The following is a 72,089-nucleotide window of genomic DNA, read 5'->3' as shown; positions in this document are numbered from 1 at the left end:
TCCTTTGTTGAAAAGCATATGTACATATCCTTAGTAGCAATGCACTAATGGTATCTAGCTGGTGATTGGTGGCTACACATATCTGTCTGTTGTCATTAGCTTACCAGATTCAGCTAGCTTTCAGCAGTGCATTGCTGCTTTGGAGCTTTGCAGGTATTAAACAAAAGTTATATTCAAACAATAGTGTAATAATAATAATATGCAAAGACTAAACTAGCTTTGCAGGCTAGAAAGGTTGATAGAGATATAGGCAGCCAGTAGAGAACACTACAGGATGGTAATGGCTGCATTGTACAGTGTACAGGTATTAGTCAGTAGGAAACAGTATGTAGGGAGATGACAGCAGAATACAACAATATGCAGGTCATGAGCAACAAGAATTACAGCAGTTAGGCCAGACTTGGACTTGGCAAGTAGAAAATGGTTTTGTACATACCAGTTTGTAACTGTAATAATAACCAAAAGAGGCTTGTGTTCTATTATATAGCATGATTGACATTACAGTAGAACACTTTAGTGTTAGTAGTTAAACCGTAATGTCATGAAAGAAGGCACATAGGGGTTGATTTATCAAAGGCTTCGCAAATCTTCCGACCCCATCAGACTGCAGGTTCTCACAAGAGAACCTGCACGCTGTATTTAACAAGCAGCAGTCATTACGACCGGGGAGATTGAAAGCTCCTGCCCGTGCGTGATTGGCTGTTGAGCGGGCAGGGGGCGGGATTGCACGCGTGCACAAAATAGCGCTCGTGTGTAATGCTGAATTCTGCCAGAGGAATTCAGCCTGTCAGAGGTGAGCTGCGGTGGACAGGGGCACGTATGTGTGCCCCTGTCTGCCTCAGCTTGATAAATCGCCCCCATAATGTTCTTAAGTGGATACACACACCCCCATCTGCCTTGTGAACCCACAGGATGCAACATTGGTGAATATGGTATTTCCTGAGGCACTGTGACAATCTTAAAGATGTTGTTGAACTGCCATAGCCCTTTGTCAAGCTGAATGATCAAACAGAGTTAAGTTGCATATACTTTGGTCCCTAAGAAGGCATTTTTCAAGTTTAAGTCTCAACATATGTTTGCTGTCTATGTTATATGATGATATATGACCAATGTGTGCATAGTTTTTTGTGTCAAAGTTTTACATAGTTTTGCAAAAAGGTAATCTAGTAAAGCATATAAGTTTGAAGTATACGAATCTGTCCCTAACAATGTGTCTTCATGGGGGGTGGGTGAATAATGTTTTTTTCCATGTTCCATTTAGTAATAATGATTGATAGTTTGAGTACATTAAACGCCTTTCCTCCGGGGTTGCAAGGAAATCAGATGTAAGATCTTTCCTAAAAGTCTGATAAATCTGTCTGTCTGACCAAACTCTCTTATCTTCTTACATGTAACTTCATATGACATAATTATTTCTTCTTTGTCTGGCTTTTCAGTGACCAGATCTTTTTAATTCTTTAGGCCTAGATTTAGAGTTTGGCGGTAGCCGTCAAAACCAGCGTTACAGGCTCCTAACGCTGGTTTTTACCACCCGCTGGTATTTGGAGTCAGTCAGGAAAGGGTCTAACGCTCACTTTGCAGCCGCGACTTTTCCATACCGCAGATCCCCCTACGCCATTTGCGTATCCTATCTTTTCAATGGGATCTTCCTAACGCTGGAATTTAGAGTCTTGGCTGAAGTGAGCGTTAGAAATCTAACGACAAAACTCCAGCAGCAGAAAAAAGTCAGTAGTTAAGAGCTTTCTGGGCTAACGCTGGTTTATAAAGCTCCTAACTACTGTGCTCTAAAGTACACTAACACCCATAAACTACCTATGTACCCCTAAACCGAGGCCCTCCCACATCGCCGCCACTCTATTAAAAATTTTTAACCCCTAATCTGCCGCTCCGTACACCGCCGCCACCTACATTATCCCTATGTACCCCTAATCTGCTGCCCCTAATACCGCCGACCCCTATATTATATTTATTAACCCCTAATCTGCCGCCCCCAATGTCGCCTCCACCTACCTACACTTTTTAACCCCTAATCTGCCGACCGGACCACTCCGCTACTATAATAAATGTATTAACCCCTAATCCGCCTCACTCCTGCCTCAATAACCCTATAATAAATAGTATTAACCCCTAATCTGCCCTGCCTAACATCGCCAACACCTAACTTCAAGCATTAACCCCTAATCTGCTGACCGGAGCTCACCGCTACTCTAATAAATTTTTTAACCCCTAAAGCTAATTCTAACCCTAACCCCCCCTAAGTTAAATATAATTTTTATCTAACGAAATAAATTAACTCTTATTAAATAAATTATTCCTATTTAAAGCTAAATACTTACCTGTAAAATAAACCCTAATATAGCTACAATATAAATAATAATTATATTGTAGCTATTTTACGATTAATATTTTTTATTTTACAGGCAACTTTGTATTTATTTTAACCAGGTACAATAGCTATTAAATAGTTAATAACTATTTAATAGCTACCTAGTTAAAATAATTACAAAATTACCTGTAAAATAAATCCTAACCTAAGTTACAATTAAACCTAACACTACACTATCAATAAATTAATTAAATAAAATACCTACAATTATCTACAATTAAACCTAACACTACACTATCAATAAATTAATTAAATACAATACCTACAAATAAATACAATTAAATAAACTAACTAAAGTACAAAAATAAAAAAGATCTAAGTTACAAAAAATAAAAAAATATTTACAAACATGAGAAAAATATTACAACAATTTTAAACTAATTACACCTACTCTAAGCCCCCTAATAAAATAACAAAGAACCCCAAAATAAAAAAATGCCCTACCCTATTCTAAAATTAAAATAGAAAAGCTCTTTTACCTTACCAGCCCTGAAAAGGGCCCTTTGCGGGGCATGCCCCAAAGAATTCAGCTATTTTGCCTGTAAAAAAAAACATACAATACCCCCCCAACATTACAACCCACCACCCACATACCCCTAATCTAACCCAAACCCCCCTTAAATAAACCTAACACTAAGCCCCTGAAGATCTCCCTACCTTGTCTTCACCACGCTGGGTTCACCGATCGATTTAGAAGAGCTCCTCCGATGTCTTGATCCAAGCCCAAGCGGGGGGCTGAAGATGTCCATGATCCAACTGAAGTCTTCATCCAAGCGGGAGCTGAAGAGGTCCATGATCGGGCTGAAGTCTTCATCCAAGCGGGAGCTGAAGAGGTCCATGATCGGGCTGAAGTCTTCTATCAAGCGGCATCTTCAATCTTCTTTCTTCCGGATCCATGTTCATCCCGCCGACGCGGAACATCCATCTTCACCGACGACTTCCCGACGAATAACGGTTCCTTTAAGGGACGTCATCCAAGATGGCGTCCCTCGAATTCCGATTGGCTGATAGGATTCTATCAGCCAATCGGAATTAAGGTAAGAAAATTCTGATTGGCTGATGGAATCAGCCAATCAGAATCAAGTTCAATCCGATTGGCTGATCCGATCAGCCAATCAGATTGAGCTTGCATTCTATTGGCTGATCGGAACAGCCAATAGAATGCAAGCTCAATCTGATTGGCTGATCGGATCAGCCAATCGGATTGAACTTGATTCTATTTGGCTGATTCCATCAGCCAATCAGAATTTTCCTACCTTAATTCCGATTGGCTGATAGAATCCTATCAGCCAATCAGAATTCGAGGGACGCCATCTTGGATGACGTCCCTTAAAGGAACCGTCATTCGTCGGGAAGTCGTCGGTGAAGATGGATGTTCTGCGTCGGCGGGATGAACATGGATCCGGAAGAAAGAAGATTGAAGATGCCGCTTGATAGAAGACTTCAGCCGAATCATGGACCTCTTCAGCTCCCGCTTGGATGAAGACTTCAGCCGGATCATGGACATCTTCAGCCCCCGCTTGGGCTTGGATCAAGACATCGGAGGCTCTTCTGGATCGATCGGTGAACCCGGCGTGGTGAAGATAAGGTAGGAAGATCTTCAGGGGCTTAGTGTTAGGTTTATTTAAGGGGGGTTTGGGTTAGATTAGGGGTATGTGGGTGGTGGGTTGTAATGTTGGGGGGGTATTGTATGGGTTTTTTTACAGGCAAAAGAGCTGAATTCTTTGGGGCATGCCCCGCAAAGGGCTCTTTTCCGGGCTGGTAAGGTAAAAGAGCTTTTCTATTTTAATTTTAGAATGGGGTAGGGCATTTTTTTATTTTGGGGGTCTTTCTTATTTTATTAGGGGGCTTAGAGTAGGTGTAATTAGTTTAACATTGTTGTAATATTTTTCTAATGTTTGTAAATATTTTTTTATTTTTTGTAACTTAGTTCTTTTTTATTTTTTGTACTTTAGTTAGTTTATTTCATTGTATTTATTTGTAGGTATTGTATTTAATTAATTTATTGATAGTGTAGTGTTAGGTTTAATTGTAGATAATTGTAGGTATTTTATTTAATTTATTTATTGATAGTGTAGTGTTAGGTTTAATTGTAACTTAGGTTAGGATTTATTTTACAGGTAATTTTGTAATTATTTTAACTAGGTAACTATTAAATAGTTATTAACTATTTAATAGCTATTGTACCTGGTTAAAATAATTACAAAGTTGCCTGTAAAATAAATATTAATCCTAAAATAGCTACAATATAATTACAATTTATATTGTAGCTACATTAGGGTTTATTTTACAGGTAAGTATTTAGCTTTAAATAGGAATAATTTATTTAATAAGAGTTAATTTATTTCGTTAGATTTAAATTATATTTAATTTAGGGGGGGTGTTAGGATTAGACTTAGCTTTAGGGGTTAGCGGTGAGATCCGGTCGGCAGATTAAGGGTTAATTATTGTAGGTAGGTGGAGGCGACGTTGGGGGCGGCAGATTAGTGGTTAATAAATATAATATAGGGGTCGGCGGTGTTAGGGGCAGCAGATTAGGGGTACATAGGTATAATGTAGGTTGCGGCGGTGTACTGAGTGGCAGATTAGGGGTTAATAATAATATGCAGGGGTCAGCGATAGCGGGGACGGCAGATTAGGGGTTAATAAATATAATATAGGGGTCGGCGGTGTTAGGGGCAGCAGATTAGGGGTACATAGGTATAATGTAGGTTGCGGCGGTGTACAGAGCGGCACATTAGGACATAATAATAATATGCAGGGGTCAGCGATAACGGGGGCGGCAGATTAGGGGTTAATAAGTGTAAGGCTAGGGGTGTTTAGACTTGGGGTACATGTTAGAGTGTTAGGTGCAGGCATAGGAAGTGTTTCCCCATAGGAAACAACGGGGCTGCGTTAGGAGCTGAACGCTGCTTTTTTGCAGGTGTTAGGTTTTTTTTTCAGCTCAAACAGCCCCATTGTTTTCTATGGGGGAATCGTGCACGAGCACGTTTTTGAAGCTGGCCGCGTCCGTAAGCAACGCTGGTATTTAGAGTTGCAGTGGCGGTCAATATGCTCTACGCTCCCTTTTTTGGAGCCTAACGCAGCCCTTCTGTGAACTCTAAATACCAGCGGTATTTAAAAGGTGCGGGGGGAAAAAAGCACGCGTAGCTAACGCACCCCTTTGGCCGCAGAACTCTAAATCTAGCCGTTAGTTTTTTACTATCTTATTTTATCCTTTTATATTATATTTTATACACTATATATTGTCAATTAAATCCTGAGCACCTTTAATATGGCATTAAAGTGCAGAAAGAAAAATATTTTAATGAGTTAGAGCATTTTATTATTGTACTATTGCTCACTTATAACTATGGGATCAATCAGAATCAATCAGCTGAGGCTCTTTTTGTGCTAGAAAAGGTCACTTTTTGATTAACGCAATAAAAATAAGGCATTTTCTGCTATTTCCCACATCCACGATCATACTATCAATATACAAGAAAAAGACTGATTTTTACTAAGGAGCCAAAAAGTTCTCAGGTATCACAAACCATTATCAAGAGATTTCTTAACCACTTTCTAGACCAGTTTTTCCTTTTGAAATTTAACACCCCAAGGCACTTGATGAAACCCCAAAATAACCTTTTGAACATCTTACAAGTATTTCAAGACTCTTTGGAACATTCTGGGCTAGATTACAAGTGGCTCACTAACATTAGAGTGCAATTTAAAATATTGTGCCGGCGTTAACTTGCAAGTGTTACAAGTCAAAAGTAAACGAGACCGCACAAGCTCAAACTAAATTTGTGATTGACAGGTTAACGCAACTGAAGACCTTGTGTTAAGGGTTAGGGCTATAAACACTACATAAATACATTAAAGGACCACTAAACACAATAGAATAGCATAATCAGTAAATACATGATAAAAAGACAATGCCAAAGCTCTTAGTTTAAATTTCAAATGAGTAGTAGATTTCTTTCTGACAAATTTTAAAGTAAGTTCTATTTTCCCTCCCACTGCATCATGTGACAGTCATCAGCCAATCACAAAATGCATATAGGTATAGGTATATTCTGTGAATCCTGCACATGCTCAGTAGGTGCTGGTGCCTTAGAACATGTGCAAATAAAAAGGTTGTGGAACGGAACGGAAGTCAATTGGAAAGTTGGTCAAAATTGTGAGCACTATCTAAATAATTAACAGTTATACTTATATATACACTAATAAAAATTATTCACATAAATTTAAAAAAAGTTATAATGGTTAAAACACATATAAACACATATATAAACATATATACATACAGTATGTATATATATATATATATATATATATATATATATATATATATATATATATATATATACTTTGAAGCAAGCCCTTTTCTCTCAAATACCAGAAAACAAGAAAAAATATTTTAATATTTAATAATGTGTTTTACTGTGTATGTAGTATAAATATTTTACATTATAATGTTCTTCACATCGGGGAAATGCTCTACATATTTTAAATATATATTCTTTTATAACAGTTATACTGATATATACACTAATAAAAAATATTCACATAAATTTAAAAAAAGTTATAATGGTTAAAACACATATAAACACATATATAAACATATATACATACAGTATGTATATATATATATATATATATATATATATATATATATATATATATATGTATATATATATATATATATATTTATATATATATATATATATATACTTTGAAGCAAGCCCTTTTCTCTCAAATACCTGAAAACAAGAAAAAATATTTTAATATTTAATAATGTGTTTTACTGTGTATGTAGTATAAATATTTTACATTCTAATGTTCTTCACATCGGGGAAATGCTCTACATATTTTAAATATATATTCTTTTATATATCAATATATACCTATATATATATTCATATATATACACACAGAGAGAAGCACACTCACAGGAACGAACAACTGGCTCAATACAATTGTTAGCCTGTTCTATGGCGATTTACCACCTGGGTGCAGCTTCTTTTAGCCCAGTAATGCTTTTCACAGAGAAGAACTTTCATGTAGTATATCAGTCTGATCCCGGCTATTACGGTCAATCCAGCGCCGAAATACCAGGCAATTCCTCTCTGAACAAGGAACACAGCAACCCCAGACATGTAGTGTAGCCATATTCCTCTAAGCACACTGAGCAAGGAGTCCACATCTGGTTTCCCCTTTTTCCCATAGGGAGACTAAATACACACAGAGAGAAGCAAAAAGAAGCTGCACCCAGGTGGTAAATCGCCATAGAACAGGCTAACAATAGTATTGAGCCAGTTGTTCATTCCTGTGAATGTGCTTCTCTCTGTGTGTATTTAGTCTCCCTATGGAAAAAGGGGAAACCAGACGTGGACTCCTTGCTCAGTGTGCTTAGAGGAATATGGCTACACCTCACTGACGAGGCCCAATGAAGGCCGAAACGATCGTCTGGGGTTGCAGTGTTCCTTGTCCAGAGAGGAACTGGATGGTATTTTGGCGCTGGACTGACCGTAATAGCCGGGATCAGACTGATATACTACAGGAAAGTTCTCTGTGAAAAGCATTACTGGGCTAAAAGAAGCTGCACCCAGGTGGTAAATTGCCATAGAACAGGCTAACAATAGCATTGAGCCAGTTGTTCGTTCCTGTGAGTGTGCTTCTCTATGTGTGTATATAAATTAATGAACATACATTACATGTAAACATGCTTCTAAATCATGCCCCCTCCACACTGCTGAGAACTCTATTTTTTATTACTTTTGGCCCAGCATGAGCTTTATGAAACCAACAAGACTAAAATGAGCATTTCTTGGTTTACCATTAGGCTCTTAGGCCCCAATGATCGCAAGTGCAGCGAGGCAGCAATATATTCAAAAGGGATCTGATGCAATGTCAAAAATGCTGGTGAAATATTTCAAAGTGCCGATATTACTTTTAAAAGGCAGCATCGCAGAGGGGTATTTTACTATACATCGCAATGGGCGCAGATGCTGGTGAAATATTCCAAGCAACATTGACACCGACATAAGCAATGTAAAGTAAAGGATAAAAACAAAGAAAAGTCGCTACAGAGCAACAGAAATAAATGTAGACTTTATTCCAAAGTATAAAAAAGACAAAATACACCTGGGAGAGGGCTCATATTACTAATTTCATGCCACAACAGGGCTCTTACTCATAGACAAAGAACGCAGGTATAAAGACGTTGCATTTAAAACATGGTCAACCTATCAATATTCCAATTCTAAAAGTAAAGCCCCCGCTTAAAAAAACACCCCAAAATAAAAAAACTAAAATAACACTAAAATGAACTTTTTCCCTTAGAAGGGCTTTTTGTAGGGCATTGCCCTAAAGTGATAAAGCTCTTTTTCCATGCAAAAAACACAAACCAACCTACACTACAAGTACCCCCCCCCCCCCAAAAAAAAAGCTGTTCTAAGGATTTCCGTGAAAGGGGAATTTAGTTGGGCATTGCCCTTAGAAGGGCACTAGCTCTTTTGCTCCCCAAGGAAAAAAAAACAAACCTTTTTTTAAAAAAATAAAAAAACATCCAAAAAAAGCCTAGCACTAAACCCCAAAGAAGGTATTCACCAAACTACTCGCTCGCCAACTGTGGTGCTCCTCTTCTATCCCGGCGGCGGTGGTCCATCTTCTTTCTTCACCTGGCTGTGGTGGTCCATCTTCTTTCTTGATCCCACCATCTTTATCCTTCTTCTTCCTCTGCTTCACTGGGGAAGTCTTTTTTCCACCTGATGCGTGGATTCTGATCTTCCGTTCACAATGTCATCTTCATGCGGTCACCCACCGTACACTGAATTGTGAATGCGATGTACCCCCTTATATTGGAGTATCCTTGAATTACTATTGGGTAATTACTATTGGCTAATTTTCTAAACCAAATTCAAATCAGCCAATAGAAGGAAAGCTTTTTCTATTTGCTGATTTGAATTTGAACATGACATAAGTATAGGCCCTGTGTGGATGTTAGTTGGGCATTTCAGGGTAGTGAAGACATGTCGTAGGTGTAGGCGGTATTAGGGAGTTGGATTGGCATTCCAAGGAGAGTATAGTTAGAGTATGAAATAGGTTTAGGCGTTCTGTGGGAGTTAGCTGGACATTCCAGGGGGGGAGTAATCTGTACTTTGATTGGGATGCATTGCCAGCAGTGCAATATAATCCAATCTCTGAATTAAAGGTTGCAAGTAGTGTGTCAGTCATGTTTACCTCGCCACCTTTTCAATGGCAAGACTTTCCAGTGTTAGGCAGTTAGTGTAGGTTTAGGGAATGTAAGGTCACACAGGCATTATTTAAAGTGTTCCTACACAGAAACCGTGTTTGATTTCAGTGAGCGCTGTGCATGAACACTTCAAATACGGCCCCCTGCCAATTAAAGTGCTGGCTAGTCGAGATGTCGGAGATGTTTAGCTGACATAGCACTCCCCATTATATTCTATGAAAGCCACATTGCCAATTGCTGGCACTTTGCGGGTCGGCCTCCTTTTTCAGAAAATATTGATGCTTTGAGCGATCATTTGAAAATTAACATTTTAGTAGCTGGCTCACCCATCCCCCACTGGACTATTCATTTTTACAGTATAGGTGGTGGGTTTTAACAGATAAACACCTTGTAATTGCATTACATTTCTATTGTGTTGCTGTAGAAAACCAAAAGTGCCAATTATAAAGGTTTTTAAAACAAATTAACATCCTTTTTACTGCAATTTTGTAATCAACCGCAAATCTCCACCCACCATTGCCTTATTTGGAGGCGCAAATCTGGTCTTGAGTATGCAGACAACAAGACTAGCCATTGCCATTTTGTCAGTATGAAGTACATTGTTTTGCAGCTAAAGCAAACTGTGGAAATTTATGTGGCAAAGTTAACCTTGAGAACTCGGCAGGATGGATTTAAAGTTCTGGATATTGGAAAAGCCTAAATTGACAGAGCTAAATTACAAAAAAAGGGGCAAAAAAAAAGTATATTACAAAATTGTTTAATTAGGCATAACTAAACAGTTTACAAAAACTCTTAAGGTGTTTACTCCAGCAGGCAAATGATTCATTGGAAAGTAAAAGTGATGTGAAAGAAAATAAACATTTACCATACAATCTCCCCTTAAGTCTGAAAACTGGGAGGTTTTAAGTTCTAAGAACATAAAGGGCTCGATTTATCAAACAAATTCTCCTACATTTGCGCCTAAAATCACGCTGTCGTAATTTATCTCCTATTTATCATTAACAAATACGCCTAAAAATTTGCAAATACGACTTCAAAATTCTCGCCCTTCACTGTCCCTCGCCTAGGCGCACATTTGCGCCAAATAAAGCATTAAAACGCCCTTTTCCGGGTGTATATTCAACAATACGACCTTCTTCTCTCCAAAATATATATTTCTCATTATTTCGAGCCGTTGGAGAACCTAAAGTTCTCCTACTAATACGACTACTAATGTTCTCCCTAAAGAGATAGGAGAACATTCAATTTACTCCATATTTTCAGCGCCAGAAGATGGATTATTTCCTGATTTTGTCTGCTATTTCTTTAGCAAGGGGCCATGAAAGTCATCGAAATGAACATATTTTGCCAATACGTAGACAGCAAAGAGTTCCCTGAGGTTTTCTACCCTTTTGTGGACTACAGGCATTATCTGATTACCAGATAAAAAAAAGATTTCGCTTAAACAGGGAGAGCATAGAAAATCTATATGTTCTAATACAGAATGATCTAGAGCCACAGACCAGAAGAACAATGGCAATACCTGGAATGCTCAAGTTATTGGCAGTTTTGCATTTCCTGGCTACAGGGTCATTTCAGGCTGTGTCCAGTGCAGTGGTAGGCATGAGCCAGCCATCTTTTTGCAGACATTTGAGGACTGTTTTAAAAGCTATTTTGAAGCATCTAAATACATTTATATATGTGCCAAGGAATGTCAATGAATGGCACCAAGTAAAAGCTGTTTTTTATCAAGTTGCAGGCATTCCAAATGTGCTAGGTGCAATTGATTGCACACATATTGCACTTCGACCACCTGCTTCAAGGGAGGAGCAATATAGAAATTGAAAACACTTCCACTCTCTCAATGTTCAGGCAGTGTGTGATGCCAACCTTCAATTTTGGGCAGTAAGATCTGGATTTCCAGGGTCATGCCACGATTTTCACATATTAAAGCAGTCGGCTTTATTTACAGCATTTGAACGTGGAGACATGCCACACGGTTGGCTATTAGGTGAATATTAACATTTTTATATTTATATTAATGACCCTTTTTGTTTAATTATGAAATTGTCATTGTTGAACCTTTTATTTAACTAGATAAACATGTAGTTACATATATATATATATATATATATTATTTAATCCTTTAAGGACACAGCTTTCAGTTTGCTCAATTGTTTTATGACGGAAAAATTCTGTCATATGTCCTTAAGAGGTTAATTTCATTATATTTTTGTAGGTGACAGCAGGTACCCCTGTAGGCCCTGGCTCTTGACACCTGTACCAATTCCTCATACACGCTCTGAAATCAAGTTTAACGAAGCTCACAGGTCAACAAGGAGTGCAGTTGAGCGAACATTTGGGGTACTAAAAATGAGATTTCGAGTTTTGGACCGTTCTGGTGGTGATCTACAATATTCCCCTGAGAAATGTAATGACATAATTCTGGTGTCATGCATAATGCATAATATTGCTATTGCCCAAGGAAATCTAGAGGAGGTGTGTCTGGGGGATGTGCCTGAAGATGTTTATGTTCCTCAGGAAATTGTCATAAGACATACCACTAGAGCTGGAGTTGAAAATCGTTTGGAAATTATTGAAAGATTTTTTTTAGATGTAAGTCTATATATAAAACTGTAATAACATGTTAATATTGTTTTCTAAATATTATTAATTACAACCTTTTTTTATTCTTTTTCAGGAAATTTTCGATTTGGATTCAAATAATAAATATCTTTGTTTCTATTGTTTTTTTTTTATCTTTTAAATAGTGATGTTGCGAACTTAAAATTTTCCGTTCACGAACGGCGAACGCGAATGTCCGCAACTTTTCACGAATGGGCGAACCGCCATTGACTTCAATAGGCAGGCGAATTTTAAAACCCACAGGGACTCTTTCTAGCCACAATAGTGATGGAAAAGTTGTTTCAAGGGTACTAACACCTGGACTGTGGCATGAAGGGAGGGGGATCCATGGCAAAACTCCCACGGAAAATGACATAGTTGATGCAGAGTCTGGTTTTAATCCATAAAGGGCATAAATCACCTAACATTCCTAAATTGTTTGGAATAATGTGCTTTAAAACATCAGGTCTGATGTTGTATCGATCAGGTAGTGTAAGGGTTACACCCGCTTCACAGTGACAGACCAAACTCCCCGTTTAACGCACCGCAAACAACCGCAAACAGTCCATTTGCACAACCCCAAACTCCCCATTTGCACAAGGTTGGATACCAAGCTAGCCATGTCCCGTTCCTTGTCCTCACTGATGTCATTGAAGGTCTCTTCCTCCACCCAGCCACGTACAACACCAAGTGTCCCCGAAAGGTGAGAACAAGCCCACTGGGACGCCTGCTGTGTTTGGTCTTCCACCTCCTCAAAGCCACCTTCCTCCTCTGACTCCTCTTCTTCAGACTCCTCTCTCTGCGTTGCCTCTCTCTGCATTATTATAAGGTGTGTTAAGTAGTACTATTCTTATCAGTTTAATCCCTGTTCCGTCCCCTATCAGGGGACGTGTATATGGCATGGATTTTAGGAACCGGGAGATGGAAAAAGATGCTTGGTCGGTCCTCCTACTTCAAATTTGGGGCACTGCGCGTGCAATCGTGGCCAGACTTTTAGCCGACGGACATTTGGCCGACGGACATTTGGCCGAAACACAAGTGGCTGTCAGATAACAGTCCGGCCACGAGATAGATAGATTTGATAGATAGATAGATAGATAGATAGATAGATACATAGATTAGATAGATCAATAGATGCAATAGATACATTTGATAGATACGATAGATAGATAGATAGATAGATAGATAGATAGATTTGATAGATAAATAGATAGATTTGATAGATATATCATTTCCCAGACAGAGAATTACAAGAAGTGCGGTCTGGGACCCATGGTAAGGTTCCCAGAGCTAGTTTCGGCACCAGGGGACGTGTATATGGCATGGATTTTAGGAACCGGGAGATGGAAAAAGATGCTTGGTCGGTCCTCCTACTTCAAATTTGGGGCACTGCGCGTGCAATCTACTGTGCCACCAGATAGGAGTGGTGTGTTAAGTAGTACCATTCTGATCAGTTTAATCCCTGTTACGTCCCCTATCAGGGGATGTGTATATGGCATGGATTTTATGAACCGGGAAATGGAAAAAGATGCTTGGTCGGTCCTCCTACTTCAAATTTGGGGCACTGCGCGTGCAATCTACTGTGCCACCAGATAAGAGTGGTGTGTTAAGTAGTACTATTCTGATCAGTTTAATACCTGTTACGCCCCCTATCAGGGGACAAGTATATGGCATGGATTTTAGGAACCGGGAGATGGAAAAAGATGCTTGGTCGGTCCTCCTACTTCAAATTTGGGGCACTGTGCGTGCAATCGTGGCCAGACTTTTAGCCGACGGACATTTGGCAGACGGACATTTGGCCGACGGACATTTGGCAGAAACACAAGTGGCTGTCACAAAACAGTCCGGCCACGAGATAGATAGATTTGATAGCTAGATAGATAGATACATAGATTAGATCAATAGATGCAATATACATTTGATAGATACGATAGATAGATAGATTTGATAGATAAATAGATAGATTTGATAGATAGATAATTTCCCAGACAGAGAATTACAAGACGTGCGGTCTGTGACCCATGGTAAGGTTCCCAGAGGCAGTTGCGGCGCCAGGGGACTTGTATATGGCATGGATTTTAGGAACCGGGAGATGGAAAAAGATGCTTGGTCGGTCCTCCTACTTCAAATTTGGGGCACTGCGCGTGCAATCTACTGTGCCACCAGATAGGAGTGGTGTGTTAAGTAGTACTATTCTAATCAGTTTAATCCCTGTTACGTCCCCTATCAGGGGACGTGTATATGGCATGGATTTTAGGAACCGGGAGATGGAAAAAGAGGCTTGGTCGGTCCTCCTACTTCAAATTTGGGGCGCTGTGCGTGCAATCGTGGCCAGACTTTTAGCCGACGGACATTTGGCAGACGGACATTTGGCCGACGGACATTTGGCAGAAACACAAGTGGCTGTCACAAAACAGTCCGGCCACGAGATAGATAGATTTGATAGCTAGATAGATAGATACATAGATTAGATCAGTAGATGCAATATACATTTGATAGATACGATAGATAGATAGATTTGATAGATAAATAGATAGATTTGATAGATAGATAATTTCCCAGACAGAGAATTACAAGACGTGCGGTCTGTGACCCATGGTAAGGTTCCCAGAGGCAGTTGCGGCGCCAGGGGACTTGTATATGGCATGGATTTTAGGAACCGGGAGATGGAAAAAGATGCTTGGTCGGTCCTCCTACTTCAAATTTGGGGCACTGCGCGTGCAATCTACTGTGCCACCAGATAGGAGTGGTGTGTTAAGTAGTACTATTCTAATCAGTTTAATCCCTGTTACGTCCCCTATCAGGGGACGTGTATATGGCATGGATTTTAGGAACCGGGAGATGGAAAAAGAGGCTTGGTCGGTCCTCCTACTTCAAATTTGGGGCGCTGCGCGTGCAATCTACTGTGCCACCAGATATGAGTGGTGTGTTAAGTAGTACTATTCTGATCAGTTTAATCCCTGTTACGTTCCCTATCCTTTTTTTGGTTTGGTTTTTTAAGCCACAGTGCAGCACCAGAGGCCAGAAAAATTTGGCATGTACACATGCCTGAAAAATTAGATATTGTTGCAGCCGCTGCTACAGAAAAATTGATGTTTGTTTCCCAGGCTGAAAGTGCCCTAAAACATTGCGGCTTGAACCCTAGTTGGTGGCGGATAAGTCACGCAAGTCATCCGGCATTCGAAGAAACAAATTCTCCTACATTTGCGCCTAAAATCACGCTGTCGTAATTTATCTCCTATTTATCATTAACAAATACGCCTAAAAATTTGCAAATACGACTTCAAAATTCTCGCCCTTCACTGTCCCTCGCCTAGGCGCACATTTGCGCCAAATAAAGCATTAAAACGCCCTTTTCCGGGTGTATATTCAACAATACGACCTTCTTCTCTCCAAAATATATATTTCTCATTATTTTGAGCCGTTGGAGAACCTAAAGTTCTCCTACTAATACGACTACTAATGTTCTCCCTAAAGAGATAGGAGAACATTCAATTTACTCCATATTTTCAGCGCCAGAAGATGGATTATTTCCTGATTTTGTCTGCTATTTCTTTAGCAAGGGGCCATGAAAGTCATCGAAATGAACATATTTTGCCAATACGTAGACAGCAAAGAGTTCCCTGAGGTTTTCTACCCCGTTGTGGACTACAGGCATTATCTGATTACCAGATAAAAAAAAGATTTCGCTTAAACAGGGAGAGCATAGAAAATCTATATGTTCTAATACAGAATGATCTAGAGCCACAGACCAGAAGAACAATGGCAATACCTGGAATGCTCATGTTATTGGCAGTTTTGCATTTCCTGGCTACAGGGTCATTTCAGGCTGTGTCCAGTGCAGTGGTAGGCATGAGCCAGCCTTCTTTTTGCAGACATTTGAGGACTGTTTTAAAAAGCTATTTTGAAGCATCTAAATACATTTATATATGTGCCAAGGAATGTCAATGAATGGCACCAAGTAAAAGCTGTTTTTTATCAAGTTGCAGGCATTCCAAATGTGCTAGGTGCAATTGATTGCACACATATTGCACTTCGACCACCTGCTTCAAGGGAGGAGCAATATAGAAATCGAAAACACTTCCACTCTCTCAATGTTCAGGCAGTGTGTGATGCCAACCTTCAATTTTGGGCAGTAAGATCTGGATTTCCAGGGTCATGCCACGATTTTCACATATTAAAGCAGTCGGCTTTATCTACAGCATTTGAACGTGGAGACATGCCACACGGTTGGCTATTAGGTGAATATTAACATTTTTATATTTATATTAATGACCCTTTTTGTTTAATTATGAAATTGTCATTGTTGAACCTTTTATTTAACTAGATAAACATGTAGTTACATATATATATATATATATATATATATATATATATATATATTATTTAATCCTTTAAGGACACAGCTTTCAGTTTGCTCAATTGTTTTATGACAGAAAAATTCTGTCATATGTCCTTAAGAGGTTAATTTCATTATATTTTTGTAGGTGACAGCAGGTACCCCTGTAGGCCCTGGCTCTTGACACCTGTACCAATTCCTCATACACGCTCTGAAATCAAGTTTAACGAAGCTCACAGGTCAACAAGGAGTGCAGTTGAGCGAACATTTGGGGTACTAAAAATGAGATTTCGAGTTTTGGACCGTTCTGGTGGTGATCTACAATATTCCCCTGAGAAATGTAATGACATAATTCTGGTGTCATGCATAATGCATAATATTGCTATTGCCCAAGGAAATCTAGAGGAGGTGTGTCTGGGGGATGTGCCTGAAGATGTTTATGTTCCTCAGGAAATTGTCATAAGACATACCACTAGAGCTGGAGTTGAAAATCGTTTGGAAATTATTGAAAGATTTTTTTTAGATGTAAGTCTATATATAAAACTGTAATAACATGTTAATATTGTTTTCTAAATATTATTAATTACAACCTTTTTTTATTCTTTTTCAGGAAATTTTCGATTTGGATTCAAATAATAAATATCTTTGTTTCTATTGTTTTTTTTTATCTTTTAAATAGTGATGTTGTGAACTTAAAATTTTCCGTTCACGAACAGCGAACGCGAATGTCCGCAACTGTTCACGAATGGGCGAACCGCCATTGACTTCAATAGGCAGGCGAATTTTAAAACCCACAGGGACTCTTTCTAGCCACAATAGTGATGGAAAAGTTGTTTCAAGGGTACTAACACCTGGACTGTGGCATGAAGGGAGGGGGATCCATGGCAAAACTCCCACGGAAAATGACATAGTTGATGCAGAGTCTGGTTTTAATCCATAAATAAATCACCTAACATTCCTAAATTGTTTGGAATAATGTGCTTTAAAACATCAGGTCTGATGTTGTATCGATCAGGTAGTGTAAGGGTTACACCCGCTTCACAGTGACAGACCAAACTCCCCGTTTAACGCACCGCAAACAACCGCAAACAGTCCATTTGCACAACCCCAAACTCCCCATTTGCACAAGGTTGGATACCAAGCTAGCCATGTCCCGTTCCTTGTCCTCACTGATGTCATTGAAGGTCTCTTCCTCCACCCAGCCACGTACAACACCAAGTGTGCCCGAAAGGTGAGAACAAGCCCACTGGGACGCCTGCTGTGTTTGGTCTTCCACCTCCTCAAAGCCACCTTCCTCCTCTGACTCCTCTTCTTCAGACTCCTCTCTCTGCGTTGCCTCTCTCTGCATTATTATAAGGTGTGTTAAGTAGTACTATTCTTATCAGTTTAATCCCTGTTCCATCCCCTATCAGGGGACGTGTATATGGCATGGATTTTAGGAACCGGGAGATGGAAAAAGATGCTTGGTCGGTCCTCCTACTTCAAATTTGGGGCACTGCGCGTGCAATCGTGGCCAGACTTTTAGCCGACAGACATTTGGCCGACGGACATTTGGCCGAAACACAAGTGGCTGTCAGATAACAGTCCGGCCACGAGATAGATAGATTTGATAGATAGATAGATAGATAGATAGATACATAGATTAGATAGATAGATCAATAGATGCAATAGATACATTTGATAGATACGATAGATAGATAGATAGATAGATTTGATAGATAAATAGATAGATTTGATAGATATATCATTTCCCAGACAGAGAATTACAAGACGTGCGGTCTGGGACCCATGGTAAGGTTCCCAGAGCTAGTTTCGGCACCAGGGGACGTGTATATGGCATGGATTTTAGGAACCGGGAGATGGAAAAAGATGCTTGGTCGGTCCTCCTACTTCAAATTTGGGGCACTGCGCGTGCAATCTACTGTGCCACCAGATAGGAGTGGTGTGTTAAGTAGTACCATTCTGATCAGTTTAATCCCTGTTACGTCCCCTATCAGGGGATGTGTATATGGCATGGATTTTATGAAGCGGGAGATGGAAAAAGATGCTTGGTCGGTCCTCCTACTTCAAATTTGGGGCACTGCGCATGCAATCTACTGTGCCACCAGATAAGAGTGGTGTGTTAAGTAGTACTATTCTGATCAGTTTAATACCTGTTACGCCCCCTATCAGGGGACAAGTATATGGCATGGATTTTAGGAACCGGGAGATGGAAAAAGATGCTTGGTCGGTCCTCCTACTTCAAATTTGGGGCACTGTGCGTGCAATCGTGGCCAGACTTTTAGCCGACGGACATTTGGCAGACGGACATTTGGCCGACGGACATTTGGCAGAAACACAAGTGGCTGTCACAAAACAGTCCGGACACGAGATAGATAGATTTGATAGCTAGATAGATAGATACATAGATTAGATCAATAGATGCAATATACATTTGATAGATACGATAGATAGATAGATAGATTTGATAGATAAATAGATAGATTTGATAGATAGATAATTTCCCAGACAGAGAATTACAAGACGTGCGGTCTGTGACCCATGGTAAGGTTCCCAGAGGCAGTTGCGGCGCCAGACGTGTATATGGCATGGATTTTAGGAACCGGGAGATGGAAAAAGATGCTTGGTCGGTCCTCCTACTTCAAATTTGGGGCACTGCGCGTGCAATCTACTGTGCCACCAGATAGGAGTGGTGTGTTAAGTAGTACTATTCTAATCAGTTTAATCCCTGTTACGTCCCCTATCAGGGGACGTGTATATGGCATGGATTTTAGGAACCGGGAGATGGAAAAAGAGGCTTGGTCGGTCCTCCTATTTCAAATTTGGGGCGCTGCGCGTGCAATCTACTGTGCCACCAGATATGAGTGGTGTGTTAAGTAGTACTATTCTGATCAGTTTAATCCCTGTTACGTTCCCTATCCTTTTTTTGGTTTGGTTTTTTAAGCCACAGTGCAGCACCAGAGGCCAGAAAAATTTGGCATGTACACATGCCTGAAAAATTAGATATTGTTGCAGCCGCTGCTACAGAAAAATTGATGTTTGTTTCCCAGGCTGAAAGTGCCCTAAAACATTGCGTCTTGAACCCTAGTTGGTGGCGGATAAGTCACGCAAGTCATCCGGCATTCGAAGATAAAATACAGCAGCGTGTGTACCATTTTTAGCCCAAGGCAGCTCATCTCGTATCGCCCAATGTCAGTCCTTTCGGGATCCATCCCTCATTCATCTTAATAAAGGTGAGGTAATCTAGACTTTTTTGACCTAGGCGACTCCTCTTCTCAGTGACAATACCTCCTGCTGCACTGAAGATCCTTTCTGACAGGACACTTGAAGCAGGGCAGGCCAGAAGTTCTATTGCAAATTGGGATAGCTCAGGCCACAGGTCATGCCTGCACACCCAGTAGTCAAGGGGTTCATCGCTCCTCAGAGTGTCGATATCTGCAGTTAAGGCAAGGTAGTCTGCTACCTGTCGGTCGAGTCGTTCTCTGAGGGTGGACCCCGAAGGGCTGTGGCGATGCATAGGAGTTAAAAAGCTCTGCATGTCCTCCATCAACAACACGTCTGTAAAGCGTCCTGTCCTTGCCGGCGTGGTCGTGGGAGTCGGAGGATTACTTTCAGCTCTTCCCCTGTTAGATTCCCGTTGTGCTGTGACATCACCCTTATACGCTGTGTAAAGCATACTTTTTAATTTATTTTGAAACTCCTGCATCCTTTCCGACTTGTGGAAATTCGGTAACATTTCAGGCACTTTATGCTTATACCGGGGGTCTAGTAGCGTGGACACCCAGTACAGGTCGTTCTCCTTCAGCTTTTTTATACGAAGGTCCCTGAACAGGCACGACAGCATGAAAGACCCCATTTGCACAAGGTTGGATGCCGAGCTACTCATGTCCTGTTCCTCATCCTCAGTGATCTCACTGAAGGTATCTTCTTCCACCCAGCCACGTACAACACCACGGGTACCAGATAGGTGACAATGAGCACCCTGGGATGCCTGTTGTGGTTGGTCTTCCTCCTCCTCAAAGCCACATTCCTCCTCTGACTCCTCTTCCTCACAATCCTCTTGGTGGCACTGGGCAAGTGGGCCCAGTATACGGTTTGAGCCTGACTCAAAAAAGCAGACTGATGCTTCACAGTCCAAAAAGTTTTTATTTTTTTAAATGTACACTTACACTACTATTAAACAAGATATTAGTGGTGGCACTGGGCAAGTGGGCACAGTATACGCTGTGAGCCTGACACAAAAAAGCAGACTGATGTTTCACAGTCCAAAAAGTTTTTTGTTTTTAAATTTACACTACTGTTACACCAGATATGAGTGGTGGCACTGGGCAAGTGGGCACAGTATACGCTGTGAGCCTGGCACACACGCTGGCAGGCAGGCAACTGCAATTAGATTACACTAGCAGACTGATGTTTCACAGTCAAAAAAGTTTTTTTTTTTAAATTTACACTACTGTTACACCAGATATGAGTGGGGGCACTGGGCAAGAGGGTCTGCCACACACGCTGGCAGGCAGGGAACTGCAATTAGATTACACTAGCAGACTGATGTTTCACAGTCAAAAAATTTCTTTTTTTAAATTCACACTACTGTTACACCAGATATGAGTGGTGTGGCACTTGGCAAGTGGGTCTGGCCCACACGCTGGCAGGCAGGCAACTGCAATTAGATTACACTAGCAGACTGATGTTTCACAGTCAAAAAATTTCTTTTTTTAAATTCACACTACTGTTACACCAGATATGAGTGGTGTGGCACTTGGCAAGTGGGTCTGGCCCACACGCTGGAAGGCAGGCAACTGCAATTAGATTTCACTAGCAGACTGATGTTTCACAGTCAAAAAAGTTTTGTTTTTTTAATTTACACTACTGTTACACCAGATATGAGTGGTGGCATTGGGCAAGTGGACTTGGCACACACGCTGGCAGGCAGGCAACTGCAATTAGATTACACTAGCAGACTGATGTTTCACAGTCAAAAAGTTTTTTTTTTTTTAAATATACACTACTGTTACACCAGATATGAGAGGTGGCACTGGGCAAGTGGGCCTGGCACACACGCTGGCAGGCAGGCAACTGCAATTAGATTACACTAGCAGACTGATGTTTCACAGTCAAAAAAGTAGGGTTTTTTTAAATTTACACTACTGTTACACCAGATATGAGTGGTGGCACTGGGCAAGTGGGCCTGGCACACATGCTGGCAGGCAGGCAACTGCAATTAGATTACACTAGCAGACTGATGTTTCACAGTCAAAAAAGTTTTTTTTTTTTTAAATTTACACTACTGTTACACCAGATATGAGTGGTGGCACTGGGCAAGTGGGCCTGGCAGGCAGGCAACTGCAATTAGATTACACAGGAAAAGAAAATGATGTTCAAGCCCTAAAAAGGGCTTTTTGGGGTGCTGTCCTTACAGCAGAGATCAGATGAGTCCTTAAGGACTGTAGTGGACACTGAATACACTAGCCTAGCTATCAATTTCCCTATTAAATCACCAGCAGCTACACTGTACCTCCTCTCACTAACAATGCAGCTTCTGAATGAATCTAAAATGGCTGCTGTCCATGAGCTGGGAGGGTCTGGGAGGGAGGGTCTGCTGCTTATTGGCTGGAATGTGTCTGCAGACTGTAAGATACAGGGTCAAAGTTTACTCAATGATGACGAATAGGGGGCGGATCGAACATCGCATATGTTCGCCCGCAGCGGCGAACGCAAACATGCTATGTTCGCTGGGAACTATTCGCAACATCACTACTTTTAAATAGATAGATGTGTATATTGATTTATATATATATAAATATATATATGTATATATATTTCTATTTCATTTTTAATAAGAATTATATAGGTTGTTGTGTTTTATATATATATATATTTGTTTTTAAGTTTTTTTAATAAAAAAATAAATACTTTGTTACAAAAACCTTTTGTTGTGTTATTTACATTTTGAATTACAAAACGTTATTTCACAATTTATAAAAACTTTATTAAACACAATAGCAACATTAAAACAGTAAACTCTAAGGCCTAGATTTAGAGTTGGGTGGTAGCCGTCAAAACCAGCGTTAGAGGGTCCTAACGCTGGTTTTTACCGCCCTCTGGTATTTGGAGTCAGTCAGGAAAGGGTCTAATGCTCACTTCCCAGCCGCGACTTTTCCATACCGCAGATCCCCTTACGTCAATTGCGTATCCTATCTTTTCAATGGGATCTTTCTAACGCCGGTATTTAGAGTCGTGGCTGAAGTGAGCGTTAGAAAAAAACTCCAGCCGCAGAAAAAAGTCAGTAGTTAAGAGCTTTTTGGGCTAACGGATTCATAAAGCTCTTAACTACTGTGCTCTACAGTACACTAACACCCATAAACTACCTATGTACCCCTAAACCGAGGCCCCCCCACATCGCCGCCACTCAATTAAATTTTTTTAACCCCTAATCTGCCGACCACCACCTACGTTATACTTATGCACCCCAAATCTGCTGCCCCTAACACCGCTGACCCCTATATTATATTTATTAACCTCTAATCTGCCCCCCACAACGTCGCCGCCAGCTACCTACAATAATTAACCCCTAATCTGCCGACCGCAAAGCGCCGCCACCTACGTTATCCTTATGTACCCCTAATCTGCTGCCCATAACACCGCCGACTCCTATATTATATTTATTAACCCCTAATCTGCCCCCCCACAACATCGCCGCCACCTACCTACACTTATTAACCCCTATTCTGCCGAGCGGACCGCACCGCTACTATAATAAAGTTATTAACCCCTAATCTGCCTCATTCCCGCCTCAATAACCCTATAATAAATAGTATTAACCCCTAATCTGCCCTCCCTAACATCGCCGACACCTAACTTTAAACATTAACCCCTAATCTGCCGACCGGAGCTCACCGCTATTCTAAAAAAAAATTTAACCCCTAAAGCTAAGTCTAACCCTAACCCTAACACCCCCCTAAGTTAAATATAATTTTATTCTAACGAAATAAATTAACTCTTATTAAATAAATTATTCCTATTTAAAGCTAAATACTTACCTGTAAAATAAATCCTAATATAGCTACAATATATATCGGAATTCGAGGGACGCCATCTTGGATGACGTCCCTTAAAGGAACCGTCATTCGTCGGAAGAAGAAGATGGGTCCGCGGTGGAGGTCTTCAAGATGGAGCCGGTCCTCATCGGATGAAGATAGAAGATGCCGCTTGGATCAAGATGGTTGCCGGTCCGGATCGCCTCTTCTTCTCGGATAGGATGAAGACTTTGGAGCCTCTTCTGGACCTCTTCAGCCGCCGGATGATGGATGTCTAGCCCCCGCTTGGGCTTGGATGAAGATTTCGGAGCCTGGAACGAACGGTGATACCTGGCATGGTGAAGACAAGGTAGGAAGATCTTCAGGGGCTTAGTGTTAGGTTTATTTAAGGGGGGTTTGGGTTAGATTAGGGGTATGTGGGTGGTGGGTTGTAGTGTTGGGGGGGTATTGTATGTTTTTTTTTTACAGGGAAAAGAGCTGAATTCTTTGGGGCATGCCCCACAAAAGGTCCTTTTAAGGGCTGGTAAGGTAAAAGAGCTTTGTACTTTTGTAATTTAGAATAGGGTAGGGCATTTTTTTATTTTGGGGGTCTTTGCTATTTTATTAGGGGGCTTAGAGTAGGTGTAATTAGTTTAAAATTGTTGTAATTTTTTTCTAATGTTTGTAAATATTTTTTTATTTTTGTAACTTAGTTCTTTTTTATTTTTTGTACTTTAGTTAGTTTATTTAATTGTACATTTTTGTAGGAATTGTATTTAATTTATTTATTGATAGTGTAGTGTTAGGTTTAATTGTAGATAATTGTAGGTAGTTTATTTAATTTATTTATTGATAGTGTAGTGTTAGGTTTAATTGTAGCTTAGGTTAGGATTTATTTTACAGGTAATTTTGTAATTATTTTAACTAGGTAACTATTAAATAGTTATTAACTATTTAATAGCTATTGTACCTGGTTAAAATAATTACAAAGTTGCCTGTAAAATAAATATTAATCCTAAAATAGCTACAATATAATTATAATTTATATTGTAGCTATATTAGGGTTTATTTTACAGGTACGTATTTAGCTTTAAATAGGAATAATTTATTTAATAAGAGTTAATTTATTTCGTTAGATTTAAATTATATTTAATTTAGGGGGGTGTTAGGGTTAAATTTAGACTTAGCTTTAGGGGTTAATAAATTTATTAGAGTAGCGGTGAGCTCCTGTCGGCAGATTAAGGGTTAATACTTGAAGTTAGGTGTCGGCAATGTTAGGGAGGGCAGATTAGGGGTTAATACTATTTATTATAGGGTTATTGAGGCGGGAGTGTGGCGGATTAGGTGTTAATACATTTATTATAGTAGCGCTCAGGTCCGGTCGGCAGATTAGGGGTTAATAAGTGTAGTTAGGTGGAGGCGACGTTGGGGGCGGCAGATTAGGGGTTAATAAATATAATATAGGGGTTGGCGATGTTAGGGCAGCAGATTAGGGGTACATAGGGATAATGTAGGTGGCGGGGGTGTACGGAGCGGCAGATTAGGGGTTAAAAATAATATGCAGGGGTCAGCGATAGCGGGGGCGGCACATTAGGGGTTAATAAGTGTAAGGTTAGGGGTGCTTAGACTCGGGGTACATGTTAGAGTGTTAGGTGCAGACGTAGGAAGTGTTTCCCCATAGAAAACAATGGGGCTGCGATAGGAGCTGAACGCTGCTTTTTTGCAGGTGTTAGTTTTTTTTCAGCTCAAACAGCCCCATTGTTTTCTATGGGGGAATCGTGCACGAGTACGTTTTTGAAGCTGGCCGCGTCCGTAAGCAGCGCTGGTATCGAGAGTTGAAGTTGCAGTAAATATGCTCTATGCTCCTTTTTTGGAGCCTAACGCAGCCATTCTGTGAACTCTAAATACCAGCGGTATTTAAAAGGTGCGGCCAGAAAAAAGCACGCGTAGCTAATGCACCCCTTTGGCCGCAAAACTCTAAACTCTAAATATAGGCGAAATAAGCATAAACAAAGGTTGTAAGTTAAAGTGCAGTAAATTGGTTATACAATTATTATTCTGGATGTCGCCTATTCATGAACTCTAACTTTTTCATATAATACTCCTTTTGAAAATGTAACTGTTCTTTAAATAAATTATTTCTTTACTTTGTAATTCAATCATTTCCTTAAAAAATTCATTTTGTTCATTGTGAAAAGGCAATGCCATATCTGTCAATCTTTCAACTTCATTAGGTCTCTCTGGTTGATCTATTTGAGATTGTTGGGCATCCTCAATCTCTTCCTCACATTCAGATTCTTCTACTTGTGATGTCTCAAGTTGTGTTGGATTTATTCCCTCTATTTGGGTTTCATCATCATCCTCTGGACAAACTGAGTCCTCCACAAGTGGTTCTAAATTTAATTCTATTTCATCTATGAATGCAAATAAATAAAATTTGATGTCAAATTTTTTGGATTAAATTTTTTTTTTTTCAATACTTACCATCAAATAATGTAATTGATGAATCCTGCATTGTCTATAGTAATCCTCTTACACCTGTAACAATAAATACATTGATATTAATATACATGTTAATAGACATTCACTAAAACAATTTGCTTAAGACAAACATATTTTTCATTAGAAGGGGCCCCAACATAATCTATTTTTAGAGTATGATACAAATCAATTACAATTCATTGTCCATTATTTTCATTTATACAAATTATATATACATTTTACTACTATACGTACTGACAGTTTCTTCTCTGCATGTTATATCACATGATGTTGAGGGTTGTTGCTGTTGAGAAGTCGACTCAGACTCGAATGGTTGGTCCACCTGGGCATTTTCAAATTCTGTTTCCATGTTGTTCTATAAAGTACATATAAATAAAATCTAAACCAATAAAAAAACATAAACTCAAACAGGAATACACAAAAAACATTTTAACAGCAAGCAATTATATATTTACTTCTGAAATCCATGGTATCTGATGGAACATCAAATCCCACCATGACAGCATCACCCATCCTGGCATACAGCATCTGTTCATAGTCCAGAAGTTCTGCCCTATATGCAGGGCCTCCACCAGTTCCTTTAGATGACTGTTTTTCCTTACAGACTTTTTTTTTAAAAATATTCTTACAAATATCATTCACCCTCTTCCTACAGTCCCTGACGTCTTTAGGAAAACTACCCACCGCTGGCACTGCACGACTAATTAGTTCCCAAATTGCCTTCTTTCTTTGAGGGTTTATAGATTTGGCTTGATATCCGATAATAACTTCATAATGTTCTATGACAGCTTCAACTAATATACAGTTTTGACGATGAGTAAACATCACACTTCTGCCACTTTTATCTTTCCAGATAGTCTGGTAGCCATCGCAATATTAGTTCAATAAATTGCGCAAAAAAAAAATATAGTCTTCGGTCGAAGTGTAAATAACGTAATGAACAATTAGCAATCACAAGTTCTGTTCGAGAACGTTACAGAAATGGGGCTTTATAAACTATATGAATAGGTTAAACCAATAATTTACATAAAATTATTATCTTGAATTTGATTGGACAATACCAATTTACTTTATTATTATTGGTCAAATACTTATTATTTTCAAATTGATGTAACTATATATTTATATAGATTTTCAATTATATAAAAGAAGCGTAACATTTATATGTATTAATTTAAGTTACAATGCTACCAAAAAAACAAATTGAAACTCTGCAAACAAATGTATTGACTGTAGAAATATAGTGTACGTTATTGCGCATTGTAACGATTGTAGAATAGTGCACGTTATTGCGCATTTTGTAACAACTTATTTTAATTTCAATTTATAAGAATAAATGTAATGATTTTATTAATATTTCTTCAATATTTACAAATAAATAATACGTCGATTCCTTACTTATTTTAAACATATAAATTCAGTTTTTCAATGGGTATACTTTACTGTGCAATTAAAATCACAATTAGTTCCATTATTGGGTGGAGTTTTATGGTTACAGAGATAGATACAGACATTGATTATGAATCGTTCCAAGAAATTTTCCATAGGAGAATTACTTATAATAGGATGTTCATCCTGCTAAGCCTGTTTGTACCTTGTTTTTAAGGATTACCAAATAAATTCAATTTTTTATATTTACTAACCGCAAGTGCAGCTGATTTGTTTTCTATTTAATTACTTATAATAACCTATACAATGGAAAAGTATTTTCTGAAAAAAAGGAAGGGGATCTTCGCCTTGGATCAAGATAAAAGGAATCCAATTTTAACGGAGATGGTGCGACGGGTTAGACGTTTGTCTGGCCATAATAGGACTAGAAAACAGTGCCTGAAGCATTATAACAATGTAATCCGGAGACAATCAAAATTAAGGACCCTAATAAGAAGCTATGTTATGAAATGTAAGTATTTATCAATATTTCATGACTGTTGTGTATCAATTATGTTATGCAATTGTAATGTGTCAGTTTTTAGTTACTTATATATGTTAGTTTATAGAATCTTGAACTTTATTTACAAAAACTATTGCTTTTTTGTATCTATTGGAGCTTGATTGCAGTTTGTGAAACAGTATTAACAATATATTTGTTCTGTTGTACTCCAAAATAGATTGTCAAGAAATATAAATACATTTTTATTTTACAGTCAAAAATAGAAGAAGGCCCCGTTATCTGTGCCCAATAAATTTGAATCCATCCAGTCCAGAAGCTGATTGTGTTCCACTACCGACTGCGTTTATGGAGTCTGAGGCTATAATTAAAACTGGTAAGTATATAGTTACTATATTTTTATAAAATGTATAGTATTAAGATAACTCATAGTTGATATTAACATTAATATTTTCCCAATTTTTTAAAAAAGGGAAAAAAAATACTATCAGGCGACAATGTCGCAGAAGGCCAATGCCCATCATTGATGATGAATGTGATAATGAAGGTAGATTTAATTCACATATATCTTGAAAATAAAAAATATAATTCTAGTTAATGACTCTAATCATATTATAGACATGATTGAAGAAGATCCAATACAAACAGCCAGCGAAGAAATACTTGTTGAGGAGGAAACAAATAATAATGTGATGCAAGATTCTTCAAATAGTGAGCAACCACAAGACAATATATGTAGGTTCAGTCACTTATGATCTTATTTCATTATTATGTACTAAAATATTACTTTTATTTTAGTACTGTAAATAATTATTCAAAAGAGATATTGATTGAAATCAGCATTGTTCAATTTACATAAGTCAATAGTGTTGGAATATATTGATAGAAGAGTCAATATTTTATTAAATAACGTTTTGTGGAATAATCAATTTATAAATTTTTATGTCTTACAGCTATTCAAGATGAAGGATAGAACATTGAACAAGCTGAAGAGCAGCAATCCAATTCATCAAATTCAACGCAATGCTATGATTGGAGTGAGTTCTTTTGTATCATTACAATGTTTTGCTTAAGGAAATACTCTTAAAAATGTGACTATTGTGTGGAAATTATTATTATTATTATTCTTTATTTATAAAGCACCGACAGATTCCGCAGCGCTGCCCATGGGTACAAGGATAACAGTACAGTGGAGAAACAATACGATAAGACACAAAATTTTACAGACAAATACAGGGGGAATTGAGGGCCCTATTCCCGTGGGAACTTACAATCTAGACGGGTAGGAGGATTGGAAACAGGAGGTGGGGACTGCAGAGGTGAGAATGATATTAGTGAGGAGTTAGAGGGCAACTGTTAGTTAATTGAAGTTAGTTTGTTGATAAGTTGGGTGATAAGCTTCCCTGAACAGAATGGTCTTTAGGGAACGTTTAAAGGAGGAGAGGTTAGGGGCAAGTCTGACATATCGAGGAAGTGCGTTCCAGAGGGTTGGTGCCGCACGAGAGAAGTCCTGTAGTCTAGAATGAGAGGAAGTGATGGTAGAGGATGCAAGAAGCAGGTCGTTGTTGGATCTTAGGGGACGGGCAGGAGTATATTTATTGATGAGTGAGGACAGGTAGGGTGGAGCAGCATTAGTGAGAATTTTGAATTTAACTCTGTTGTGGATGGGGAGCCAGTGAAGGGACTCACCGAGAGGTGCAGCAGAAACAGAGCATCGAAAGAGGTGGATTTGCCTGGCAGATGCATTTAGGATGGATTGGAGGGGAGAGAGGCAGGAGAGAGGGAGGCCAGTTAGTAAGTTGTTACAGTAGTCAAGTCGGGAAATTACCAGGGAGTGGATGAGCTGTTTGGTAGTTTCAGCACTCAGAAATGTAAGAATTTTGGAGATATTGCGTAGGTGGTTGCGGCAGGATGAAGAGAGCAGTTGGATGTGGGGAATGAAGGACAGATTTGAGTCAAGCGTGACTCCGAGGCAGCGGACTTGGGGTGATGGGGAGATAGTGGTGCCACCAACAGTTATAGAAAAATTTGAGACTGGAGTGGAGCTAGAGGGGGGAATTAGAAGTAGTTCGGTCTTGGACATATTTATTTTTAGGTGGGGAGAGGCCATCCAGGAGGAAATGCCAGATAAGCAGTCGCTGATGTGAGAGTTGACAGAAGGAGAGAGTGCAGGGGTGGAAAGGTAGATCTGGGTATCATCAGCATAGAGGTAATAGCTGAAGCAATAGCTGTAGATAAGTTTACCCAGTGAAGAAGTGTAAATAGAGACAAGCAGAGGACCCAGGACAGAGCCTTGAGGTACTCCAACAGACAGGGGCAATAGAGAAGAGGAGTCACCAGCAAAAGAGACGGAGAAGGATCTGTTAGAGAGATAAGAGTGAATCCAGAAGAGGGCAGTGTCACAGAGACCAAGAGAACTGAGAGACCGTAGGAGAAGGGGATGGTCAACAATGTCAAAGGCAGCAGATAGGTCAAGTAAGATGAGTATAGAGTAGTAGCCTTTGTTTTTAGCAGAAAGGAGATCGTTAGTAACCTTGGTGAGGGCAGTCTCACTTGAGTGTTGGGGACGGATACCAGATTGCAGGGGGTCGTTCAATGAGTTGGAGGACAGGAAGTGGGTTAGGCGATTGAAAACTAGTTTTTCAAGGAGTTTTGAAGCTAGTGGGAGCAGTTATATGGGGCGGTAGTTTGCTGGGGAGTTAGGGTCGAGGGAGGGTTTTTTTGAGGATGGGGGTGACCTTTGCATGTTTGAAGGAGGCAGGGAATGAGAAGGGGATAGGTTAAATATGTGAGTAAGAGCCGGAATGAGGGTGGTAGACAGAGGAGGAATTAGATGTGAAGGAATAGGGTCAAGTGGGCAGGTAGTGAGGTGTGAGGAAGACAAAAGGGAAGCCACTTCACTCTCAGTGGTTGGGAGGAGAGTGCAGAGAGTGGCAGAGGGGGTGACTGGGAGCGGAGTTGGGAGATTGCAGGTTTGTGTTGGGATGTTTCCTCGGATTGCAAGTGTTTTATTGAGAAAATAGTCAGCAAGGTCTTGAGCACTGAATGCAGATGAGGGAGGTCGTGCAGGTGGGTAGAGGAGAGAGTTGAAAATAGAGAAGAGTCTTTTAGGGTTTGAGGAGTGAGTGGATATAAGAGAAGAGAAGTTGGTTTGCTTAGCTAAGCAAAGGGCAGAGGTGTAAGAGTAGAGAATGAACTTATAGTGCATGAAATCATTTTCAGAGCGGGATTTCCTCCAGACACGTTCAGCAGTGCGGGAGCATTTTTGTAGGTGACGCGTTTGTTGGGAGTGCCAGGGCTGGAGCTGACGATGTGTGGCTTTGCGAGGTTGGGGTGGAGCGAGAGTGTCAAGTGAAGCAGAGAGAGTATTGTTATAGTGGGTTATAGCAAGGTCAGGGTAGGATATCGTGGAAGTGTGGGGGAGGCGTAGTTGAATAAGATTGGAGAGTTGGGGAGCGTTCACAGTGTGCAGATTTCTACTGATGCGAGGGCAAGAGGGGGAAGTAGGTTTAGTATCTATATTAGGATTAAAGGTGAGTCTGAGATGGGAAATGGGCGACATGCAACATTAGAGAGAGAGCAGAGATAGGAGAATACCAGATCAATTGAGTGTCCATCGCGGTCGGTAGGGAATAGGGTGGATTGTGAGAGGCCGAAGGAGTTTGTGAGTGAGAGAAGTTTAGAGGCAGCAGGGGCAGATGCATGTGTGTGTACACATAAAGATGCATGTGCAAATAACGATGCATGTGTGTGTGTGTGTGTGTACACAGTATTATCAAGATAACATGCTTTAAATAACAACAGAGGGGTAGATAAAACCTTCCACCAAGATATTAGTCAATTGTCTATGAACCTGTTAGCATTAGGTAAAACATTTGTTATCTTTAAAGTGAGGGGAATACAGAACAGATGAAAAATGTATTAAATTAATTTCATGTTCCTTAAAATAACTATTTTTGTCTTTCTCTTTGGTACAGTTCCTGAAGATCAAGAAATAACAATTAACAAAAATGAAGTGTTGGATACCCTTCTGGAAGTAGAAAACAATTTGATGAGGACATACATAAAAGTACAAAACTTAAGAGAAAAATATCAATCTTTTTAAATAAAAAAATAAAGAGAAAAAATCTATATTTTTTTAATGTTGAAATAACATATTTTATTTATTATTTGTTTTTGATGTGAAATAAAAAAAATTTAATGTGAAAATAGCATTTTTTTGTTAAAATAAATTGATTTTTGTGAAAATCTTATTTTTTTGGTGTCTGTGTGTTTTGTTCATAATAACGTTTTTTATTACTTATTAGAAGACATAAAACTGTTCACATTTGTATATTAGTACAGATGGGGAAGGTGATACAATGGAAATATAAGAGTTAGGTTATATCTTTGAAATACATTGCACATGTTTATATATATGAAGTTGCTTCATGGTAATTAATGTATTACCTAAATAAGTGACAAAAAAAAGTTATAGGAAAGACGAAAATAAAATTATATGAGTCAGATATACAATCTTATTTTAGGACACTTTAAAATTCAAATATATCTACAAATGTGCATTCTTCAAAAAAATATCCTTTGTTACAACATTAATAAGTACATATCAAACACTAGTGGTATCTTTTGGATTATTCTTTTTTTCACTTTTGATTGTCTTAGATATTTACATCTTCCTGTCAGCATTGCAATGCTGTCCCTTCAGCGATTGATATACAGAGAATGTGATAATATAATTACATTTTATTAAAGTTTTAAAAAATTGGATTTACTAACGGAATCAAATAAAGATTGTGTTTTTTTAATATCCCTTTATTAAAATACATTTTTGTTCTATCATCGAATATATAAGAAATTATTATTTCACAATCATAAATCTTATTTATATATATTACAATCTAATAAATAAGTTAAAATAAAGTTTATAAATATATAATTCACAATTATTTCTATTATGCGCTATAATTTAACTATTTTTAATAATAAATATGACGCAAAAATACGAATAAGAGCGAGATTTATCAATATCACGCCACATCTCGACTTTGAAAAGTAACGTAGAAATACAACCCATTTTATGATAAATAACGGCGCACATGTGCGTCGATCCGATGGCGATATGCAGAGTCTTTGTAGGAGAACTGAAAGGAGAACTTGAACAAAGTTTGATAAATCAAGCCCAAAGTGCATATGGGAGGCTTCACAAGCCTGATACTGCTCATATCTGACCTGGCTTCAGCAGAGATGATAAATTAAGAACTGAAAAACAAAGCATATTTTACAAACATAATTACTGTGGCTAGCTGTGTCTTTTGCCTAAGCAAGCCCTGGATTGGCTCCTCCAAATAAGACAAGTGGAAGGTGGAGTTTAACTATTGAAAAACAATTGAAGCACACATGGGTGCCAATTTATCAATGTCCGGCAGACATTGTTGAATGCCGACAGCATACACTGTCGGCATTTAACATTGCACAAGCAGTTCACCAGAACTGCTTGTGCAATGCCGCCCCCTGCAGATTCACAGCCACTAGCAGGGGGTGTCAATCAGCCCAATCATATAGGATTGGGCGGATTGCAGACCGCAGCCTCAGAGGCAGCGGACCAGTTATGGAGCAGTGGTCTTAAGACCGCTGCATCATAACTGCTGTTTCCGGCAAGCCTGAAGGCTCACGCGGAAACAAGGGCATCAAGCTCCATTCAGAGCTTGATAATTCGGCCTCATGGTGTTAATGCATTCAAAAAATGTTCACTCTCACCTAATATGTTCATTTATTGCACGACTAAAGACAAATATTGTAATTGATAGGCATTTACTGTACCTTTAAACTATCATTCGCAAGAATCTACATTGAAAATAGCTCAAGTATTCATTTTCATTTTTCAAAACATTAAAAATAACAGTGTTTATCCCGTCTTCTGGATTTTCACAGTTAAGCCTCTTAATTTATATCCCTTTAATAAAACAACTGGTTAATAACAAATGACATATTAAAGGATTTAAAACCAACTGGACTGTTATCCCTATAAAAATCCCTTGTTATCCCTATAAAAAAGTTAATTATTAATTAAAAACTAGAAATTGTTTTCCAAAACTGTGCACAATATTCCAGACGAAGCCTAACTAGTGATTTGTAAAGTTGACTAATTTCTGCTACTTATACTCCTCCCAAAGCTACTAGTGATGGGCGAATGTGTTTAAATTTGAATTCAAATGGTAGAACAAATGTAATTGTTTAAATTCGATTTGGAAAATTGAATGTTGATATATTCTTTAAAATTCAAAAATCAAATGTTATTTATGAATGTTGGTTTTCGAATTTCAATGTTGGTTTCAAATTTGAATATTACATTTAAAAAAGATAAATGTAGATTAAAAATTCTATTTCAAAATCGAATTAAAAAATTACATTTATAAAACAAAGTTGTAGATTAGAAATACTATTTCAAAATCGAAATTGAATATTAAAAATTAGATTTGCATAAAACTAATTCGAAATTGAATGTAGTATTTTTGAATTTGATCTAAAATACATAGCTAAATATTCGATTATTAAAATTAATATTTTGGAGTGTTCTTTAAAATTCAAAAACAAAGATTAATAAAAGAATGTTAGCATTTTATATGAACATTCGAAATTTGATTAGAACTGTGTCGAAAATTGGTTTTAAATTTCGATTGTTTAAAAAAATGTGCCAATCCTTAAATGCAACCAAGTACTCAGTTGACCTTACTGGCTGCACTGCTGCATTGTCTACCGAATTTCAAATCATCTGAAATAATAATTCCCAAGTCCCGTTCTACTTTAGTTACAGTCTAATGTACCATTGAGACTATAATTGGCCCTTGAGTTTTTGGATCCTATATGAATAATTTTGCTCTTGGTTGTATTAAATTTTAGTTCCCCTTAATTCTTCCCATGCTCCAGTTTTTTTTTTAAATCACTGCTCATTTGATCCACTACTCCTAGAACATCAACCAATCACAAAATGCATATAGACAGATGCAGTGAATTTTTGCACAAGCTCAGTAATAACTAGTGCCTCAGAAAGCGAGCATATAAAAGGACTGTACACATCTTGATAATGGAAATATAAGGACATTTTGTATGACAATTTAATTTTGATTTGAATGTCCTTTTAACATTGATTAGAATGTTAGATGTTGCAGAATGTTTCAGTTAAAATGTACCTTTAAGGGTAGTTTCACTCCCACTTCCTAAGCTTATCTTTAAAATCTTTATAAGGATGAAACAATGTTCTCAATTGGATGTTACTTTATTTACTTTTGTATGATCCTACCTACCCATCAGCTATTGTATATTTCTTGGCATTGTAAAATCTTTCATAAATGGATTTGTACACCTGTTTTTTTATTTTCTCTATATTGGTTTTCAAGATGAAAGAAGCATATGATTCTGATTTTTTTAATCTTGATAATTAGCTAAACATATTGCTTTAGATCATGGCATCTGCTCTTTTTTTACTTAATGTGGAAGTGGCTTTACTAATATTGTGTCTTTCTGATAGTAATGCATTTCTTCCATTAGATAAATACTACACCTGAAAGACCTCAGGGCTCTGTAATGTGAATGGTGTGGCCAATATTATTTTAATGATACACAGCTAACGGCTATGAACATCTTGTATCCACATGCTGATAAAGTTCACAGAAACTAAGGGTTCACATATTCATGCATTTATAATTGGAAGATATACAATTTACCAACATGTTGTTCAGTTCTCTTGCAACTCGAAAGTCTATCACCATTTCTGTTCTAACATATACTGTATGTGTATATGATTTTCAACTGAAATAAATTCCATCTATTTAAAGGGGATTTTTGCAGAGATATTTAAGTCGGTTTCTGTTTGCCTAAATAGTTTTTATTATCCATTGACAACTGTTGGCACCAATACTAGAAAATACTAAGTATATACCTTATTATAACTATAAAATAAATATATAATAAATATATGAATAAAATATAAATAAATCAATAAAAGTTACAAACCAAACACCAGAAAATGTCATATTCTTTTTGTGGGGAGGGAGGGAGGGGGGGTTGGCTTATGTGTTCAATGAGATTACAAACCATTAGAATTATGGCCATTTGCATTAGTTATCCCACCTAATTTATAAATTCCATAGTTCAGTTGACATTCTTTATGAGTACAATTTTTTTTTAGGGGGTTTCCAGGCCTTCCGTGTTTTCAAGGATACATACACACACATACACACATATACACACACATACATACACACACACACTTACATATACACACACACACACACATACACACACTTACATATACACACACATACATATACACACACATACATATACACACACACATACATATACACACACACACACACATACACACACTTACATATACACACACACACACACACACATACACACATATACACACACATACATATACACACACACATACATATACACACACACACACACACATACACACACTTACATATACACACACATACATATACACACACATACATACAAACAAACATAGATACATATAAACACACACACAAAATAAAATAAATTATTAGAATAATTTCAAACTTCTAATGACTTTGTCTATAAGACCAATCTATTTTGAGTTTTGCAAAATACATATTCTGGCTACTACTACTATTTTTCTGCTATATGTCAAACAAATCCAATTACTTGCTCTGACTGTGACCCAGGCATTTCCTTTCCCAGATACTTCTCTTGTTATAAGATTTAAATAAAAATCTACAATGTTTTATTTCAAGAGCCTAAATAAATTCTGAATTGATTTACTTGAAATTTGTAGTGGTTTCCAAATGCAAATCAAAAGCCAGTTTCCAGTAAATCCCTTATTTTAAAAAAAAAAAAAAAATCCATACATTTAATATAATATTATTTTTAAAGTACTAGAAGTACTTATACTATGTGAAATAATAGAAATCCCACTGCTCTTCCTGATACTTTTCCTCACCTTATATATGCAAAAACTCTAGCACTATATGAACATATGACCATTTTCACCCTAGACAGCACAAAACCCAACCATGTGAAACCTAACTCTGCCACCAAGTAGCCTAAATTCTACCCTTAAATATATATATATGTATTTAAAATACCATTTACAGCAAATATATAAGCTATATCCAGGGCCCGATTTACAGCCCAGGTGCCTGTAGGCACCAAAATCTAAAGCACCCCCCACATGCTCCCGGTTTACATGTATGAACAGTATTTTTTTTATATATATATATATATAATTTATACAAGAAAAGTGCAGGTTGTCTAGACTGGGGCTTCATTTAGAGACTTTGCTGACCAAGCCTGCAATGTGCACAATCTAAAAAGGGTCAGTTGTTTTTTTAAAGTGTGTTTATTCTGTGCACCAGCCCTGGCATTTTGCAATTTAGCAATAATATTCATACCTATGGTATTTTATATAAAAAACTGCCCTTTGACTGTGAAATCTGTAATTTTGATTTTGACAGCCACTGCTGCTGCAGCTGATATATGCCAACCGTGCACTCAGAGTGCTCTGTAATAGCACACAAATAGTCACTCACTGTCACTTCCCATAAAAGAACCAACCACCACACACTCTCAGGCCGCTCTGGCTGCTTTGTCGGTATTCACTTGAGAAACGGACTGGACCGGCCAGCGTGGCACATGCCTACTCTGCCTAATGGTAAATCCGGCCCTGGCTATAGCAGAAATAAATTACCACATCTGGTGGCCATGAATGATGGGTTTTAAAAAAAACACATAGCACACATCTGGTACAATTGTTTATTTAACAGCACAAGTAATTTGTGAAAACCTGCATTAACCGGACTTGCTATGCTAAAAAAAAAAAATAATAAATAAAATTTAAAACATTGCGTTGGTCAGAAACCTAATTTAGCTGCTGTGACGTAAACATTTAAAAAATTATTTCTTAAAAAAAAAGTAAATATATTTTATATTGCGGTTTTACATTAATGCGCATTTGCAGCAGTATTTTGACATTTAAGACTAAATAAAATGACTTGTGGCATAGTTTATGCCTTCACGGCCCAGTGCTTATTTGTGATCAGAAAATATGATAACATTTTATTGTGAATGCAATGCATTTAGGGCTAGATTACAAGTGGCGCGGTAACTGTTGCAAGCAAGCGATATAGTTTTTTTGCACTAGTAAGAAATAGCGTGTGTATTGCAAGTTGAAAGTAAACCTGATCACATTTTACTCTCATTGGGTTAGCATGACTAAAACCCTTGGGTAAAGGTAGTGCATTAAAAAAGGCACTAAACACAACATAAATACACCGAAAATTACAGAGCAAAAGAGGGGGAAAAAGAGGGAGCAAAAGAGAGGGGAAAGAGCAAAAGAGAGGGGAGAGAGAGCAAAAGAGATGGGAGAGAGAGAAAAAGAGAGGGGGAGAGAGCGAGCAAAAGAGAGGGGGGAGAGAGAGCAAAAGAGGTGTGGAGCGAGAGAGCACAAAAGAGAGGGGGAGAGAGAGCAAAAGAGAGGGGTAGAGAGAGAGCAAAAGAGAGGGGGAGGGAGAGAGAGCAAAGGGTGGGACTGATGTACTGCAAAAAATGGCCCGTGGGAACGGGCTTTAGGACTAGTATATATATATATATATATATATATATATATATATATATATATATATATATATATATATATATATATACTATGCAAAAAAGGCAGCACTCACTGGTCATTTGTAAGTAAAATTTAGCTTTTTTTTTTTTTTTTTTTTTTTAATATTATTTTTATTGAAGACAAAGAAAAAGCAATAAGGTTACATACATATTATCACGAAGCCATATAAACAGAAGAGTATACAGGAATGTATCACTGTACATAAGTTAGATCTGTAGGAATGGTTATAATACACAAACTTGCCAAAGAAATGCATTCAAAATTCTCAAAGTAAGTCAAATATAAACAATAGTTATGGCATATATTTCACAATGTGTAAATAGCGAATGGTCTTCATGTGTCTTCCTTATTTTTTTTTTTTTATAAGACAGCAAAACAAGTTTTTGTAATATATAAGTAGTGTGATGAAATTGAAAATACTTAACTTAAAACTTGTAACTCAATTCGTAAGTGAAGCTTAACAGTTTCGCTTGACTAGGTAGAAGAAAAAGAGTCAATTTTATGGTAGAATGAAAAGCTGCACATAGAAACAAAGAAAATAGATGGGGTAGGTTGCGGTACTGGTTAGAAAAACCGCATAGATAGGCCTCCTTACCTAGGAGGTACATTATAAAATAGTGGTGAGGGGGGGGGGGGGGAGGTGGTGGTCATTTGAAGTGTGATAAACGCCTTATGTTCTAATTAAATATTAGACTTATATCAAAGAAGATGCACATATGTATAGCTATACAACCAATACTTATGATGAGGACACTGAATTGAGAGAAACAGTGTGATAGGGCGCTGCATCTTGGAAAGTAGTATATCATTTGCGATAAAACAAGACTTTATGGCAGTGGGGAGGCCTAATTGGGCATAAATGAAAGCTATATTCCATATTCTAAGACCTAGGAATTTAATATGAAACCAATATGAAGAGCCATAGAGTACTCGCGATAATTATAGAGGGGAGACATTGTGCAATTAAATGTGAGTGCAGGTCCAGCCTGCTCCAGAAGGTAGGACAACCTAGGTAACTGGGATCAGAACATAAAGAAGGCTATAATTGACAGTATGATTAAAGCACTCTTAAGTACATATACTAGTATAAGTAACCGTAAAACCATCTGAGTTTATCAGGATCATATAACAACTGCAGATATAGTATTGGGAACACAACAACTTAGTGCACAATAAAGAGCTGAAACTTTGCTTATGCGCTACAGGCTGTGTTGTGTTAAAAGTATGCATGCAGTATGAGAGCTTATAGAATTGGAAAAACTATATAGTAAAATATCGGAATTCTGCCAGCTCACAGTGGGTGCAAACATTATGAAGCCTGTAGGTATAATATAACACAGTATATAGACATTTTCAACATCCCATAAAACAATCTAGTTAGCATATATAAAGCGTAGTAGAGCTAGCCAAGAGGAAACTTTAGCACTCCTAAAATAGGAGATATATTATGGGGGGGTGTTGGGGGGAGGAGGTAGTATGTAAATATGTTAAGCCACATATACAACATTGATGCACTTCCAGCCTACACTAGACATATATTCAGGATTTTGGTGTGAAGCTACACAAACCCCCAAAGCTGTGATCTGGGCATCAAGTTATAAGTTTTGCATATAACAAGCAAAGAGCTCAACTGGTGCATGCACTCTAGTCGTTTTACCGCCATATCCTAATATAGCAGCTATATCACAGTCATGTATGTCAGAATAGAGGTAGACTTCCCAGTTGCTATTTGTCATTTGAATATAGGGGCGGTAACTCAAAATAGAGGGTGCGTGAAATGGCACACGCCACACGAAGCACCAACATTGCAAACCCAGCCATGCAGCAATAGGCCAGGGCACCCAAAAAGGAGAGCAACGGAGCAATGTTCAGCCTCTCACCAAAACAACCAAGCAAAGACCACAAAACTCAAAAGTCATGTGTACCCATTGAGCCAAAAACTACCACAGTGCATGAGACGCCCAGCCCACCCATGCCAACATGTCACTCCCAAGTTCTCAAGGGAGGCATCAATGGCCCCTCCGCACACCCGAAGCCACCAAACCCCGCCGTCTGGACACGGGCCCCACGTCCAAACAACAGGGAGACCAGCCACACGCCCAGGCGCGCAATCCAAATGGCTGTCCATCTAGCTTCACATACCCAACTGAGCAACGCTTCCAATGCCCACCGCGCCGGGGGGGGGGGGACCCGAGGGAAAGCATCTAGACCAGAAGATAATCAAAGTGGGCATACCCACGAGCCACATGAACACATAAACATCAACACATGTGTAATACGTCATGAGCACCAAAACAAGCAGGACCAACACAACACTAACAAACAAACTTGAAGTAAAAGAGACAAACACCGGCAACATAATCAACACTCAACACGTGTATGCTAGTCTAAACTAGTGTCCCAGCGTATAGCCAGCTAGTTAAAGATCCCTCATTGTGGGCAGTTTAACTAAAATCCAACTAGATGTTTAGCTAGTGTCATCATTCAAAGTAATCAATGCTTTTAATATCAGAATAACAGGAATAGTGGTAACCTCAAGTCACATACACAACGGGTATATCTTAACAGTCACTCGCATATCCCTGAAGATAAAGGCTCAAGTAAGCTGTGCGGTGCTTACAATACCTATCGCTCCTGTGGGGAGACTCAGATTAACTAGTTGTATTAGGGCTTGCTCAAAATACACATGTCAGGCGAGTAACCGTCGTTAGCACTTAGGTCATCACCCTCCTACATTTGAATACACATATAGGTAATAAATGTAATGGTACATTTAACTAAGGCATAGCAATAGAACATAGCGATCAGCGATCAGTTACAAAAACTGGTGAAATATGACTATAAGAAGCCAATTTACAATGAGAGCGACATAGGAATTCACCGACTAGCCGGTATCATCCTACACCTACTCGCCAAGTTTGATAGTGATCCATTCTTTGATAAGAGTGTATATGGAGTGAAAGCAGAATTAGGGTAGGCCCTCTCTCACATGATTGTCCCTCGAGTCTATCCAACTCCTGAGCGATTGTGTCGAGAGATGAGAAGGAACAGGCAGTTCAGCAGTTGCAGGTCCCTCACCCACTGAAGATTCTGCCAAATCGGTATAAGCCAGTCCGTGTTGTCCCACACTGTCAGAGATATGGGGTTTTCCAATCTTAACCCCGGCCTGACAATGTGAGGAGTGTGGGCGCTATGCTGAACTTTCCCATACAGGGGCCCTTGCCGGACGCGGGATGGAAATAGTTGCGGTACCTGTTGAAGTGGTTCCGACACTGGCCGAGGATATCCTCTAGTCGTGATACTGCGGTCTGCATCCTCCGGCAATGTAATGGCTCGGCCAACACCGCCTGGGGATCGCAGGCCGCTAGTGATGGAAGCTTTGTTGCCCAAGTCCTCCTCTATCATGCAGAGTGCTACTATCAGATGTTTCCCATCCAGAGAGGTCCGTACTTGATGCGGAGGGGATGTCAGAGTTTGCGATCCAATATCATTCCTATCCCCCGGGGCATCTTGGAAAATGCGTGAGTGAGCAGCATGCGCTGCAGGCAATGTGACTGTCTGTCGGGGCTCCACTGTAGCTTGGCACCCAAACACACCTCCACAACCGTCTAAAAGGGTATGCATCTGCTCCAAAATGCGTTCTGCATCCTCCATAGCTAGCCAGGACAGAATTGGGGATTAGAAATGAAAGTCTTTGGCCGATTCTGCTCTCTCTTGAGAGCACTGGTTAGACCGCAAAATGGCTTCCTCAAATCGCATGTGCTACGTGGAGCACACTCAGGTTGTGGAGGTTCGTTGTTATAAATTTATTCCTTCTAAGATGTGTTGCTGAGAGCAGATATAGTTACTAGTCGTCTCTAATGGTTATAAGGTATATAAGAGATCAAAGACGGCCGCAAAACTTGATTTTTATATATAATATGCTCAGAGCTGTGGAGATGTGCGACCGTCTTGCTTCAAGGTTGGCTCCTCCCCCCCAATTTAGCTTTTAATAATACAAAAAGTTAAAATCTTGCGAAAAACATGACGTTTTGATGCCTAACTGGCATTTTTTTTAAATGTCCCAAAAGGTAAATCCAAAGTGGTCACACCAGCTATGTGGTGTTCCCCATGAGAGCATAAAACTACTGGCTGAATGTGTTATATTTATACAAGTCATAACTGACATTGAGGCTGTGTTCAGCTGAGGATAATCACTTGCAAATCTGATCAGCTGGTTCCGTTCCCACCCACAAGCTTTATACTTCATTGCGTTGTTAGTTGAGCAACTGCATGGCTAATTTGCATATGTGGGAGTGATCTGTAGTGATGTCGCGAACCTAAAAATTTTGGTTCGCGAACGGCGGACTCGAACTTCCGCAACTGTTGGCGAACCGGGCGAACCGCCATTGACTTCAATAGGCAGGCAAACTTTAAAACCCACAGGGACTCTTTCTGGCCACAATAGTGATGGAAAAGTTATTTCAAGGGGACTAACACCTGGACTGTGGCATGCCAGAGGGGGATCCATGGCAAAACTCCCATGGAAAATTACATAGTTGATGCAGAGTCTGGTTTTAAGCCATAAAGGGCATAAATCACCTAACATTCCTAAATTGTTTGGAATAACGTGCTTTAAAACATCAGGTATGATGTTGTATCGATCAGGTAGTGTAAGGGTTATGCCCGCTTCACAGTGACAGACCAAACTCCCCGTGTAAAGCACCGCAAACAACTGCAAACAGTCCATTTGCACAACCACGAGATAGATAGATTTGATAGATACATAGATTACATAGATCAAAAGATGCAATATACATTTGATAGATACAAATTACATAGATCAATAGATGCAATATACAATTGATAGATACGAATTACATAGATCAATAGATGCAATATACATTTGATAGATACGAATTACATAGATCAATAGATGCAATATACATTTGATAGATACAAATTACATAGATCAATAGATGCAATATACATTTGATAGATACGAATTACATAGATCAATAGATGCAATATACATTTGATAGATGCAAATTACATAGATCAATAGATGCAATGTACATTTGATAGATACAAATTACATAGATCAATAGATGCAATATACATTTGATAGATACGAATTACATAGACCAATAGATGCAATATACATTTGATAAATACGAATTACATAGATCAATAGATGCAATATACATTTGATAGATACGAATTACATAGATCAATAGATGCAATATACATTGGATAGATACAAATTACATAGATCAATAGATGCAATATACATTTGATAGATACGAATTACATAGATCAATAGATGCAATATACATTTGATAGATACGAATTACATAGATCAATAGATGCAATATACGATTGATAGTTAGATAGATTTGATAGATAAAGAGATAGATTTGATAGATATATAATTTCAACGACAGAGAATTACAAGACGTGCGGTCTGAGACCCATGTTAAGGTTCCCAGAGGCAGTTACGGTGCCAGGGGACATGTATATGGCATGGATTTTAGGAACCGGGAGATGGAAAAAGATGCTTGGTCGGTCCTCCTGCTTCAAATTTGGGGCACTGCGCGTGCAATCTATTGTGCCACCAGATATGAGTGCTGTGTTAAGTAGTACTATTCTTAGCAGTTTAATACCTGTTACTCCCCCTATCGGGGGAGGTGTATATGGCATTGATTTTAGGAACAGGGAGATGGAAAAAGATGCTTGGTCGGTCCTCCTACTTCAAATTTGGCCGAAACACAAGTGGCTGTCACAAAATAGTCTGGCCACGAGATAGATAGATTTGATATATAGATACATAGATTACATAGATCAATAGATGCAATATACATTTGATAGATACAAATTACATAGATCAAAAGATGCAATATACATATGATAGATACGAATTACATAGATCAATAGATGCAATATACTTTTGATAGATACAAATTACATAGATCAATAGATGCAATATACATATGATAGATACGAATTACATAGATCAATAGATGCAATATACATTTGATAGATACGAATTACATAGATCAATAGATGCAATATACATTTGATAGATACAAATTACATAGATCAATAGATGCAATATACATTTGATAGATACGAATTACATAGGTCAATAGATGCAATATACATTCGATAGATACGAATTACATAGATCAATAGATGCAATATACATTTGATAGATACAAATTACATAGATCAATAGATGCAATATACATTTGATAGATACGAATTACATAGATCAATAGATGCAATATACATTTGATAGATACAATTGATAGTTAGATAGATTTGATAGATAAATAGATAGATTTGATAGATATATAATTTCCCAGACAGAGAATTACAAGATGTGCAGTATGGGACCCATGGTAAGGTTACTTCCTTTTGCACAATCGAGTACAGGTTGGGGTCCGGCATTGCCTTTTGTAAAAAGAAATTGTGGCCGGGTACCTTCCACTGCAGTGTCCCCTATCAGGGGACGTGTATATGGCATGGCTTTTAGGAACCGGGAGATGGAAAAAGATGCTTGGACACCCAGTACAGGTCGTTCTCCTTCAGCCTTTTTATACGAGGGTCCCCGACCCTCACCAGGCACGACAGCATGAAAGACCCCATATGCCATGACTTCCTTTTGCACAATCGAGTACAGGTATGGCATCGATTTTAGGAACCCGGAGATAATTGTTAGGAACCGGGAGATGGAAAAAGATGCTTGGACACCCAGTACAGGTCGTTCTCCTTCAGCCTTTTTATACGAGGGTCCCCGACCCTCAACAGGCACGACAGCATGAAAGACCCCATATGCCATGACTTCCTTTTGCAGTATCGAGTACAGATATGGCATCGATTTTAGGAACCCGGACATAATTGTTAGGAACCGGGAGATGGAAAAAGATGCTTGGACACCCAGTACAGGTCGTTCTCCTTCAGCCTTTTTATACGAGGGTCCCCGACCCTCAACAAGCATGACAGCATGAAAGACCCCATATACCATGACTTCCTTTTGCACAATCGAGTACAGGTATGGCATCGATTTTAGGAACCCGGAGATAATTGTTAGGAACCGGGAGATGGAAAAAGATTCTTGGACACCCAGTACAGGTCGTTCTCCTTCAGCCTTTTTATACGATGGTCCCCGACCCTCAACAGGCATGACAGCATGAAAGACCCCATATGCCATGACTTCCTTTTGCACAATCGAGTACAGGTATGGCATCGTTTTTAGGAACCCGGAGATAATTTTTAGGAACCGGGAGATGGAAAAGGATGCTTGGTCGGTACTCCTACTTCAAATTTGGGGCACTGCGCGTGCAATCTACTGTGCCACCAGATATGAGTGGTGTGTTAAGTAGTACTATTCTTAGCAGTTTAATCCCTGTTATGTGCCTTTTTTTTGGTTTGGGTTTTGAAGCCACAGTGCAGCACCAGAGGCCAGAAAAATTAGGCATGTACACATGCCTGAAAAATGTGGAATTGTTGCAGCCGCTGCTGTAAAAATTGATATTTGTTTGACAGTTAGAAAGTACCCTAAAACATTGCGGCTTGAACCCTAGTTGTTAGTGGATAAGTCACGCAAGTCATCCAGCATTCGAAGATAAAATACAGCAGCGTGTGGACCATTTTTAGCCCAAGGCAGCTCATCTCATCAGGCCTTTTTTTTTTACTCTAATGTATCGCACAATGTCAGTCCCTTCGGGATCCATCCCTCATTCATTTTAATAAAGGTGAGATAATCAAGACTTTTTTGACCTAGGCGACTTCTCTTCTCAGTGACAATACCTCCTGCTGCACTGAAGGTCCTTTCTGACAGGACACTTGAAGCGAGGCAGGCCAGAAGTTCGATTGCAAATTGGGATAGCTCAGGCCACAGGTCAAGCCTGCACACCCAGTAGTCAAGGGGTTCATCGCTCCTCAGAGTGTCGAGAACCGCAGTTAATGCGAGGTAGTCTACTACCTGTCGGTTGAGTCGTTCTCTGAGGCTGGATCCTGAAGTGCTGTGGCGATGCATAGGAGTTAAAAAGGTCCACATGTCCTCCATCAACAACACGTCTGGAAAGTGTCCTGTCCTTGCCGGCGTGGTCGTGGGAGGAGGAGTATTACTTTCATCTCTTCCCCTGTTAGATTCCCGTTGTGCTGTGATATCACCCTTATATGCTGTGTAAAGCATACTTTTTAATTTATTTTTGAACTGCTCCATCCTTTCCGACTTGCGGGAATTCGGTAACGTTTCAGTCACTTTATGCATATACCGGGGGTCTAGTAGCGTGGACACCCAGTACAGTTCGTTCTCCTTCAGCTTTTTTATACGAGTGTCCCTCAACAGGCACGACAGCATGAAAGACCCCATTTGCACAAGGTTGGATGCCGAGCTAGTCATGTCCCGTTCCTCAACCTCACTGATCTCACTGAAGGTATCTTCTTCCCCCCAGCCACGTACAACACAACGGGTACCAGATAGGTGACAACGAGCACCCTGGGATGCCTGTTGTGCTTGGTCTTCCTCCTCCTCAAAGCCACATTCCTCCTCTGACTCCTCTTCCTCACAATCCTCTTCCTGCATTGCCACTGGTCCAGCAAACAATGCTGATAAGGCTGTTTCTGGTGGTGATGGAGACCGCAACTCTTCCTCTTCACGCTCACCTATGGCCTGATCCAGCACTCTTCGCAGGGCACGCTCCAGGAAGAAAACAAATGGTATGATGTCGCTGATGGTGCCTTCGGTGCGACTGACTAGGTTTGTCACCTCCTCAAAAGGACGCATGAGCCTACAGGCATTGCGCATGAGCGTCCAGTAACATGGCAAAAAAATCCCCAGCTCCCCAGAGGCTGTCCTAGCACCCCGGTCATACAAGTACTCGTTAACAGCTTTTTCTTGTTGGAGCAGACGGTCGAACATTAGGAGTGTTGAATTCCAACGTGTCGGACTGTCGCAAATCAAGCGCCTCACTGGCAGGTTGTTTCACCGCTGGATATCTGACAAGTGCACCATGGCCGTGTAGGAACGCCTGAAATGGCCACACACCTTCCTGGCCTGCTTCAGGACTTCCTGTAAGCCTGGGTACTTATGCACAAAGCGTTGTACAATCAGATTACACACATGCCGCCACCAAATTACTTCCATTGTCATAAACAACTTTTCCAATCTCCTGTTGGTGCGGAGTCAGCCACTGATCCACCTGTGCGTTCAGGGTGGACAGGAGTGCTGGTGCGGGGTGACTCTCTGCTTTCAGGCAAGTCAACCCCAAGATGGCGTGACACTGCCATATCTGGGATGTTGAATAGTAATGGGGAGCTGGGGGGGGTGCCGTTGATGTCGAGCAAGACACAGCAGCAGAAGAGGACTCAGCCGAGGAAGAGGTTATGGAAGAGGATGTAGGAGGAGTAGAGGAGGTAGCAGCAGGCCTGCCTGCAAGTCGTGGCGGTGTCACCATCCATGCTTGTCAGCCATCAGCAGGTTTACCCAATGCGCAGTGTAGGTGATATACCTGCCCTGACCATGCTTTGCAGACCAGCTATCAGTGGTCAGATGGACCCTTGCCACAACGCTGTGTGCCAGACATGTCATTACTTCCTTTCGCACAATCGAGTACAGGTTGTGGATTGCCTTTTGTGAAAATAAATTTCGGCCGGGTACCTTCCACTGCAGTGTCCCAATAGATACAAATTGGCTAAGAGTTCAGACAAGCCAGCTGTCAGACGCCGGGCAAGGGGGTGACTTTGGGACATTGGCTTCTTACGCTCAGACATGTCCTTCACAGACACCTGACTGTGGGCAGATAACCAGGAACTTCTACAGAAGAGAGACTGAGTGGCGGATGCTTGAGAGGGGGTAAGGAGTACAGCAGTGGTTGACGTGGCTGAAGATGCTGGACCAGGAGGAGGATGGCGGCTTTGAGTTTGTGTGCTGCTTCTACTCATGTGTTCATCCCATCGGCGTTTGTGATGTGAGATCATGTGCCTTCGCAAAGCAGTTGTACCTAGGTGGTTGTTGGACTTCCCACAACTCAGTTTCTTTTGGCACAGGTTGCAAATGGCATCGCTGTTGTCAGAGGCAGACACACAAAAAAAATGCCACACTGCTGAGCTCTGCGATGATGGCATTCTGGTGGTGGCAACAGCATGCGTTAATTGGCATGCTGTCTGGCTGACCCCGGGTGCCGATGCATGCTGTCTGACTGTGCCACTATCTCCTTGCGATGACCTCCCCCTGCTTCCAACTCGTCTCCTCCTCTCTGTCTCCCCATCTGAACTTTCCCCCTCTTCATCTTCTCTTCTAGCAGGCACCCACTTGACATCCACGGACACATCCACACACAGTGGGTACAACATCAACATCATCATCACACTGTACGTCCATGTCTGTAATGCTGCTTGACTGAGACATATCACTGTTATATACATCCTCTGTCAATGATGGTTGCGCATCACTCATTTCTTCCAATTTATGTTTCAATAACTCCTCTGAAAGATCAAGTGAAGCGGCTGTGGTGCTAGTGTTGGTGGTGGCGACAGGCGGGCGAGTGGCACTGGTCACTTGAGAGGTGCCCGAAGCTAAGCTGGAGGTGAATGGTGCGTCAAGGTTACGAGCGGAAGCTGTAGAAGATTGGGTGTCCTGTGTTATAAAGTCAACTATTTCATCAGAACTTTTCGTGTTCATGGTACGTGGCCTAACACTGGGCATTATTCTATGGCCAAAGGGAATCACAGCACCACGAACACGACGGCACCTGCGGGGTGGCCTGCCTCTGCCTGTCATTTTTTTTTTTAAATGTAGACTTACACTACTATTAAACAAAATATTAGTGGTGCCACTGGGCAAGTGGGCACAGTGACAGTATACGCTGTGAGCCTGACAAAAAAAGCAGACTGATGTTTCACAATCCAAAAAGTTTATTTACACTTACACTACTATTCAACAAGATATGAGTGGTGGCACTGGGCAAGTAGGCACAGTATACACTGTGAGCCTGACACAAAAAAGCAGACTGATGTTTCACAGTCAAAAAAGTTTTTTTTAAATATTTACACTACTGTTACAACAAATATGAGTGGTGCAACTAACTTGGCAAGTGGGCTTGGCACACACGCTGGCAGGCAGGCAACTGCAATTAGATTACACTAGCAGACTGATGTTTCACAGTCAAAAAAGTTTTTTTTCTAAATATTTACACTACTGTTATAACAAATATGATTGGTGGCACTAGTTGGCAAGTTGGCCTGGCACACACGCTGGCAGGCAGGCAACTGCAATTAGATTACACTAGCAGACTGATGTTTCACAGTAAAAAAAGTTTTTTTAAAAAATATTTACACTACTGTTGCAACAAATATGAGTGGTGACACTAACTTGGCAAGTGGGCCTGGCGCACACGCTGGCAGGCAGGCAACTGCAATTAGATTACAATAACAGACTGATGTTTCACAGTCAAAAAAGTTTTTTTTTAAAATGTTTACACTACGGTTATAACGAATATGATTGGTGGCACTAGTTGGCAAGTGGGCCTAGCACACATGCTTGCAGGCAGGCAACTGCAATTAGATTACACTAGCAGACTGATGTTTCGAAGTCAAAAAAGTTTTTTTTTTTTAAATTTACACTACTGTTACACCAGATATGAGTGGTGGCACTGGGCAAGTTGGCCCTGCACACACGCTGGCAGGCAGCCAACTGCAATTAGATTACACAAGCAGACTGATGTTTCACAGTCAAAAAAGTTTTTTTTTTTAAATATTTACACTACTGTTATAACAAATATGATTGGTGGAACTAGTTAGCAAGTGGGCCTGGTACACACGCTGGCAGGCAGGCAACTGCAATTTGATTACACTAGCAGACTGATGTTTCACAGTCAAAAAAGTTTTTTTTTTTAAAAATTTACACTACTGTTACACCAGATATGAGTGGTGCCACTAACTTGGCAAGTGGGCCTGGCACACACGCTGGCAGGCAGGCAATTGCAATTAGATTACACTAGCAGACTGATGTTTCACAGTCAAAAAAGTTTTTTTTTTTTAAATATTTACACTACTGTTATAACAAATATGATTGGTGGAACTAGTTAGCAAGTGGGCCTGGTACACACGCTGGCAGGCAGGCAACTGCAATTTGATTACACTAGCAGACTGATGTTTCACAGTCAAAAAAGTTTTTTTTTTTAAATATTTATACTACTGTTATAACAAATATGATTGGTGGCACTAGTTGGCAAGTGGGCCTGGCATATACGCTGGCAGACAGGCAACTGAAATTAGATTACACTAGCAGACTGATGTTTCACAGTCAAAAAAACTGCTTGATATCCTGTTGCCAAACATTGCAAGAACTGTTTATTCTGTGAAACTCTCAAACTGCATGTTTACCTGTTGCCAAACTCTGCAAATACTGTTTATTCAGTGTAAACCTTCAAACTGCTTGATATCCTGTTGCCAAACTTTGCAAATACTATTTATGCAGTGTAAACTCTTAAACTACATGATAACCTGTTGCCAATCTCTGAAAATACTGATTAATCTGTGTTAACCTTCAAACTTCCTGATATCTTGTTGTCTAACTCTGCATGTACTGACTATTCAGTATTAACCTACAAACTGCCTGATAACCTGTTTCCAAACTCTGCAAGGACTGACTACATAGTGTTAACCCTCAAACTGCCTGATAACAAGTTACCTACTCCTGCATTATTAACTGTTTCTTGTTTTAAGTGGACTATCCCTGCTCTCCTGATTCGGTGGAAGACATTTCCTGAAACCAGTTCCTTACTCAGAAGTCTATTTGGCTGATATCTTGAATTACTTTGGACTCAGGCTAACCCTGCTCCATATTGTGAGTACATTGTTTTTTAGAGGTTGTCGTGGGGTTCTGGATTAAACTCAGAATACAAGGGTGTTGTTTAAGTTCGCCCTAGCATTTGGGTCTTCTTCTGGACATTTCCTAACCTGACAGTACAAATGGTACATAATATGGACCCTGATGAGTTATCCAGGGCTGTGGCTCTACAAGGGCAACTTCTATGAAATCATTCTGCTCATTTGCAATCTTTGGATTCCATGCTTGACCAGATTACTGCTCTGCTACATAACCTCTCCGCTGCTTCTCAAGCTACTGTGACTCCTGCTGCAGCTGCTACTAGCTCCAATGCTGTCTTTAACCCACCTCAACCTGTTGAACAGTATATACCACGAATCCCACTTCCAGATAAATACGATGGTAATCCTGAAGAATGCCGTGGATTCCTTAATCAATGTCGTTTACACTTCAGAAGCAATCCTCAAGTTTTTTCCAATTCTACTTCCAAAATCACCTTCATTATTTCCCTCATGAAGGGTAAGGCTCTAGCCTGGGTGCCTCCTCTTTCAGAGAAGAATGATCCTTTACTACAGGATGTGGAATTATTTGTGTCCATTTTTTCTTCTGTTTTTGACAAGCCTGGGAGGTCTGCAGCTGCAGAGGCAGGATTGTTAGATCTGAGACAGGGACCCCTTTCGGTAGCTCAATATGCTATTGAATTCAGGACTTTAGCCACAGAAACTGATTGGAACCATGGAGCCTTACGGGCAGCCTTTCGCAAGGGACTTTGCAAACGTCTTAAGGATGAACTTATATTTCGGGAACTCCCCAATTCATTGGAGGGTCTTATCAATTTGTGTATTAGTCTTGACGCCCGGCATTCTGAACGTCTTCAGGAGAGAGATAGGAATCGGAGATCCTTTGTTAAATCTTCTTTTCGTCCTCCTATTCTAACCTAAATTCTGTCTAATAATAATAATTCCCAATCTCCTGAGTCTGTGGAACCCATGGAAGTAGGAGCTATCAAATTCTCAGAAGCTGAACGCCATAGAAGGCATACTCTTAGATTATGTCTGTATTGTGGTACCAATGGACATTTACTGAAGGACTGTCCTATCCGGCCAGTAAAAGCCAAGGCTTAACTTTTGATAGAGGGACAGAGTTAAGTCAGAACCCCATGTCTTCCCTCAATTCTAAACTTTTTGTTCCTGTAACTGTCTCTTTTGGAAACACCAAGTTTCGAGCTCAAGCCCTCATTGACTCTGGAGCTGCTGGAGTTTTCAAACTGTGATTCAAACTTTGCTGACTCTCTCAGGATTCCTCTTCAAGCCAAGAAACAGTTAATTAAGGTAACCACTGTTAGTGGACAGCCTTTAGGTTCTGGTATCATACAAAATTCTACCATTCCTCTTCTTTTGTCTGTGGGCATACTCCATTCTGAAATTATTCGTTTTGATGTCATCACTTCTCCCCACATACCATTGATTCTGGGGTTACCTTGGTTGCAGCTTCATGATCCATTCTTCTCATGGTCTAAAGGAGAACTTAATTCCTGGGGAACTACCTGTTTCAAACATTGCCTGCAAAATCCCTCAAAACCATCTGGTCCTGTCGTAGCTATGGTGGAAGTTCCTGATTCATTGCCTAATTACTATCATGCCTTTAGTGATGTGTTTTCTAAAAAGGAGGCTGAGACGTTACCTCCACACCGGATATTTGACTGTCCTATCGAATTGTTTTCAGGGGCTCCTCTACCTAAGGGAAGGACCTATCCCCTCTCTCGTCAAGAAAATGTCTTTCTTGAGGAATACATAAAGGACAACTTAGCCAGAGGATTTATTCGTCCTTTCTCATCACCTGTGGGTGCAGATTTTTTCTTCATTGGGAAAAAAGATGGAGGTCTCCGTCCCTGTATCGGTTATTGGGCCTAGAATCAGATTACTGTCAAAAACAGCTATCCTCTGCTGCTCATTCCTGAGTTATTTGATCGTCTTCAAGGTGCTTCTATTTTTTCCAAGTTAGATCTCCGTGGGGCCTAAAATTTGGTCAGAATCCGTAAAGGAGACGAATGGAAGATGGCATTTAACACTAGATTTGGTCACTACGAGTATCTAGTAATGCCATTCGGATTGTGCAATGCACCAGCAGTATTTCAGCACTTTGTTAACAAAATCTTCAGAGATTATCTAAATCAATTTGTTATCATTTATCTCAATGACATTCTGATCTATTCCAAAACATTACAGAAACATGTACATCATGTAAGACTGGTACTTCAGAGGTTACGAGACAATTCCCTGTTCGCTAAATTGGAGAAATGCTCTTTTCATCAGAGTTCTTTTCCCTTTTTTGGTTATATCATTTCAGAATCAGGTTTTGAGATGGATCCTGCTAAACTTTTGGCTATCAAGGACTGGCCCAGACCAACTACTCTCAAATCCCAGCAGAGGTTTCTTGGCTTTGCCAATTACTATAGAAAGTTTATTAAGAACTTTGCTGACATCACGTCTCCCCTCAATTCTCTTACTAAGAAAGGGCAAAATTGTAAGAACTGGTCCACTTCGGCAGTACAGGCTTTTGAAACACTAAAATCAGCATTTTCTTCTGCACCTCTTCTCAGTCATCCAATTCCTGATCTCCAGTTTATTTTGGAGGTTGACGCTTCTTCTATAGCAGCTGGAGCTGTTCTCTCCCAACGTGATCCGACTACCAGCAAGATACATCCTGTGGCGTTCTTTTCGAAAAAATTAAATCCTGCCGAGTTAATCTTTGTCTAGGCAGTTCCAATCTTCTGAGTCTTCTCCTTTGGTTTCTGAACCTATACTACGTCCAGTCAAAGTTTTGGCTCCAGTATACTCTTTTCCAGTACAGGCTTTACATGCTGCTCAAGTCCGGGTACCATCTTCTTGCAAACTACCTTCTGGTATCCTGTATGTACCCAAAGGATTACGTCTTAAGCTTCTACGTTGGGCTCATGACAACATTTCAGCAGGTCATCCTGGAATAACCAATACTTTGTGGAAACTGAAACAGCATGTTTGGTGGTCCACTATGATGAGGGATGTTAAGGATTATATTGCTGCTTGTAGTTCTTGTGCTTAGAACAAACAATCTTCTCATCGACCGTTTGGTCTTTTACACCCTCTTCCTATTCCTCACTACCCTTGGTCTCACTTATCCATGGACTTCATTACAGATCTTCCTGTTTCTGCTGGAAATATGACCATTTGGGTAGTGGTGGATCGGTTCTCCAAGTCTGCTCACTTCATACCTCTTCCAGGCTTGCCTTCAGCTCAAAGACTTTCTGAACTCTTTGTTCTAAATATATCTCGTTTACATGGTTTTCCCACTGACATAGTCTCAGATTGCGGAGTTCAATTTGTTTCCAAGTTTTAGAGGTCTTTTTGTAAGCATTTTGGAATCTACATATCTCTTTCTACTGCACATCATCCTCAATCCAACGGACAGACTGAGCGTGTAAATCAAGCCTTATAATCTTTTCTTAGACATTATGCAGACCATCACCACTCCAACTGGTCTCAGTTATTGCCTTTGGCGGAATTAGCTCACAACTCACACTATAATGCCTCATTACAGACCTCTCCCTTTAAGGCAGCTTATGGTTTTGAACCTAGAACCTTTCCTATGATTACCAGTTCTACTGAAGTCCCTGGAGCAGATCATATTGTGAAAAATCTCAGTAACCACTGGCAACTCATTCATCAAAATATACTATCCTCTTCCTTAAGACACAAGAGATATGCTGATCGCAGAAGGTGTAAGGCTCCTTTACTTCGTACTGGAGACAGAGTATTTTTATCCACCAGATTCATACGTCTAAACAACCTTGTACTAAGTTGGGTCCTAAGTACATTGGACCTTTTCGAATTGTTTCCAGGGTTTGTTCTTCTGCATACCGCCTGGCTTTACCCAAGACTCTCAAGATCCATCCAGTGTTTCATGTCTCCTTACTCAAGCCAGCCATCTACAACCGGTACTCTATCAAGAGTAAACCACCTCCTCCACTTTCCGTAGAGGGAACTTCTGAGTTTGGAGTCAGCCAGATTTTGTATTCCAAGCTACGGGGCAATCGGCTGTACTACCTGGTCCATTGGAATGGTTATCCTATCTCTGAAAGATCTTGGGTACCAGCCTCTCATGTTCATGCTCCAGCTCTTGTCAAGTCTTTTCCCCCGGAGGGGTCCTTGAGGAGGGGGAACTGTCACACTCGGCCACTGGGAAGCTCCAACAGTCCTCTCTGTGTGCTTGATTGGCAGGTAGTCTGAGCCTCCCCTTCCTGATGATGTCACTACTAGGCTTTTTATTCCGGGCTTCCTGTTTCTTCAGCGCCCGTTTGTTACTCTTTGTGGCTCCTATGAGGACTTTGCTGTGGAAACTCTCTAACTGTGGATTTTCTGTTGCCAAACTCTGCAAAGACTGACTATGCTGGGTTAACAAACAAGCTTCATGTTAACCTGTTGCCTAACATTGCAAGTACTGTTTATTCTGTGAAACTCTCAAACTGCATGTTTACCTGTTGCCAAACTCTGCAAACACTTTTTTCAGTGTAAACCTTCAAACTGCTTGATATCCTGTTGCCAAACATTCGATTAGATTTAGAGATTTGTTGGTAAAGACCCGCGTAGCTAACGCTGCTTTTTTTTCAAGCGCACCCTTAAGACAACTCTGGTATTTAGAGTTCTCTGAAGGGCTGCGTTAGGCTCCAAAAAGGGAGCATAAAGGCATATTTACCGCCAGTTCAACTCTCAATAATAGCGTTGCTTATGGTAGCAGCTAGCAGGAAAAACGTGCTCGTGCACGATTCCCCCATAGGAAACAATGGGGCAGTTTGGGCTGAAAAAAAAACCTAACACCTGCAAAAAAGCAGCGTTAACCCCTAATCTGCCGCTCCGGACACCGCCGCAACCTACATTATACCTATGTACCCCTAATCTGCTGCCCCTAACATCACCGGCACCTACATAATATTTATTAACCCCTAATTTGCCCCCCCAATGTCGCCGCTACCTTACATACACTTATTAACCCCTAATCTGCCGACCGGACCTCGTCGCCACTCTAATAAAGTTATTAACCCCTAAACCGCCACACTCCCACCTCGCAAACCCTATAATAAATAGTATTAACCCCTAATCTGCCCTCCCTAACGTCACCGCCACCTAACTTCAAGTATTAACCCCTAATTTGCAGACCGGACCTTGCCGCTACTCTAATAAATGTATTAACCCCTAAACCTAACTCTAACCCTAACACCCCCCTAAGTTAAATATAATTTTATTCTAACAAAATAAATTAACTCTTATTAACTAAATTATTCCTATTTAAAACTAAATACTTACCTGTAAAATAAACCCTAATATAGCTACAATATAACGAATAATTATATTGTAGCTATTTTAGGATTTATATTTATTTTACAGGCAACTTTGTATTTATTTTAACTAGGTACAATAGCTATTAAATAGTTATTTACTATTTAATAGCTACCTAGTTAAAATAATTACAAAATTACCTGTAAAATAAATCCTAACCTAAGTTACAATTAAACCTAACACTACACTATCAATAAATGAATTCAATAAATTAACTACAATTACATACAATTAAATAAACTAAACTAAATTATCAAAAAAAAACACTAAATTACAAAAAATAAAAAAAGATTACAAGAATTTTAAGCTAATTACACCTACTCTAAGCCCCCTAATAAAATAACAAAGCCCCCAAAATAAAAAAAAATTCCCTACCCTAATCTAAATTAAAAAAATTAACAGCTCTATTACCTTACCAGCCTTTAAAAGGGCTTTTTGCGGGGCATGCCCCAAGGAAATCAGCTCTTTTGCCTGTAAAAAAAAAACACAATACCACCCCCCCAACATTACAACCCACCACCCACATACCCCTACTCTAACCCAAACCCCCCCTTAAATAAAACCTAACACTACCCCCTTGAAGATCTCCCTACCTTGAGTCGTCTTCACCCAACCGGGCACCGATGGACCAAAAGAGGGCATCCTGAGCGGCAGAAGTCTTCATACTATCCGGGCAGAAGAGGACATCCGGACTGGCAGACAGCTTCATCCAAACGGCATCTTCTATCTTGATCCATCCGACGAGGAGCGGCTCCATCTTCAAGACCTCCGGCGCGGAACATCCTTCTTGACCGACGACTAGACGATGAATGAAGGTTCCTTTAAGTGACGTCATCCAAGATGGCGTCCCTCGAAATCCGATTGGCTGATAGGATTCTATCAGCCAATCGGAATTAAGGTAGGAAAAATCTGATTGGCTGATTGAATCAGCCAATCAGATTCAAGTTCAATCGGATTGGCTGATCCAATCAGCCAATCGCTGTTAACTTTTTAAATTTAGATTAATGTAGGGAATTTTTTTTATTTTGGGGGCTTTGTTATTTTATTAGGGGGCTTAGAGTAGGTGTAATTAGCTTAAAATTCATGTAATCTTTTTTTATTTTTTGTAATTTAGTGTTTGTTTTTTTGGTAATTTAGTTTAGTTTATTTAATTGTATGTAATTGTAGTTAATTTAATTGTAGTTTAATTGTAACTTAGGTTAGGATTTATTTTACACATAATTTTGTAATTATTTTAACTAGGTAGCTATTAAATAGTAAATAACTATTTACAGTAATAGCTATTGTACCTAGTTAAACTAAATACAAAGTTGCCTGTAAAATAAATATAAATCCTAAAATAGCTACAATATAATTATTCATTATATTGTAGCTATATTAGGGTTTATTTTACAGGTAAGTATTTAGCTTTAAATAGGAATACTTTATTTAATGAGTTAATTTATTTAGTTAGAATAAAATTATATTTAACTTAGGGGGGTGTTAGGGTTAGGGTTAGACTTAGCTTTTAGGGGTTAATACATTTATTATAGTAGCAGCGAGGTCCGGTCAGCAGATTAGGGGTTAATAAGTGTAGGTAGGTGGCGGAAATGTTGGGGGGGGCAGATTAGGGGTTAATAAATATTATGTAGATGTTGGCAATGTTAGGGGCAGCATATTAGGGGTTCATAGGGATAATGTAGGTGGCGGCGATGTGCGGTCGGCAGATTAGGGGTTAAAAAATGTATTATAGTGGGGGCGATGTGGGGGGGCCTCGGTTTAGGGGTACATAGGTAGTTTATGGGTGTTAGTGTACTTTAGAGCACAGTAGTTAAGAGCTTTATGAACCGGCGTTAGCCCAGAAAGCTCTTAACTAGTGACTTTTTTCTGCGGATGGAGTCTTGTCGGTAGAGGATCTAATGCTCGCTTTAGCCAAGACTCTAAATACCGACATTAGGAAGATCCCTTTGAAAAGATAGGATACACAATTGGCGTAAGGGGATCTGCGGTATGGAAAAGTCACGGCTTGGAAGTGAGCGTTAGACCCTTTCCTGGCTGACTCTAAATACCAGCGGGCGGTAAAAAGCAGCGTTAGGAGCCCTTAACGCTTCTTTTGACGGCTAACGCCAAACTCTAAATCTAGGTGATTGCAAGTACTGTAAAAAAAAAAACTGCATGTTTACCTGTTGCCAAACTCTGCAAATACTGTTTTCAGTGTAAACCTTCAAACTGCTTGATATCCTGTTGCCAAACTTTGCAAATACTGTTTATGCAGTGTAAACTCTCAAACTGCATGATAACCTGTTGCTAATCTCTGCAAGTTCTGATTAATCAAACTTCCTGATATCCTGTTGTCTAACTCTGCATGTACTGACTATTCAGTATTAACCTACAAACTGCCTGATAACCTGTTTCCAAACTCTGCAAGGACTGACTACACAGTGTTAACCCTCAAACTGCCTGATAACAAGCTACCTACTCCTGCATTATTAACTGTTTCTTATTTTACCCTTCCTCTGTCTGAGTATAAGTGGACTATCCCTGCTCTCCTGATTCTGTGGAAGACATTTCCTGAAACCAGTTCCTTACTCAGAAGTCTATTTGGCTGATATCTTGAATTACTTTGGACTCAGGCTAACCCTGCTCCATATCGTGAGTACATTGTTTTTTAGAGGTTGTCGTGGTGTCACGTCCTGGATAAAACTCAGAGTGCAAGGGTGCTGTTTAAGTTCGCCCTAGCATTTGGGTCTTCTTCTGGACATTTCCTAACTTGACAATCAGTTTCCACTTCCTTGGCTTTTAAGAATGAAGCTTCAGTTGATCAGATTTGCAAAGCTGCTACTTGGTCTTCTTTGCATACATTACCAAATTCTACCATTTTGATGTATTTGCTTCTTCGGAAGCAGTTTTTGGTAGAAAAGTTCAGTTTCAGTTTGATTTTTCTGCTTTTGATTTAAGTTTTTCCTCACATTTATGAGAATTAACTTATATTTTGGGTTGTGGATTATTTTCTTCAGCAGAAAATGGCTGTTTTTATTTTTATCCCTCCCTCTCTAGTGACTCTTGCGTGGAGTTCCACATCTTGGGTATTGCTCTCCCATACGTCAGTAGCTCATGGACTTTTGCCAATTACATGAAAGAAAACATAATTTATGTAAGAACTTATATGATAAATTAATTTCTTTCATATTGGCAAGAGTCCATGAGGCCCATCCCCTTTTTTATGGTGGTTATGATTTTTTTGTATAAAGCACAATTATTTCCAAATTCCTTTGTTGATGCTTTTTACTCCATTCTTTATCACCCCACTTCTTGGCTATTCATTAAATTGAATTGTGGGTGTGGTGAGGGGTGTATTTATAGGCATTTTGAGGTTTGGGAAACTTTGCCCCTCCTGGTAGGATTGTATATCCCATACGTTACCAGCTCATGGACTCTTGCCAATATGAAATAAATTAATTTATCAGGTAAGTTCTTACATAAATTATGTTATTTCTCTGAATTTTGATTCTAGCCTGAAATGTATCTAAGCCATTTATATATATACTAGTCCTAAAGCCTGTATACATGGGCCATTTTTTGCAGTACAGCGGCCCCACCCCTTGCTCTCTCTCCCTCCCCTGTCTCCTTTGCTCTCTATCTCCCCTCTCTTTTGCTCTCTCTCCTCCTCTGTTGTGTGCTTTCTCCCCCTCTCTTTTGTGCTCTCTTTCGCTCCACCTCTCTTTTGCTCTCTCTACCCCCCTCTCCTTTTGCTCTCTCCCCCCTCTCTTTTGCTCTCTCTACCCTTTCTTTTGCTCTTTCCCCTCTCTTTTGCTCCCTCTCTCCACGCTCTCTTTTACTTTCTCTCCCCCCTCTCTTTTGCTTTCTCTCCCCCTCTCTTTTGCGCTCTCTCTCTCTCCCCTCTCTCTTTTCCACTCTCTCCACCCTCTCTTTTGGGCTCTCTCTCTCACCCTCTATTTTGCGCTCTCTCTCTCCCCCTCTCTTTTGTGCTCTCTCTCCCCCCTCTCTTTTGCGGCCCTCTTCCCCTCTTTTGCGCTCTCTATCTCCCCCCTCTCTTTTGAGCTCTCTCTCCCCCTCTCTTTTGCGTTCTCTCTCTCTCTCCCCCCTCTCTTTTGCGCTCTCCCCCCCTCTCTTTTGCGCCCTCTCTCTCTCCTCTCTTTTGCTCTGTCTCATTCCCCTCTCTTTTGCTCTCTCCATCCCTCTCTTTTGCTCTTTCTCTCCATCCCTCTCTTTTGCTCTCTCTCTCCCCCTCACGTTTGCTCTCTCCATCCCTCTATTTTACTCTCTCCATCACTCTCTTTTGCTCTCTATCCCCCCCTCTCTTTTGCTCTCTCTCTCTCTCTCTCTCCCCTCTCTTTTGCTCTCTCTCTCCCCCCTCTCTTTTGCTTTGTCTCTCTCCCCTCTCTTTTGCTCTCTATCTTTTGCTCTCTCTCTCCCCCCCCTCTATTGCTCTCTCTCCTCCCTCTCTTTTGCTCTCTCTCCCCTCTCTTTTTCTCTCTCTCCCCCTCTCTATTGCGCTCTCCCCCTCTCTTACCCCTCTCTCTCCCCCCTCTTTTTTTGCTCTCTCTCTTCACCTCTCTTTTGCTCTCTTTCCCCCTCTTATTTATTCTCCCCCCCCTCTTTTACTCTCTCTCTCCCCCCTCTCTTTTTCTCTCTCTTCCCTCTATTTTGCTCTTTCCCCTCTCTTTTGCTCTTTCCCCTCTCCTTTGCTCTCTCTTCTCCTCTCTTTAGCTCTTTCCCATCTCTTTTTGTCTCTCCCCCTCTCTTTCTATCTATCTCCCCTCACTTGCGCGGCCACACCCCCACCATGCCCGGCCACTCCCCCACCATGCCCGGGCACGCCCCCGGGCACGCCCGGTCATGCCCACTTTCACGCACTGTGCCGCAAGCAGCAGATCAGGTAAGGCCAGGTGTGTTTGTCCTGTGCTGTCTCTACTCATGACAGCTTTGGACAAACACACTTGGCCTTTTATATTATAGGATATATATATATATATATATATATATATATATATATATATATATATATATATATATGTGTGGTTAGACTGGCACCAGAAGTATATTTATTTTCCTGGTTTTTGCTTACCTGTGTTATTAAGTATTAACAGGTAGACATTGTTTGGAGATATAAATAATGTAAATACAGAAGTTCAAGACAGAATGAACTACTTGCTACAGGAAAAGGGGAAGCAACCCTAAGAGTCCACCCCTATCTTGTGTAGTTCAGTATATTTTTGCACCAACCTTGCTGTATTCAAATATTATAAATCAAAACAATAACAGTGATATTCAGCTTAACTGACATATAATATTTATTAACAAATTGCCACAAGCAGAAAAGATATTAATGATAATATGTCCACTAGATCAAGTTATTATGGGTACCCATTACATTCTTTAGGGAGCTCCCTCTCAGTTGTATAGCCAGAGTTGAATAACTCATTGAAATTTATCCTCTGTATCCCACAGCCACTTGTATTTAGTTATATCCCATCGGTTTTGGCCCTTTCTTCAATATATTCAATGTGCACCCCCACGGCTGTTGTCATGGTTACTTGCAACTGTTAGTATTATTAGCTTCCAGTTCTGTCCCGCAAGTTAAACCTTTTGAGCAGATGGGTTAGTAAAGCAAGGCATAAATTGCACAGTCCCTAATCAGACCATTCCCATTCATGAATAATGAAACATTTGTTGCCAGGGAGTAACGCCTTCCATGGTGTGTAAGGTTTAGACAGCGCCTGCCGTATACTTTTACCCTCCTTTCGGTCCTCCATTATCGGTGCTTGTTAGAGGTCAGACTAACATGGGGTTTCTGGTGCCACATCCTTTTACCTTCTGCATCATCTATAATCAACACTTCAACTGTTTTAGTTGGCCTTGTCGGTGTGGGGGAAGTCCCTTGAAACTTGTCAGTGGTAATTCTTCTGCTGCATTCTGCAAACCCCACATAAGTATATATATTACGGGACCATATCCATATTACAGGACAGGAAAACAAGTTTGATCCTGTCAATTGCAGTGCCAGCATAAAAACCTTTATAAGGATGGTGCAGAAACAAGAACTTGATAGATTTCCCAGAATTAAGTGGAAAGATAATTTGAATAGAGCCCAAAGTGAGGCCTTGTCGGTGTGGGGGAAGTCCCTTGAAACTTGTCAGCGGTAATTCTTCTGCTGCGTTCTGCAAACACCACATAAGTCTGACCTCTAACGAGCACCGATAATGGAGGACCAAAAGGAGGGTAAGAGTATACGGCAGACGCTGTCTAAACCTAACACGCCATGGAAGGCGTTACTCCCTGGTAACAAATATTCCGTTATTCATGAATGGGAAAGGTCTGATTAAGGACTGTGCAATTTATGCCTTGCTTTACTAACCCATCTGCTCAAATGGTTTAACTTGTGGGACAGAACTGGAAGCTAATAATACTAACAGTTGCAAGTAACCATGACAAAAGCCGTGGGGGTGCACATTGAATATATTGAAGAAAGGGCCAAAACCGATGGGATATAACTAAATACAAGTGGTTGTGGGATACATAGGATAAATTTCAATGAGTTATTCAACTCTGGCTATACAATTAAGAGGGAGCTCCCTATAGAATGTGATGGGTACCCATAATAACTTGGTCTAGTGGACATATTATCATTAATATATGTTCTGCTGTTAGTTAAGCTGAATATCACTGTTATTGTTTTGATTTATAATATTTGAATCCGGTAAGGTTGGTGCTGGGCAAAGGTATACTGAACTACACAGGATAGGGGTGGACTCTTAGGGTTGCACCCTCTTTTCCTGTAGCAAGTAGTTCCTTCTGTTTTGAACTTCTGTATATATATTACAGAACCATATCCATATTACAGGACAAGAAAACAAGTTTGATCCTGTCAATTGCAGTGCCAGAATAAAAACCTTTATAAGGATGATGCAGGAACAAGAACTGATAGATTTCCAGAATTAAGTGGAAAGATAATTTGAATAGAGCCAAAAGTGAGGCCATTAAGAGTCTTCAGAACGATATAATTATAGTGATCCGCCCCGCAGATAAGGACGGGGCGATTGTTCTGCTTGACTATGTCGACTACCGTGAGGACATTATGTCGCACTTGAACTACTCTAACACTTACAAAAACTTCTGTATGACCCTACAGATAGATTTAAGAAGCAGTTAGAGGTGCTTATTAGTTTTGGTGTCTCACAAGGATATTTGACTGAATCTATGGGTAAACAAATGGTAACAGGTTTTCCTAGGATTCCTATCATGTACCGAAGATACATAAAACCATAGACAAGCCCCAATTGTTTCCTCTAGAGATTCACTCTTACAAACGATAGCTCAATACGTTGATTTTTTGTTGCAACCGGTAGTAAAGGACAACAGAGCTTTTTTATTGGACTCAAGTGAACTCTTAAGATTATTGAAGCAGATAAAGATTGAAGCCAATGATTTGTTAGTTGTGATGGATGTGAATAGTCTTTACACCATAATTCCTGATCAGGCAGGCCTAGACACTATGAGGGAACAGTTGGTGGCTTCTGATAAATATGTGGGCCCACCCATAGAATTTGTGGTTCAATTGGCTGAATTCTACTTAACTAAAATTTATTTTAAATTCGAGAGATCCTTTTTTCTTCAGGTAGCAGGCACAGAGATGGGGTCGAATATGGCCCCATCGTATGACAATCTATTTATGGCAGGTTTTGAAAATAAGTTTTTATGGTCTAAGGGTGTACCTCAGGTAATGTTCTACAAGAGGTACATCGATGGCATTCTACTTATTTGGAGAGGGAGTGTTGAAAGTTTACAGTTGTGGTTTCATGAATTCAATAATACTGACACAACCGTGAGGTTTAAGATGTCGTACAGTGATAAACAAATTGAATTCTTGGACCTACTTATTGTAAAGGGTCAGATGGGACTTGAAATGACCTTGTATTCCAAACCCCACAGACCCGGAACTCCTTACTTATGTCTAATAGCTGCCATCCCCCATTTCTGGTTAGAGGTATTATAAAATCAAAATTCATCAGAGTGATAAGGAATAATTCTAGCAGAGAGAAGGGGGAGTCACAAGTGCAAGAGATGCAAAATAGATTCATGAAGAGGGGATACTCACAGAATGTTCTGGACACAGTGAAGGAACAAGTTAAAGATGTCACACAAGAGACACTATTGCAAAAGAAAATAAGACCACAAAACAACATCATCTTTACCACTACTTTTGCCCCCAATACGTCCAAGGTTGGACAATCCACAAAGAACACTGGCACATCCTACTGCTAAAATTTGCCAAGAACACTAACCCCATAGTAGGCTACAGATGCAATACTAATCTCAGGGACCTTCTGTTCATTTCAGATCCCATAAAGTGTTACTCAGATGATGATATGAAGGTAACACAGAAGGGCTGCTTCTGGTGCTCTAATTGCACCACCTGCAATGGAATGATAGCTACAAAAAAATGTAACCATCCACATGGTAATCGGAAGTACACCATCAATCACTCTGTAACGTGCACAACTACCCACGTTGATATGCCCATGTGGTTTGCACTACGTTGGGAAGACCCAGGGGACGATCAGAGAAAGAATGGCCAACCATCAAATGGCTATAAGGCAGGCCATATAGAAAGGATAATCCGACCAACTGGTGGCACGCCATTGGTTGGTGGCCAAACATCCTGTATCTTCAATCAAAGTGATTCTCATTGATCATATCCCTAAACTATCACAAGGTAGAGACAGAAATAAGCTGCTTCTCAAAAGGGAGGTAGAATGGATGTACAGGTTGGATACCATAAATATTAAGGGACTGAACTCTGTGCCTGATTTTTGTGCATTAACATAATATATCCTTGCAATGTGTCACTCTCCAGATGGGGCACTGGTTGGTTGTGGATGGGGACTGATTGGGGGTGTTCCTCTTGCCTTTGGACGAGGGATACACCACCAGTCATTGTCTATGGTATTGGCGATGACGCAGATTAGAGATAATTTGCGCTGTCACCACAGTACCCCCTAAACCAGTATTGAGTTCCCCACCCTTATAGGTGACTCTAACACATGACAGTGAAATGGTATTACAAGGTATGCACCATTGCCAATAAAATTGCTATAATGATGGGTGTTAATGTGACATATTGATTACTATCTGTAACAAAGAATGATGTATATATAGACATGCACTAAACCCCTCTTGTAAGAAGAATTATATATGTGAATTAAGAGATGTAACCCTGCTGCCGATCCTCTGAGCATTAACTTACTGTTGTATTATCAGTTTTTTTACATGTTGAAATGGTTCACCACATAATGTTTGTTGGTATATTCTTACTGGCTGTTCTAATTGTTGTCTGACATCGCTATGGTTTAGGCTTACTTGTTATGTAAACACTGACACAGCATTGCACATGTGATATTGTAAATATTTGTCACGGAAGTGACGTCACAATGGTAGAGTTCCGGTGCAACCGGAACCAGAAGTGACGCAACTTCCGGCATAAGTATAAGTAAACACGTATAGTGAAGCACTGCACACACTATGCGTCATATAAGAAATATATGGAATGAGGTACATTGTAAATTGTGCTTTAACATACAATGTAGAACTAGGTTTATTAATGGTGAGTTGTTTTAATACACGGGGCCACTGAAGACACTAGTGATCCCCTTTTTTGTTCACAATTGTTGTACGTATAAAGATTGTTATTATAACCCGGAAGTGGTTGTGGCAAACTTCCAGGGTCACATTAACCTAAACCGGAAATTATGTCAGTTTGGGGCCTTTTTTGACAGGAAGAAGGAGGTACATGTTTGTGTTTTACTCTATTTAAGCATGGTTTGTGTGTGTTATTTGTGTTCTGAAGAAGGGGAGTTTTGTTTTCCAAAACGTCAATAAATTTGACTAATTGCTTTGAAGAAAACCTGGTTTGCCTCTGATTTTGTTGAAGCTTGCTGTATGTACATAGAGGGACTGGGTGGTTGAAATAGCAATGTAGAAAAGAAGCACTCACTGAACTTTCTCAACAGGACAAAATGATTTAATGGACGTTTGTAGTGACGTTTCGGGACAGCAACAGTCCCCTTCCTCTGACCAATTAACAATGTGTGAAAAGAGAGCCTTTAAATAGGCTCCAGAAAAACACTCCCTCAAGATTGACCAATCATGGCCAAATAATAACACACCCCTCATGTGTGACCAATCAACATCAGTGAATAGATATATGTACATTTGTGCAGTGAATAAATCAATGACAAAAAACTACATAGAATTTAATTTAAATGAAATAAAATTAAACCCTGAATAGTCACTTCAATGGGGCAATCCCGCTCCAGTCAGGTGCATAGCAGGCAGGTACTCAATAAACAAACAAACTAACAGAGTTGGTGATCTTCATTCCACCAATCAGCTTCCCTCTTTCATTCACAACTAATGCGTCATCCAAACATAACTGTGGCTAATGCCCCCTATCCCTAGGGATGCCCAATGCGATCGCAAAACAAATTAAGGAGTTTGACTATCAAGTGGACTCATGGCAATATCATCTTGACGTTCAGCGTGACATCAACACCCGCTTCGTGATCACATACCTAATACAAGAATGCTTACACTTGGATCCAATGTCAAACTATACTGTCAAACCCTGTCAGTTATATGTAAAAACCAAATCATATCAAATAAAATAAAATAAACTAAATGGTGAGATTGACATAATCGTCTTGTGCAATCAATAATCTGCCTATGTGATATTCCACATAACGTAAAAGTAAACAGATTGGCGATATTTGGCCAATCACAGAACGTGAATAGGCAAGCATGAATAAATATAGTTCAGGGTAACACCTGCAGATCAGAAGCACTAGGCAAGACAAGTGACATAAGATATTTCATAAACTGCAATAGTACACACGTAATTTATCTATTGACTTGTCAGGGATGTAATATTCAATATGTGGGACGTACTAAACGGTCCTTGAAGGACCGGGTCATGGAACATCTTAGGTCCATAGAGGACCCTGACTCAAGGACGCCCATTGCCAAACATTTTAGAAATTTTCACAATTCTGATAAATCTTTGTTGAAAGTACAGGGCATAGACTTTATACCAAGACATCCCCGGGGTGGAGATAGGGAAAAGAAACTTGATGAAAGAGAGGTTTTTTGGATTCTGCATTTAAAAACTAGGGTACCTACGGGTTTGAATTCCAGAATGGATGTAAATATGTTTATTCAACGTTGACCAATCGACTATAATGTATTGTTTAAGGGAAAAAAGGAGTGTTCTTATATGCATAATACTATTTAATTAATGTATTATGAACCCTTTTGTCACTAAGTTAATGATTTACACTTACAATGAGGATTAGGTCTTGATTGTCCAGTTTAGATATATACCTATACTTTAACTTGGTTTATCACATTTCTTGTTTATATAGCATTAATATTTCATTATTATTTTATGCAAAGAAAAAACAATAGTATATATGGTTTATATTAAATTGTGACACTGTGAATTATAATATATATTGCATGTATTACAAATATGCTCACATTTTGTAATAGGTACCACATAGAGAGGGTTATATAGGTTAGAATTTTTGTTTGTGACAGGAACTTCAGGGGTTAATGAGATGTGTTTTAATTGATATTATGTCATTGGACAGAAATCTGTATATTAAGAGCACCTACACCACCTGTTCTCTATCAGTGAACAAGTGCCCCAGAGGCATGAAACGCGTATGATGTCACAGGAGGTGTTGTTCCCCCTGTTCCAGTTCATGTTTGTTTTTACCATGTTGCTGTATGAGGATCTTGCTTTTATTTTTCACTAAATAAAGACTGGCTTTTTACCTATCCCTGGTGTGCCGAGGAGTTTCCTTGTTCTTCTCCATGAATAAATAAAGGCGTGTCTTGGCTGTTACGCTGTCCGTGACAAGTGGGCGTATCAGACACCACAGAAAGCTCACAACTCCAAAATAAACAAAGTGGCAAGATTTAGCCAATCATAAAACCTAAGAGAACTGACATTGATTAGTAATAGCGTGTCAGTCTTATACACTCATTATTAAGGTTACCCGCGAGCAGTGGGCGTATTAGACCCCACAGTAAACAAACAATTGTGCCTGCACAACGAGTGTCTCCGCACACTCGAATGCTAAAAACAATCTGTGTCAAACCAAGGACCATGCCCTGTTTTAGTCAACCAGACGAGCTGTTAAATACATGGTCACTGGCAACACCATCTGCATATGGACATCACAGTATCATCAAATGTGATGAGATCCATGCGATGTGCCAAGTCCAGTGTTATACCCTGATCAACTCGATCAGGGACAATTACAAAAATTGCAAAGATTCTGTCACAACCGAAAAAAATAAAATAAATCCTGTCACAACCAAAAAATAAAATAGAATAAAATAAAAATTTTACAGAAAACTATAACCATAATTAACAAAAATTTGTATCACACAGCCAAAGTTTTATGTCGCTAACCTTATCAAAAGATAGCCTTATCAAAAAGTTACCTTTATTACATCTAGCCCAATGAAACCACCATATGTACAATAGGAGAATAAATAAACATATTAATGTCCTATCAAAAAACATACTGATGTCTATATGACTAAACATAGTCACAGAGGGCATCCTTATTATTATTAGATAGAGACCCCAAGAGAACATATCCCAGAAATCACCACAAAAGAAATATGCCAACCAATACCCACCTGCCCTGCTGCAACAGACATAGAGCAAATTAAACCCCAGAGTGACATCAACAGGGTACCTCGTTATACTCTAAAAACAGTGCTGTGATATGTTTTAAAATAAGGTAAAAACAATATATGGCACAATAAGAACTGACAAAGCCCACTATTGCTATGAGGGACCCAATGGCATGAGGTCTAGTGGAAGAGGACCACTAGAGTTAGAAACAATGTTCCAATACTATAGAAAATCCCCAACTGTATTGATCAAAATGCATTAAAGTTACAGTAAGGACGTGCCAATAAAGTTACAAAAACAGTGACATCGCTCAATGGGATAAATAACCTCAAGGGAATCAGGAACATTGTTCTCAGCTCTTCTCTTCTATCTCACCTAGAAGGATGTATCTAACTGAGACCCATAAGGGGTAAATAAATTAATCATGGACTCCCGGAATAATGGACCGTGAACTCCCAAAGAGCGGTCAGTGAACTCTCAAACAATGATCATAAATAGCATTGCCATCCTGTATGGGTGTTAAGACCCCTAGGATACAAAGTCCCATGTTTCCTCTGTCTACTCCCCTTCTTGGGATTGGCACATGATCGATCAGTCTGAATCTAAAATCATTGACTGAGTGTCCTGCCTCCAAAAAGTGTCTGGCCACCAGCTGATCTGCCTCTCCACTTCTTATGGCCAAACGGATACTAGACCTATGGTTGGCCATCCTTGTTCTGGCGTCGTCTGTTGTTTTGCCTGTGTAGAATTTGCCACAGGGACAATTCAAGAGGTATACTACAAACTGGGTAGTGCAGGTAAGAAAATGCTTGATCTCATATCTGAAGAAACGACCCTTGGAGGTTGAGAAATGCGTTATAATAAAGCCTTTTATAATTCTTTTAACCTTGGAAGTTGTACACCCTTTTTTAACACAACTACATTGAGAAAAATATCAAAGTTGCCAAACTAAGATACGCTCACAGCAAACATTTCAATCCAAAGAAAGAGTGCCAGGAAGGATCCTGTCTGACAGTGTACTAGCCACTGATTTAAGTGCTAGCAGGCGAGATTGTACTGGTCACAGCACAGTACCACAGTTATTGGTAAGCGCATTACCTCTCTGCTTTTGTGTCACAAAAGTGAGTTGATTCCCTGGCTTAGGAGGAACGTTAGCTGCCGACTCCACGGGTAGTAATGCTTGGGTTTTCATATCTGTCAAACCTCTTCGCTTATACCCCCTTTCGATAAACCGTTGTGTCATTTCTTGTAGCTGTTGTTCACATAATGCCTCATTGGTGTTATTTCTAACTACCCGTTGGTATTGGGCCTTGGGAATGTTATGTATGAGGCTGGGTTGGTGGCAGCTCCTAGCATGCAATAATGAGTTGCGGTCGGTATCTTTATGGAATAAGGTTGTCCCCAACCTTCCTTCGACTTTAAACACACTGACATCCAGGTAGTCCACCGTCGTATTGCTAGCTGTGTGTGTGAATTTAATGGCACTCGCAAGGGAGTTGAGATGATCAATCCACAACAGTAGACTTCTTTCTCCACCTAGCAATACAAGGAACAAATCGTCTATGTAACGACAGTAGTATCTGATGTTATCATTTTCAAAGACCTTCATCACAGACGATTCATGTTGTTCCATAAACAGATTGGCCCGCGATGGGGCCACATTAGACCCCATCGCTGTGCCTGAGATCTGTAGGTAGAATGTTGAATCAAATAGAAAGAAGTTTTCCGTGAGACATAATGTAAGGAGACCAATTAATACCTCCTCTGAGGGGCCGATATATACAGCTTTTCTGAGAGCCTGGGTTACAGCCATGATACCTTCCTGATGAGGGATTACCGTGTAAAGACTTGACACGTCAAGGGTTACCAAAAGGTCACCATCAGTGATATTATCCAGCTTCTTAATTTGGGTGATGAAGTCATTTGAATCCCGTATATATGATAAGATAGTTTTTACCAAAGGCTGTAAGTAGAAGTCCACGAACTGGGCCAGAGGTTGAAGTAATGAACCTCTGGCTGAGACGATCGGCCTCCCTGGGGGATTGTGCGCATTTTTATGCACCTTTGGTAAGGTGTACAAAAGAGGGATAAGTGGATGATCATGGCGTAGAAAGTTATAATTCTGCTGTGTGATTAGTTCTCTTTCCTTGAATTCAACCAGCAGTGTGTCAATTTTCTTATTTAACTGAAAAGTCGGATCACCACTCAAAGGTAGGTATGTTTTACCATCAGATAATTGCCCCAAAATTTCGGTTTTGTAGTATGTTGCATCCATCAAGACTATCACCCCGCCTTTATCCGCGGGGCGAATTACGATTGAAGTGTCTTCTTTCAACGACTTAAGGGACAATCTTTCATCCTTAGTTAGATTATCTCTAATCTTCATCATTGGTCTGTCCTTGATTGTTTTTGAAAGAAAGCCCGTAAGGGTGTTGATAGTCGAGTTGTTGGAAGGTGGGTCGAATGACCCCTTAGATCTGAAGTTGCCCACTTGTTCCTGATCAGTGTTGAAGAATTCTTTTAATCTTAAATTTCTACCAAATCTCT

Source organism: Bombina bombina, chromosome 6 (assembly GCF_027579735.1).
Source record: "Bombina bombina isolate aBomBom1 chromosome 6, aBomBom1.pri, whole genome shotgun sequence".
NCBI classification, from domain to species: domain Eukaryota; kingdom Metazoa; phylum Chordata; class Amphibia; order Anura; family Bombinatoridae; genus Bombina; species Bombina bombina.
This window is presented reverse-complemented; position numbering follows the sequence as displayed.